This window comes from Spermophilus citellus, assembly GCF_964194105.1.
Source record: "Spermophilus citellus genome assembly, chromosome: 5".
NCBI lineage: Eukaryota > Metazoa > Chordata > Mammalia > Rodentia > Sciuridae > Spermophilus > Spermophilus citellus.
Window position 1 is genome coordinate 96,088,954 of NC_138186.1, and position 72,089 is coordinate 96,161,042.

Below are 72,089 nucleotides of genomic sequence, written 5' to 3' on the forward strand. Positions count from 1 at the left end.
TGTCCAATAATTCAAGAAAATGCCTGTCTTGGATATGATGTTGGTTATAGATTTGTTTAAACATTTGAATTAATAATTAATTAATATTATTATATCTAAATAATGTCTCAATGAAACTGACTTTTTAAGAGTTTGTGAAAAATTTTTTGAAGTTTAAAGTTGTAGTCCTGAAATTTCAATAATAAATCTTTAACAAAAATTGAATTCTATAACTCCTTGCTGGATAGTCCTTCTAGATCAATTGACTAAAAAAGGGCAGAGATGCCTCCTGTTGGCTCACAACTTCCAAAGTTGTTTATGAGCCCTGTTCCTCACTCTTTCTGGATTTTAATACCTCAAGGGTATGTGAAGAAAAGAATGCCTGATCCTTCTCTTTTGCTATTTCTCTTCTCTGCACTGGTGCATGGTAACAGACTCTGAGTTTGAGGAAGACTCTGCTGGGTAAAGAATGTTATGGGGTCTATAAAGGGACAGTGAGAGTAAGGCATGATTGCACCTCAAAAAAAAAAGTCTTCACCATCGCTTTCCCATAATAAGCTATTCTCCCTAGATCACACACTATGTCTAGTTTGCCTTTAGTACCTCCCACCATCCAGGGATATGCATTATATGGTGTTGCATTTTCTTTAATTGCATGCAGCAAAAAAATATATGCTTTGTTCACATTTCAAAAAAAAATGTGCTACCTATCACAAGGTGAGTATGTAAGTGTCAGTATGGTTACAAAGCATACCTTTTAGGTGAATCAGCACTTGAGTTCTTTTAATAATGAGAAGACAAAACAAATAAACAAAGCAGGCCACTTATGCCAGGCCAAAATGCTAACCCAGTGCTCAAAAGAATTAATTTCCTTCAAAGTACAAGGTCTACATGTTTGTTGCTAGAAATGCCTCTTACTTTCTTTCCCAGACCATTAAATTTTATTTAACCACTAATTTTGAACATAAAAAGTTGTCTCATGCCATTCTTACCCAATGCCCCAACCAAAGAATTAATTCAAAATTAGCTCATGATTTCAATTTGAAACATTTAAGGTGTCTTTATGTTCTGGAAGAACTTTTCCTATTATAATTTGAGAAACTTCTTACTATAATAGTGTTCCCTTTATAGTTTGCTAGCTTAAAAATGTTATTGAGATATGATATCATTTATACCATTTAATTTATATTTCAACCTTTGCTAATAGAGGTTATATCTTCATTACAGCTCCATATGATCTTATTACAAGATATGAATTGTCTTTGTACAGATTTTCCTCTGTATTAAAAGATCCTATAGATAGTCAAATGAGAGTATTTTATGATAAACCTATTATCCTACTGCCTTTAACTTTTTAGTTTAAGGAAAAATCCCTAGCTAGTCATATAAATGATACCTTGTAAATCATAACAAAATATGTTTCATGCTAATTATTATGACTTAATGAAATGAATAACTTTCTGATTATCTGAAAATCTATCTGGGATCTTTTTATTTATTTAAAAATTTTAAATAAAATTTATACATTTTAAAATTTTTAATTTTAAAGCTTAAAATTTATAATATTTTAAACCCTAACTGAACTTTTGCTGATTAATACAGAGTAATAAAGTTATTCCTTGACTATCTAAATCTGGAAATGCTGAAGTGCCATACAATGATGTGGCCTTATTTAAGAAAATAAGTTCTATGAATGCTTCATAAATCACTATAATTCTGTAAGATTATTCCTCTTTAAAAATGCTAAGTAAAGCAAACAAAATACAGATAAATGCCAATAACTCCAAGATCTGTTTTTGAAATCAGAGGCACCTACCTTAACTCTGACCTTCGACTTCTCTTTTCTGACATCAACAGGCCCACACCTTCTAACCAGCTGTGTAGGAAGCATGCCAATCATTTCATGACCAGTGCAAACACTAACCATCACACTCTTCAACCCACAGCCAAGAATGACACTAATTATAATTGGCCCAAAGCCTTCCAGGGCAACTTCTTAAATCACCTATTTCTAATTTAAAAACTCACATTTTCCCTCACTGAAACAAACATGTTTTATAGGTTCATCATCACAAGCAATCTATCTACATTAAAGTGATTTTTAAAAAAAATCTTAGTGTCTCCATCTCCCACACAATGCCTCCCATTCTCTCTTCTTGTACTCAGCAAAACAACCACCAAGCTGCAGTTCTTTGTTTCAGAAAGAACTGTCTGTTATACATCATGTATAACTAGTAAAACTATTTATAAAGAAAGCCAATATGTCACAAAGAGTGAGAAACTTATTTATTTATGCTAGTTGTCCTTTCAGTCAGCTGGGGTGCCTTAGTTTTGTCAGGATGTGATCATCTACTATTCACACGGAAATGCAAAGTCACAGCAAGTGCAGAGAGTAGATGTCCTAAGTCAGGAATAAAGTGTGGTGATTATGAAGTTGAGTGATGTGTTCATGCTCATTAAAATATTCTCTCTAATTGTGTGTTTGGAGGTTTCCACATTAAAAATTAAATTTAAAAAGAGACAGTGGGTTCTTTGAGTATAGCAAGTCACTCTGAAATCTACTATTTCAATGGGATCTATAAGAAAATAAACTTTTAAAACATTTTTAAGGTTGCTAAGCTGTATGAATATTAGCCTCCTATTTCCAGATATCTGTGGTCTGGAACCTTGCAGAAACTGGAACATCCAAAAATCAGTGGGACCAGGGTTCTCTTTCTAATGGAGAGAACAGAGCCCTCATTGCCATCTGTGCCACTGACCCCTCCTTCTACATTAAGGGGCTCTTGGGAGAATGTGCACTTCATTACCTCAAATGCAGTCTGTTTTTCTATCAACCATGATCTTCCCAGTGACAAGAGAAAAGAAAATAAAAGAAGTCACTGCTACTTACATTTGAATCCTATTTAATTATGAAAATTCTACTCCCTAATCCCATATTGTATATACATCTTATCCTAAGAATTCCAGATTGGTGAGGAAAATCTACTAAAATTTTTTAAACTAAAATGTTATGTTGGAGCAATTTCTAAACAAGAAATCATGAACCTTTAAATATAATCATTTATTCTTTAAAAGACTTGCAAAGAAAATTTCTTGTTATTTCACAGCAGGTTTTCATTTACCAAACACATTTAGTTAACAAGAAATTACCTTCCTATTCCTTAACTAGATTTCTCCATCAGAATTTACACTTAGAGTCCCTTAATTCAACCGTTTTCATGAGTAATTATTTACTGCATTATTTATTAGTTATTATTAATTGAATACTGGAAACATACCAGAAATTCCTCTTAAGTGCTGGGGACATAATGATACAACAGAAAAGGGGGGAAGTTCTAAAAGAGCTCATATTTAATAAGAGAAACAGAAGATAGGAAATAAGTCATATGTCAGATGCTGATAAGTGTTCTGGAAATAAAGAAAGCAGGGAAAGATGGACACTAGGGATGGGGTTTGATTATTTTATAAACAGTGGCTCAGAAATGCCCCATTGGTGATGTTTGATTCCAAAAAGCATCAAGAATGAAATTAAAAGTATTTAAAGGATGGGTGTTACAAAAGGGGGAGCTAAGGCAAAGGTCCCAAAGCAATAGCACTGTTAGTAAGTTCAAGGAATAGCAGGGAGGTAGGTGGGATTGGAGAAAAAGAATAGATTGTGGAAGCTCTCTAGAACCACAAATTTTTAAAATAAATGATCTTTTATTCTGATCCAAAAGGGAAGTCATCACATAGCTTCAATGGCTTCAACATGGTGCAATATGACTTATCTTTTACAAAGATCCCTCTGGATATTGTCTTAAGAATGAATTGTAAAGGGGCAAGATTAGAAGAAGAGAGACCAGTAAGGGGGCTAATAATGTTCAATCCAGGTAAGAGATCAGGACATCCTGGCCCTGGGTAATAGTGGTGGAATTGGTGAGTGGCTTTTAAGATAAGATCAACAAGATTTTTTGATAGATTGCATGTGGGGCATCAGAAATGACAAGCATGGTTCCAAGGTTTTTGGTCTGAGCATCTGGAAGCAAAAATTGTCATGTGCTGAGAATGGGAAGACCATGGGAAGGCACAGCAACACATGGGCCATCTTCATGAGCCTGAGTCTGCTGCTTCCTCACTCCTTTTCTCCCAAATTTCAAAAGGTACATGAAGTTTATAGGTATATTACAAGAGCCAACAGATGACAGGTGTTATTAATACTCCCTTAACAACCCCAGGATGTGTTTCCATGAGCACCTGCTATCTACTTTCTATGTCCGATCTTTTCCCAGAATCCAGAAACAGAAAACATGAGTCTGAAGACTGGCATATACCATGAAAAAGTGTGGACTTAAAGTTTTCATCTAATTAAAAACATTCGGGATTCTTTTATGTCAAGTAAATCCAAGTCATTTAATTCCCCCTCCCCATTTTTGTTTGACATTGTCATTGCTTTTTCTGAACTCTAGGGGTGCCCTTTTGAAAAACACAAGAATTCAGGAACAGCTGTATCTCACTCAAGGTATAGGTTTGTTCCAAGCAAGCTTATGGGCTCCCACATATCCTGAGTCTACACTCCTTTAGTTTTATAGGCATAGATTGTCAGCGGTATGTGTGTGTGTGTGTGTGTATGTGTGTGTGTGTATGTGTGTGTGTATGTGTATCAACATACACATATATATCCATTTCTGGCCTAGAAGTCAGAAATTCAGAATTTCAGACACTACTATCATAGGTTAACTCCCTCCTCAAACTGAGACCCAGAGAAGCACATCATTTTTTAGACAGAAAGCATAAATACTAAACCAATTTATCATTCAGTCATTACCACATTGCCATTTTTCTTGGAAAGAAATATATCCAGTACTTTGCCTCCAAGGTACTTTTTAAATCTTCATTCCCAGCATATGTTTATCCCACTTGCTTTCCTACAAGTTGAAAGGCTTTGCTTCATCCAGCCTGGGCCTCTAAGAGAGCCATGCCTTGCCCCACAGAGCCAGGTCAGGAGTGAATCCACCCATGGGCAGAGCAGCCACTTCACTTGATCATGAACTTTGCTTCTGCAGCCAACAATTGTTTCTGGAGTCAGTACAAAACTGTTTTCAAAAAGTTCCTATGTGCAAAGAATCATACTTGATATTATATAAATAAAAACTTGAAAAAATCTTTCTCTTGAAGGTATGAAAGCTTCACAACCTTTTCTGAAAAAATACTAATTGCTTTAAGTTAGAAAGTGTATAGGGCTACAAAAGCAAAATCTATGGCTGCAAACTGCCCTCTGCTGTATCTGTAAGAGGAAAGTAAGCCTCACAGGAAACCAAAGTTCAAGTCCCTCCTGAAACCCAGCCAGCCTGGTACAGGTGTCACCTGAGGTCAGGGCAGTGGCAGAATCCAAGTGCTTGGGTTTCTCACACAGAGAGGAGGCAAGTCAGCAAAAATGAGGATCCCAAGGCCCAAAGCCATGGGTGGGTCACCAAGGGGGAAAGTGTGCAACAAATCCCAGGGGTGGCAGGAAGCAAAATGAAGAGATAGGTTGAGGCAGATCAAGAAGTGGAACCTTGGCTGAGCCCCTAGATATAAACACAGAATATTCCTAACAGATAACCCCTTCCTCTGTGATTTCTTTCTGAATTCCCCCTTCCACAGGTTCCCAGCCCCTATACAGATTTTTTTCTTCTCAGTACCACCAAGTCCATAGTAGAAGTACCCAGGTGTGTGAATGTTTACGTGTCCATCATCTGGGAAGTTCTTACAGTGAAAGCTCCACAGGTACACTGAAGTAGACTGAAGGGCAGGAAGAAAACGAAGACCGCCCTTAGAGTCTTATCACAAGACAATTTATTTTGTTTCCTATGACTAGTATAACAGATTTCCACAAACTTGGTGGCTCACAACAATGTCAGAAATCAAAATTCAGTTTCACCCTTCAAGGTTTCAGAAGGACAATTCCTCCTTCCAAAAATTCTTGGGAAGAATTCATTCCTCATCTCTTCCAACTCCTGGTGGCTGCTAGTATCCTGTACCTTGTGGCTGCATCTTTTCAGCCCCTGCCTCTGCCCTGTTGGCTCCTCCTAGCCCATGTATGTGTAAAATCTCCTCTTGTCTCTCTTATGAAAACACTTGCAATTCATGAATCCATGGATAATCTAGGATATTCTTCCCATCTGCAGATTCTTAATTGAATCACATCTGAGAAGACCTTATTCTGCCTTATAATATGCACAGTTTCAGGGATTAGGGTGTGGATGTCATTTGGGAATCCATTATTTGACCTTGACAACAATGAGCTTGGCTACCTTTAAAGCAGAAGGCATGAAGTTAAAGGAACACGGGGGAGGAAACACTTCTCTGAGAATACCTTTTGGTACAGTTTTGATTTAGGGGGAAAAGTCTTAATGTTTAAAAATAAAATTAAATAAACAAAAGTGGAAAAAGGAAAAAAAATGAAAGAAATAACCAGCATTTCAAGTGAATAAAATAATCCCCCACCATGAGGGTGACAGAGAAAATACTAATCCTAGCAATTTATGATCACAGTGCTTGAACAAACACTCTTGGTCTTGGGAGGGAAACATTCCTTATGCAGTATTCCAGCCAAGAATCTGAAAATAATTATGAGAAACATCAGAAAAACCTGAGACAAGACATATTCTATTTTTATAAATATTGTATTCTTCAAACTGTTAATGTCACAAAAGATAAAGAAATCCTGTGGAAATATTCCAGTTTAAAACTGTATGATCTCACTTATATGTTGTTATGGTTTAGACATTAGGTATCCCCAAAGCTTGTGTGCGAAACAATACAAGAAAGTTTAGAGATGAAATGATTGGTTTATAAGAGGTTTAACTTAATCAGTGTAGGAATCCTCTAATAAGGATTAATTTGGCGGTAACTGTAGGCAGGCAGGGTATGGCTCCAGTAAGTGGATCCCCGGGGGCATGCCATTGGGGTTTATATTTTGTCCTTATTGAGCCTAGCTCTCTGTCTGCTTCCTGGGGCAACATCCTCAGCTGCTTCCCTCCTCCACACACTTCTGCCATGATGTTCTCCCTCATCTCAGGCCCTGAGGAATGGGGTTGGCTATCTATGAACTGAGACCTCTGAAACTATGAGCCCCAAATAAACTTTTCCACCTCCGATTGCTCTTGTCAGGCCTTTTTGTCAGCGAAAGAGGTGATTAAAACATTTGTTGAATCTAAAAGATGGATTTTGTAGGAGCAAACAGTAGAATAGTCTTTGCCAGAATCTGGAGTGTGGGGGGATGGGAAGATGTTGGTCAAGGGGTACAAAGTTGCAGTTACAAGATGAACAAGTCCTAGGGTCTAATGTAGGACATGGGTGGTGACAGATGTGTTAACTAATTTTATCATGGTAATCCTTATGCAATGTACACGTACATTAAATCATCTCCCTGTACACTTTGAATGTATTTGAATATATTCAGTCTTTGTTTCAAACTTTAATAAATGGCACCTGATTACACAACACATGCTTGCACATGCACACACACACACACACACACACACACAGACAAAAAAAGCTAAGTTTGGTACATGATCATAAACTATATTCTATACTGGGTGAAAATATTTAAAAAGACATTATGTTTTAGTCAGCTTTTTCACTTCTGTGACTGAAAGACCAGACACGAACAACTATAGTAAAGGAAAGTTTTATTTAGGGGCTCACAGTTTTAGTGGTCTCAGTCCATAAGTGGCTGGCTCCATTCCTTGGGACTCAAAGTGAGGCAGGACATCATGGTGTGGCAAAGGGAAGAAGCTCACATGATGATCAGAGAGCACAGAGAGAGACTCCCCTGGCCAGATACAAATATATACCCCATAGCCATAGACCCCAATGAACCATTTCCTCTGGTGATATTCCACCTGCCTCCAGGTACCATCCAGTTAATCCTATCAGGGATTAATTCATGGATTAGGTTAAGGCTATAACTCAATCATTTCTCCTTCAAACCTTCTTATATTTCTCACATGTGAGCTTTTGGGGGACACTACATCTAAACCATAACACATTATTAGATCAAATGATAAGATTAAACCATGGACATTACAGTTTGGATATTGGGTATCCCCAGAAAAGTTCATGCGTGAGGCAATACTAGAATGTTCAGAGGTTAAATGGTTAGATTATGGAGCTTTTAACCTAATCTGTAATTAATCCCCTGATATGGATTAACTAGATGGTAATGATAGGCAGGTAGGGTGTGGCTGGTGGAAGTAAGTCATTAGGTGCGTGCCTTTGAGGTTTGCATTTTGTCTGTGGTGAGTGGAGTTTCTCTCCCTCTCCTTCTTGGTTTCTTCTTCTTGGCTATCATTCCTGAGCTGCCTTCTGGCTCACCTTGGGTTGGGAGCTCTGGCGTCAGATATTCAGGGATGAGCCTTTGAAACCACAAGCCAAAATAAATTTTTCCTGTTCTAAGCTGTTCTTGTCTGGTCTTTTGGTCACAGTGATGCAAAGCTGACTAAAACAATGGATGATAGGTTATCTAAGAGTATTGTATTAATATTGAATTTCCTGAAGTTGGCAACATACCAATTTTATGTAAAAGGGTCTTTATTCTTAGGAAATAACACAGAAATATAGGGAAAATGGACTATGATGCATGTAACTTACTAGTAAATAGTTCAGAAAAATGTGTGTGTGTGTGTGTGTGTGTGTGTGTGTGTGTGTGTGTGCATGCACATGCATGGGCCATCTGTAAAGACAGAAGGAGAAAGGAGAGAGTACATACATGCCTGAGAACTCAAGCATTAGTTAACACATCTGTCACCACCCATGTCCTACATTAGACCCTAGGACTTGTTCATCTTGTAACTGCAACTTTGTACCCTTTGACCAACATCTTCCCATCCCCCCACACTCCATCTAAATCAGTGACAAAGTGAATAGAACCAAGTGTTATAAGTAGATCAGTCTGGATACAGGCTATGCTGATGTTCTTTGTACTATTCTTATTCTTGCAACCTTTCTGTGAGTTTTCTTTAAAAAAAAGGCACTAAGCCAGGTATGCTGGCACATACATACAAACCCAACTACTTGGGAGGCTGAGGCAGATGAATTACAAGTTCAAGACCAGCCTGGGCAACTTAGAAGACTCTGTCACAAAATTTTAAAAAAAAAATTAAAAAGGTTAGAGATGTAGCTTGGTGATAGAATGCCCCTAGGTTCAAACTCCAGTGCAAAAAAAAAAAAAAAACTACAGTTCACTATCATCCTTAGGCTGTTAGAAGATGTAGCAAAAATTTCAGAGCCAACAAGAGCCCTATAAAATGAATGGGAAGAGCTTTTAAAAGAAAGCATCACTTCAGACAGATTTATGTTGACTCTAAACCTCAACTTTGTCATAAAATTCTGCATACCCCACAGCAAAACCTCAGGATCATCTTCAAGTTTCTCCCTCTTCTGAATTCAAGTGTGCATGACTCATATTAAGCCTACCCTTTACAGAAATCCTTCCAAATAAAAGATAAGGGTAAAGGTAATGAATGTATTAAAGATAAGAAAAAAACAATTCTAGCAAAAACCTAGTCTAAAGAACCATAACTCCAAACTGTGTGCTGATGTCTTATTCCATTACAACACAGCTTTATTTTATTTATCACAACTCTTAGCAACTGAAGAGTTGTGATAAATAAATCCCTGAATAATAAGGCTGAGGTAGGTTCTAAAAGGGTTGCTAATTATATGAGCCAGAGAAAATACAAACTTCACATAGAATTGGATCTATCAACTTTGGATCTTCTATATTAACCTTGAACACAAACTTTCTTGTTACAGGCTGAAAGCAAATGCTTAAACAGGATTAGGGATGAAATTATATCAGGGATGAGATGTTTATCACATTACCTGTGAAAGAACGTGGAAGAAACATATGGGGAGAGAGAGAGAGAGAGAGAGAGAGAGAGAGAGAGAGAGAGAGAGAGAGCGAGCACCAATATGCAAGTCTGACTAATCCTTGACCAACCTGGAAGGGGACTCTGAATCCACAATTAATTGCCCTTCAAAACTGTACTGTACCATGAAGGACAAATTGGACATGGCTTTACAGTGCTGCCTTCCTAGCCACTGGCTGGCAGATAACCTGAGAAGGACCTGACTTGAGAGGAGGTGGCTGCTTAGAGTGGAAACAGACACTGAGAGTCTGCCAGCTGGAGGCAGAGTGCTGACCACCCTCTCTATAGCTGGGCAGCACATCCTTCCTTTCAGGGTGACTTCTTGGGGGCACCTTGGGCCTTTATACATCCTCTGAATTCACTCATCAAATTTAGGGCTGCCTCATAGAGGAAAAGACCTGGAGAAAAGTAGTTCTCTAGAGCTGAGGTGAGGCCATCCCTACAGAAGCTAATGGCTGGGATCTGTGTATAGACCATGCTCCCTTCAGCTGAGCAGCAAGTCCTTCTACAATGTGAGGTCTTTGTTACATATGTCCACATCTACCACATGGTCTGAGTCCTTTTCAAGAACACTGGTTCAGATGGGCCTTGCTTATAACTCCTCAACATCAATGTCAGTCCATGACCCTTCCTTCCCACCAGGGCCTTTATTCCAATGGGAGTCTCTAGAAACTAGGTATCCAAATCAGGTGAACATGAGTGGCTTTAAGTTACAGAGCATCATAGTGCAGTTCAAAGAAAGAAAACCAACCTCTGTCTGGTTTATTCTGGTCATGAGAGTATAAGCCTGAGTTGAGACACAGATGACCTAACCATATTAATAACATACTCATAACATAAACGACATATTAATAACAAAGAGATGTTATTCTTACACACAGGACCCTGGGAGTCACCTGGGAGTGATCTCTTACTGTTATGAACTTCTTAATAATACTCTATCACCTTAATAGCACTATTGGCTACCTTGAGTTTTAGTTATTAACATTAATCTCCTCTTCACTACTAGCAAATAAAACTTACATTATACTGTTTTTTTGAACCTATCACCTATCTATTAGGTACTAAAGAACTATTTTTGCATGTATTCATTGCATAGTACAACAATCTTCAATGTTTCCCCACAATGAAATGACAAATGACGTTCACTGTCATAACATTCACTCATAGGCATGCTCATATTTTAGAAAAAAATATTTTTTCGGAGAAGCAAAAATACTACAATAATCTACCAGAACATAAGTAACAGTGGCTGTACATGGGCTACAACATGCAAAATAGATGTCAGTTATGAGCAATTTCAAATATGCTGGGTGAGATTAATCTGGGGAAGATCTTATTCAGATGAGGTTGAAAGAGAAAAGCCTTTTCATCTCAGTGGCCATAAAGTGGTCAATGGACAAGAATAGACAACTGGTAAGTAGGCAATGGTCAGGCTATTAGCTTATCTGTAGTAAAGAAAACCAAAGCACCTGTGACTTATTCTCAGTAGGCAGAATGAGGAAAAATTTAGGATCTTAATGTAAGAAAAAAGTTCTGTTTGTGTTCTAAGTACTTGAAAGTCTGAGAAGAGAAAGTAAATTAAAGCAATATACAAAAGATGATCCTTGCATCTCCAAGTCAATTGGAACCAAAGAAGAGGACCTTGGAAATGGAAGTGTTCCTTGCAGTGGCTCCATCCCAAGATGATCAGGACCCACCTGCAATATTGCTGCCCACCTCTTTCTTTAAGCATTCTCTTCTCTCAGCTCCTGAATTACACACTCTTAGTTTCATTTCTTCTTTGCTATATCCCAGTCTTCCCTATTGACCCCCTCTCACTCAGTTCTTTAAAACTTCCCACTCTTTAGGACTCTCTTATGCCCATTCTGACAACCTCTCCATGAGTAACCTCATTCATGTTCTTAACCATGATTTTCATTCATGCATCAGTGTGTTCCAAATCAGAGCTATATCCTCAGCCCATCCAAATCAATATCTCTAGTCCATGAGGCCGAGGGGCAATTACTCAATTTTCTACTGGATATCTCCACTGATGGGTGACACTCATGTTCAACCCCTAAAGCTCTTTCTCAGTGTTTTCTATTTTGTCAAATGGCACTATCCTGCATACAACTCCTCTACCAAATGCCTGAAGATCATCTTTGACCACTCCATTACACACTATCCATTTTCCTGAATCCTCAAGTCCTAATTGTTTCCCCACCTAATATTTCCTAACTAGATCGACTTCTTTTTATCCCTTAGTTGCCTCCATTGCTCACCAGCAGTTTTCTGGATGATCTCTCTGTACCCCATTGTTTGTCCCTCCAAACTGTTCTCCACATAGGAAACAGAATAATCATTTAAAATTTGAAATTGATTCAGATAATTTCCCATTTAAAACCCTTATGTGGTTTCCCATAGCTCTCAGGATCGAATCTCGAATCATTAAGATATTTCATTTTATGACAATTTTCCTAACTCTTTTATTCTGGCTTATGCTCTGCTTTCAGTGTCTTGAACATACCGTGTCCTCATGTCAGGACATTCAAATATACCATTTCCAGTTTTTACAGCCTTCTTTTTTCCCATTCTTACCTAAGTTATTCTCTATATGTCCTTCATATTTCAACTTAAAATGAGTTCTTTTTATATCCTCATTTTTTCTCTTTCCTCCCCAGTCTCTTCTCTCTTCTTTCCTACCCTGATCTGTGCCCTAGAAAGCTGAAACGCGTGATGAGACTCCCTTCCTCTGTGGTTCTGGCTGGAATGGCCAGTGGGAAGCATTTGTGGGGAACAGAAGGCAAGAAGAGAGAGGGTTCAAGGTGTTCCTTCCTTTGCTCCCTCCCTGCTGTATCCCAGGGTTTCTCTCCAGGTGAGGTATATACAGGCTTCCTAGGATTACTGATCTCTACTCTAAATCCAGGTCAGTTCAATAACCATGTTGAGTCCTCTATAGACCACCTCATCTTTTTAGTGGAATTCTGATGGAACTCTAGTATGCTATCCCTGGTTCCTTGGTTTTTTACTCTCCAGTCTTTACTTTCTCTGAGACATCACTCTCCAGCTGTGTATTGAAGAACTTAATAGAAGACTTTTCTTACACTTATCGTAAGCCCCATGCAGAGCTCTGTAACTGTCTTCTCACTGTTGCACCCCCAGCACCTAACACAGTGCCTACCATGCTGTATCATTGACTATATATTTGTGGAACAAAAGAATAACTTTGAATGGTGATTGTGGACTTCAAAGGAGTGAATTAAAGAAAATTGTTAAGCAACAAATGAGCAAAATTTTTCATCCATCACAACACATTTGAACTGCTCAAATGAAATACTACATGTGAATAAACTGTAAATAATATAACACTATTTTATATAATTTACATGCATTTTAATGGTGAGATAAACTACTTCAAGTTCCCTCTGTTTATTTTCTTGCTGTGTTTATTGAGTTGCTCAAGAGTTGAAGAGAACAAGCTGGATGGATGATGAAGAGAACATGGGGAAGGAGAATAGGCCCAATGCTCACCTGCTGCCCGAGTTGTAATACATTGTCAGACAAGTTCCAGTAGAACTAAGAACAACTGCAGCCAAAGATATCTTGCCTGGTATATATTTCTTAATGAAATTGAACTTTCAGGAAAAAGGGATACAATCTTCTTTAAAAATTTGGCTGGTAATATTTCATTTCACTTAATTTGAAAGAAAGATAAGTAGACTTAGAGGTTGTGTATACTTACTTTCAAGGAAAGAACACTAACTCATGACAAAAATTAAGTTATGGGAGGCAGAAATATTGAGATATTGATATACCAGGGGCTGACAGCTTAGGCATGCAAAGCCCCATGCTAGAACAACCCTTCTGAAGGACATTGGCATCCCCAAGTCTGCAGGTTTAGAAGGGCCAAACTGTATAAGAGATCGTTGACTTTAATTCCTTTCTTCAACAAGTTGTTCTCAGGCTTCTTTAGGAAACTCAAGACAGACTATAGAGATCATTAGAATTAGTAAATGTTAAGATATGACAAATGGTCCTTCACAAGGGACAGATAGGGATTATTCATCTACACTCATGTTGCCATATTTTTCCTAAGTTGAACAAGAAACACAGGAGACTGACCCTGAGTCTGCAGGCACACCCTCTCTGACTGCTCTAGTGGGACTGTACCCCCACTGATGTCGTTTTATAAACACTACTAAGTTTCACCTGCTTTTATTGTTTCCACATATCTGCAGGCATCCTCAAGGAAACCCTCACCATTCATCTCACTTGAACAGTTGCTTGTGTTTGCTCAAACCAGACATCCACTCTACCTGGAGCAGCTAGGAGTCTCAGGAATCTTCCAACCACACATCATCTCCATGGGACTCCAGCAAATGTTCCTGCACAAATCCTCTGACTTCTATAAGAATTAATGTATCACACGCCAGAGATGAAAGAGATCTACTAGACCTAGATCATTTTACCCTCAGGAAAGTTAGACTCATCAAAACAAGATAACTTGTTTGTCCCTCAGAGTTGGAGTCTGGAAGATATTTTGCAGAAATTGTTAGACGTGGCCACATTTCTAGTGTGATCATAAGATCATTTCCTTGATCCAAAGAGTGAAGTTAATTTCTGTCTTTTCTCCCTACTTCTCTCCCTCACCCTACCATCCTTCCTTCTCCTACCTCTTGGTTTCTCCTCTTTATGTAGTATTTTTAAGCATTACAGGTTCATCAAAAACAATTTAGAAAAATACAACAAAAAATAATAATAAGTTATCCATAATTGCACCCCATGGAGTTAGTGTATTTTCTTTGAATCTTTTTTTCTGTATACACATGAATTTACATGTTCATAGTACCAATTCAAATACAGACTGTCTCTGTAGACCCTGGATACCAGTACAGGTAACCTCAAGTAAAGAATACTGATAGAACTCATTCTAATTTAGGATTTAGAATGAAGCCTTCCCAAGCATACGTGGTGAGACTGAATTATGCAAAGAAAAGTGATCAACAGTGAAATCTGGTATCTGGCCAGTAATGAGGCCTCATCTGCACTCATGCTAGGGAAGTCTAGAGAATCTCAGCCCACAAACATTACCAAATGGATATCACACCCTGTAATATAGTTTTGTATCTTGAATTTTTAAATTTTAATGTTGTAATATTTCAAGATATTCAAATACTTTGAAAACTTTGTAACGATGACACTTGGTATGAGCTCATGCTAGACTAGAACAACCATGGAACAGAGTTCTAAGCCTTGGCTCTGGAGAGTCCTGGGTTTAGGCACTCTCACTCAGGCATACAGCGAGGGTCCCAGAGTGACAGGTATTCTTTTATCGTAAGCCCCATGCAGAGCCTGTAACTTCATGATGAATTAAAAGTGAACCAGAAACATTGGAAAGTGCATTCCATGCATAAGCAGAGATTAATTTCTTCTAGAGCTCAGGGGATCATACAGTCCTTACTGGGATTTACTCCTTGCTTTCCTGGAGCTTACATCAATATTCCCTGACAGTTTTTCATAATGAAATTTACTATATGTGGTGCTATGGTGCTTTATGTTTTAAATTTCTTTTCCCTTTATCCCCACAGAATGTGCCTTGTCATCGGAAAATCAATAAAACAGCTCGTCTTTAAAAATGCTTATCTAAATCATTCTCACTATTTCCTCACTCTACTTTCTTACTGCCAACTATTCCTGTTCGCAAAGTGTGTCTATCTTAAATCTATTCCAGGGAAGGTGGAAGAAGGAGCCAACGATAAAGCAGAGAATAAAAACGAGGTGTTAAAGCTAGGTCACATTTATGCAGTCCCCTCACGCTCTGTGATGGCATCTTGCCTTATCAAGTTACTGTCCATGCCATGCTGCCACTTGCTGTCCACACTTCCCCTCCATTGGAACATCTCCAAGTTTTTTGAACCAACCCTGTTACTATGTACCTCAGGACCTTCACCCAAGCTAAGCCTCCTACTGGAGTTCTCTCCCCTCTGTCCATACTTGCTAAAATGGCAATTCTTCAGGCCCAACACCAATGTTTCCCTCTGAAGGATGCTTTCTTAACAAACCAGCTGGAATCAAATCCCTCAATTACACTCAAAGCCCACTAAATTTTCTTCTCTATAGTACACATCACAAATGGATTAAATGTTTACTTACATAATTAATTGCCTGATGCTTGTCTTTCCCACCATACCATAAATTCCATGAGAGTAGAAACTCTCCATTTCAGCCCACCAGTAGAACTATCATCCCTGGCTCAGTGCCTTTCATAGATAAGGGTTCAATAACTGTTTAGTAAACTAATGGATAAATAGCAATATGTCCACAAATGAGCATTGTATTTAGAGTTCCTTTGCCAGCCATGTAAATTAGCCCTAGGAGTGAACATTGTTTCACTGAACCCATTATATATCTCCTTTCACACTGATAAGTTGAAGTTAGAATTTGGTATTGTCACTAAATTTTTAAACAGTGTCAAGGACTAAACCTTAGCAAGAAGCCATAAAAATGTTTAGACACATAAATACTGTGAGATAAGAACATATTGCACAAATTCAGAAAATAGATGAATTTGATAATATCCCTCCAACATCAACATATTCAGTAAGTGCTTGGATGTATTGGAAAATTCTCTGATTGCAAGAAAAGGATCAACAAGAACAGGAAGTCAAACATTATTAACTCCTGTACCAAAGCCCAAAGATCATCAGAATCCAAAGCCAGGCTATCTTGCTCACAAGTACACATAGTTCACAGGAAAAATAGAACACTTGGTTAGAGCCAATATTAGAAATCAGATTAAAGGACCCATATTCACTCTTCCTGTATTTTTCAACCCAAACTGTCCTCAGTTGTCTTTTGTCTGCTCCATCCTGCCCTAACTCTGATTTCTCACTTAGATCATGACTCATCGTGTGCTAGAGTTTGCATTGCACATTCTTCCCCCAAAAGCACAAGCCATTTATGTGAGCTGGTTTAGCACATGGAAGAAGGGGCTGTGGGCACAGGAAGGCATTCAAGTTGAAATGAGGGAGAATATCCTAAGATTAAAGGAGTTCCTTAAGAGAGTGGTATAACTGAAAGAACAGGACAAAGAGGACTTGGAAATAATCCCATGTGTCAGAGAAGAAGAAACCTACTTTAGCTGGAGGTGCCAACAGCTAAAGATGCAAATGTACCAACATTTGGCAATGACTTGACATCTAGACAGAACACAAACAATAAGTTGCTATTAGACTAAAGAGGTGGTGGCACAGGAGGAATGAAGAGAGAGTGATGGCAGCAGAGGAAGTTGTGGTCTTTTAATGACAACTTTGATTCAAATGCACATGAGAATGTCAGAGAATGTTGAATTTGAAACTCATTCTTCTCTTCAATCAAGAAGCCGTTCTCCATAAACTGAAGAAGCAAAAAAAAAAAAAAAAAAGTAAGCCTTATGCACATTTGCTTGAAACTATTCCTTTGCAATTGCTACTCCTAGTAGCAAATGTAAGTAGGAACAGAACTCTAGGGCTGGTACAGAATCCTACTGACATATTCTAAGCCTCCTCCACCAGGTTATTTGAACATTAATATAGAAACACTGTGGACAGATTTTGCAGATGGAATTTAAGGTTACTAATCAGCTGACCTTAAAATAAAGAGGTTATCCTGTATTTTCTGGGTGGACTCAATGTAAAAAGGTGAAAGAGTCAATTGGAAAAATTAGGCAGAAAGGGGATGGTTACAGGGGTAAGAGACACATAAAGCCTGACAACGACTTGACCAAAGTGAGCTGGCTTTGAAGATGGAAGTGAAGGCAACAAACCAGGGAATGCCAGTGACCTCTAAAAGCAGAGAAAATTTGTTCCTCACCAACAGCTGGTGTGGAATTGGGGTCCTCATTCTAGAGGACAGCCATGTCCCTGAGCTTATGCCTGCAGGTCCCACACCCTTCACCTTACCCAACAGCAAGACAGCCAAACAGATGAGAGAATCTTTTCTAAGTGTCTTCCATACAAAATAATCCTGGTTTATTCTGCACCCATGCATTGATTTTTTTGAAGCATTTCATCCAAGATATTAGTGAATTTCTTCCTTCATTTAGAACTGAGAAACTGGATAAAATAACTTCACAATGTCTTCACTGCTAAGTGATATTAACAGGCTGAAAACTTGCTCATGAGACTGATTTCACCTTCATGGCATCTTGTAATGAGATATGTAATTTGTCAAATAATTTCCAAAGTGCACTTAGATTGTCCTATTTTTTTAAAAAAAAAAACCTTTTCCTGTGCATCTGACAAAATACAGCTTATACTTCTCCGAATATATGGAGTTCTCTCAAATCTTTGCAGCTGCAAATAAAGCCAGACATCACTTCATAGCAAGTGTATGTTCTGAGAAATGCACCATTAGGTGATTTCGTCATTGTGAACACATCGTAGAGAGTACTTATACAAACCTACATGGTATAGGCCAGTCACTCGACATGGCCCCTTGATCACTACAAACACATGACCAAAGCATTGCACACCACCAGGCAATAAGAATACCCATTCTATTTTAATCTTATTGGACCACCATTGCATATGCCAACAATCATTGACTGAAACATCATTATATGGCATGTGATTGTATTCCCCTTGTCTCATATATTAACCTCTATTATTCCTTTAAACAGAGCTTAGCTGATTTAAGCCAGTCATTGGTATATGTGCCTGCCTTTCCAATAGAACTATAAGACAACACTACAATGAAGGTCTAGTATAGTGCTGTGCACAGTGTTTGGCCCATGGCCAATAGGTACTTAATGAGCAGTTTCCTTCCTCCTGGAAATCAGCAGTGTCTAATTTATCTTTGCAGACTTCTAGCAACCCAGCAGTGTCATGTATATGCTCAGAAAGCACTTGTAAAAGTGGATAATGTTTGACTCCAAATTATAAAATTCTAAATGAACTAAGGTCATAATATGATACCTTAGATCTCAGTATGCAGCTCTTTTTAAAATCATTTTTAATAGGATCTAAAAATGTAATGTGTAATTTAATACTTGACCTGTTGTGATAATGTCCATCACACTGACATGATGATAGTGATACCCATATCTGTTCATCTGAAATCACAGATGCTTCACATATTTGTTTATTGTATACTCTTTACCTTTCCAAAACATGATCACTTAGTTCAAAGAATTACGGCCATTTTGGAGTCTCTTCAAACTCAAGCATACATAATTTCCTTTTAATGTCACTCATATCAGATCCCAGATTGCCTTTATTTGCAATCAAGAAAAAAATTCATTCCTAATTACATATTGAGGTAAGGAAAAATCCTACTCCTAATAATTAAAATGCAATCTACTTCTGTATTAAAATTTTACTTTGACTAGACTATTTCTATTAGCTTCCCTATTCTGTGCTCTATTTCCATGAAAATGACACTTCACTATCTTTCTAGCCTTGGCCGCTCACTGCCCACAATGCACTCCTCCTAGAACTTCCAGCCAGCACCCTCTATCATTCTCCCCATTCACTCATGATACACAGCACTCAGTCCTCACTCCCCATGTCACTCATCCATGCAGCATCATTGTGTTCTGGGTCTTCCCGGCTCTATGAGCTCCACAGGCTTAGCAAAAAGGATCCCCTATATTCTTTCCTCTCCCTGAAGTCACCACAATGTTCACCAAGTTCATTCCATTCTTTATTCCCAGTTTCTTCTTTTTCTGCATCAACTTGTAAGTTTTGGATCCTTTTTCACTTCACAAAATAAGCTCTTATAAGTGTCCACACTATTCCTAAAAGAGCAATTTTATCGGGTGTCCTTGCCCCTAAACTTCAAAGACCTCTCAGCGCCAAATAAAATCTTAATACAGGCTAATGTATTTGTCTATATCTAAATTCCACTAGAACTTGGCATGAACTGTTTTTTTCCACTAAGTACCTTCAAAAATCAGTTATTTTTTCCTCAGAGTCACATCATTTATTTTCCCATGTACATTCTCAAATATACTCAGCTCAAATTTCTTCTTTCTCCAAAAGCATTCTTTTACCCATCCAGCTGGAAAACATCTCTTCTTCTACAAAATTTCTCCACTTCAGTGTTTATTCCACTCGTTCAACAATAATTACCTATCTCCTCTGCCTTATCTGCTGTGATTCAAGTTGCCATTGTTACTTAAATTTCCTCATATATATCTTTGTGTCTTCAACTAAAGTGTAAATGGTAAAGATGGAGGGTAGCAGGGATCCAGAGATTTATCTTTTGTATACTTAGAATGGTGTCTGGCACATAAGTAGACATTACATTAATAAATGTTGGTTGGATTTCTTAAATTATTCCTCTTATTGCCTTAAATAAGCTAGATTTAGGATCTGAAATATTCTCAATGTTTGGTCTGGTTTGAATAACAAAATGATAGAAGAGCAAATGAGGAATGAATCCATTTCCCCTGACATGTATTGTCTGTTTTTCAACAATAGAATTTTGTTCCTGCTGTGAATGCCAGGCTTTGCATCATCCTTTTCTCATTTCCCATTCCCAAGAAGCACAGCCTGCTGACGCAGTCTTATTCATCAGAGGTATTTCCTGGAGAAGGAAAAGATCATCATCATTTTTGTGCCTCTGTCTTTTATCTTGAAACATGGAATGTAGGCTTTAGCACATTCAGAGGAATTTGCTATAATAGGTGACATCCAAGTCAATGGTTTTATTGTCATATATCCGATGAGATGGCTGTTCGAAAACAAAACAGAGAATGCATAAATAATACTGTTCCTTTTGCTCATTACAGCTTCTTTGAAACTTTACCATGACAATTATTCATTTATGGTGAGGAGGATGCATGGATTCCAACTTTGCTAACCACCCACCCCACTAATAGTCTCATAAGTCTCCCAGAATTGTCACACACCACCACTGGCAGTGGATCAAGAAGAGTAAAGGAGATGGAAAGAATTGATCCAAAGGTGAAACAATAGAGAAGAAGCAACTGAAGAATTTTTATTGGTTGGTGTGTTTTAAATTTTAAAAAGAGCATTATGAAACCCTTATTCACAACCCAAATTTTCTTGATATGCAAAACTGCAATGAGTCCTGGACTCCTGGGAGAGGTACAAGATAATACTAGAGCTCTGGTTTCTGCAGGATTTCAGGTGCCTTACAGTTCTATCAGCTCCAATATGCACCTAAGAGTTTTGGATTCCACCCCCACACTTTACAATACATAAGGCTAGAATCAATGGTATTTTACCTCCTGACTTTTGAACACCATAACCTAATCATAACTAGAAGAGAGTAATCCTTGTTATATCAAGGCATTATTCTGTAAGTGAAGGCTCTTACCTGGTTTTGCTCCTACTAAAACACAGAATATTGTCTGTGCTAATACACTGGGTCCAAATGTCTATACGTGATAATTTCTGAAGATTTCTAATTTATGGGTATTTTTTGGACAAGGATAAAAGAATCTACTGAAAATTACCTGATGGTTTATGCTGATGACAATACAAGTGTTTATAATAGTGTATTCATATTGTCTCATTTCATTATTTTTATTTATATATGCTCTGCTAGGGATCCAACCCAGGGCTTTGTGTATGCTAGCCAAGTATTCTACCACTGAGCTACACTCCAATCCCTTATTTTATTTTTATTTTTTAAAACACTTTATTTTTTAATTGTGTGTGGACACAATACCTTTATTTTATTTTTATGTGGTGTTAGGGATTGAACCCAGTGCCTCAAGCATGCTAGGCAAGTATTCTACCTCTGAGCCACAACCCCAGTTCCCCTTATTTTATTTTTAAAACATAATTTTTAATCACTAAGGCTACAGACCCTAATTGAAAATATATACAGGTTACCATACCTACCTTGTTAAACCAACTCAACAAGATGTCTCCAGGCTTCTGATACTCTACTATGTTTCCTCCTCACCTAAGATTGGGAGATGAGCTCCTTACAGTGTCCAGCCCACAAGGTCTGCTCTGGAATGAGTCCTCTCCACTGTGTCCCTCAGTGTCTGGGCTGGAGGTGGGCCTTTGCATTCCTGAGAATGCAGAAACTTTTCTATAGATGTTGTTGTTATCATCATCATCATCATCACTATCATCATCATCATCATCATCATCATTATCACTATCATCACCATCATCATCTCCATCAATAGTTCAGTAACACTATAGCTCTGTCTTTCAAATAGCACATTCTGTTTCTGTTGTATTCTCTTTGTTTTTTTGGTTTTTTTTTTTTTTGCATTGCAACAGTAGAAAGAAAAATTTAAAGCCCTACTGAATTCTCCTCTTGTTTTAAATCAAACTGAAAAACAGATTCCCACTTGCACAATATTTTATACTTCCTATATAATACCATTAACAATCCTCAGTTAAAGAGCTTAGAACTTTGCTTTATGCCCAATCCCTTCTAGTTCATACATACAACATATTAGGGCTATGAAAGAGAAGTTTAATTTTTAGAAAAACTTCTTTTACTAAATAGTATATACTTAGCACTTGACCTTTTCCAAAGTTAATACTAATTTTATTAATGTTATATTAATATAAATGCGTTACTTAGTACCATTTGAAATAATGCTAACTTGATTATAAGATTGTGATAATTAACAATTTGATTTAATTTTTAATGGATATTGTAATAGAAATCTAGAAAATTAAGTATAAATTAAGAGATCAATGAGAAAAGACACTGGAAAGAGCCCATAATTATGTAGAAGTTCAATTATATGAAGAGTTACTAAACAATGGGGCCACATGAAGAACTTCAACAAGGTTCTGTATCAAAGTATGTTCTTCCATACAGAAGTGTACCAAATTCTACCAATTCAGGGTGTAGCCTACAATCTCATTGTACTAATGTGTAAATATTAAGATATTGAGTCTTTTAATAAAGAAAGGCATTGATATGAAAGACCATCAAATGTTTACAGCAACAATAAAAAAATGGATGTTGTTATGGTTTGGATATGAGGTCTCCCCCCCAAAGTTCATGTGTGAGACAATGCAAGAAGTTTCAGAGGAGAAATGATTGGATTGTGAGAGTCTTAACCCAATCAGCGAATTGATCCCTGATGGGATAAACTGAGTGGTGATTAGAGGCAGGTGCAGTGTGGCTGGAGGAAGTGGTTAATTGGGGGTGTGGCTATGGGTTATATATTTTGTATCTGAAGCCAGAGTCTCTCTCTCTACTTCTTGATCACCAAGATGTGAGCTACTTCCCTCTGCCACACGCTCCACTGTGATGTTCAGCCTCACCTCAAGCCCTGAGAAATGGAGCCGGCCTTTTCTGGACTAAGACCTCTGAAACCGTGAGCCCTCAAATAACTTTTCCTCCTCTACAATTGTTCTCATCAGATCCTTAAGTCACAGAAGTAAAAAGCTGACTAGAACAGATATTGAGCCAAAGGTGGTTTGCTGATACTGCAATCCAAGTAGTGTCTCATATTTCTAACCTGCCCCAGGTGACATTTCCAGTTAACTCACCTAACGGTTAGGACAAGCAATCTATAAAACCATAAAGTTGCCTACAAGTTGAATACATGTGTGCATGGGCAAAACTTTGATAAATCTGTAAAAGTATAATTATTTTTCTCTGGAGAAATTCCTAGAATTCCTCCCGTAAAATCTTGAATTAAAAGATATCAACTGTTTTATCAGGCAATTTCCCAAATTATCCTAATTATCCAAACTTCCCTAATGTCCTTTAGTATCATACTCAGTATCGAGTGGGACAACAAATTTACCACACTACACTCAGAGAAGCAGAGAAAATATAATATCTTTCTCTCTATATGAAGTAATCTTCCCTATGAATGACTACACATAGAATAATATTTAGAAACATTAATTTAAAACCTATGCAATGCAATAATTTGAGTAGTTCCTTTGGTTAAATTCTTTGTCATCTGAAGTGTTAGTCTCAGATTTCCCTACCTACACCTGCTCTACAAAAGTGGAGGATGGATGAAGGAGAAGTAACAGGAAATAAAACATAAGAGGGGCATCTAATGAAGGCTTCACATGACATTTTAAGAAATTGAACATTGTTTTATGAACAATATGAAATCATTTGTGAGGATTTAGTTTGTGAGTTTGGGATGCACACTGATAGTTGGCTAACTCAATATGTATTCCCACCTTTTCTTTTTTTATAGAAAATATACTTTTTTTTAAATCTTTAATTTGTTGTATATAACAGTAGAATGCATTACAATTCATATTACACATATAGAGCACAATTTTCCATATCTCTAGTTGTACACAAAATAGAGTCATACCATTTGTGTCTCTATACATGTACTTAGGGTAACGATGTCCATCTCATTCCACCATCTTTTCTACCCCCCGTCTCCCTCCCTTCCTCTACCTCCCTTTTTCCCTATATAGAGTTCATTTAATCCTCCCATTCCCCCACCACCACATTATGAATCAGCATCCTTAAATCAGAGAAAACATTTGGCATTTGGTTTTGTGGAACTGGCTAACTTCACTTTGCATTATATTCTACAACTCCATCCATTTACCTGCAGATGCCATGATTTTATTCTCCTTTAATGCTGAGTAATATTCCATTGTGAATACATACCAGTTTCTTTATCCATTTGTATTCTGAAGGGCATCAAGTTGGTTCCACAATTTAGCTATTGTGTATTGTACTGCTATAAACATTGATGTGGCTGTGTCACTATAGTATGCTGTTTTTAAGTCTTTTAGGTATAAACTGAGGAGTAGGATAGATGGGTCAAATGGTGGTTCCATTCCAAGTTTTCTAAGGAATCTCTATAGAGCTTTCCAGATTGGTTTCACCAATTTGCAGTCTCACCAGAAATGTATGAGTGTGCCTTTCTCCCCATATTCTCACCAACACTTATTGTTGTTTATATTCTTAATAGCTGCATCCTGACTTGAGTGAGATGAAATCTTAGAGTAGTTTCATTTGCATTTCTGTAATTGCTAAAGATGTTGAACATCTTTTCATATATGTGTTGATTGATTGTATATCCTCTTCTGAGAAGTAACTGTTTAGTTCCTTGGCCCATTTATTGATTGGATTATTTGTTTTTTGGTGTTAAGATTTTTGAGTTCTTTATATATCCTAGAGATTAGTGCTCTATCTGATGTGCGTTTGGTAAAAATTCGTTCCCATTCTGTAGGCTCTCTATTCACCTCACCCATTGTTTCTTTTGCTGAGAAGAAACTTTTTAGTTTGAATCCATCCATTTATTAATTCTTGATATTAATTCTTACACTATAGGAGTCTTATTAAGGAAGTCAGGGCCTAGTCTAACATAATGGAGATTTGGACCTAGTTTTTCTCCTAACAGGCACAGTGTCTCTGGTTTATCCTAGGTCCTTGATCCACTTTGAGTTGAGTTTTGTGCATGATAAGAGATAGAGACTTAAATTTCATTTTGTTGCATATGGATTTCTAGTTTTCCCAGTACCATTTGCTGAAGAGGCTATCTTTTCTCCAATGTAGATTTTTGGTGACTTTGTCTAATATGAGATAACTATAGTTATGTGAGTTAGTCTCTGCATCCTTAGTGAAGTTAGCCAATCCCACAAAACAAAATGACAAATGTTTTCTCTGATATTTGGATGCTGATCCATAATGGGAGTTATTGGGGGAGGGAATGGGAGGAATGGAGGAACTTTATATAGGGCAAAGGAGAGGGAGGGACAAGAAGGGGGCAGGAGAGTATAAAGGATGGTGTAATGAGATGAACATCATTACCCCAAGTGCATGTATGAAGACATAAATGGTTGCAACTCTGCTTTGTGTACAACCAGAGACATGAAAAATTGTGCTCTTTATGTGTACTATGAATTGAAATGCATTCGGCTGTCATGTATAACAAATTAGAATAAGTACATTTTTAAAAAAGAAAAAAAAGGATAGCTGGGTTATATGGTGGTTCCATTGGTAGTCTTTTGAGGAATCTCCATACTGATCTCCACAGTCATTGTACAAAAATACCAAAAATGTATAAGTCTTTCTTTATCCCCCACATTCTCACCAGCATTTTATTATTATTTATATTCTTTATAGTTGCTATTTGAATCAGCTTTTGCATTTCTCTGACCAAAATATCCAACTATTTTGAGGAGAAAAAAAGTTATTTGGGGCTCAAGATGGCCAACTCCATTGCCCTGAGCCCAAGGTGAAACAGTATATCTTGGGCAAAGGGTTCAGTGAAGGAAAGCCACTCAGCTCATTTTGAGGTCAGAAGCAGAGACAGAGAGGGTATTATGGCATCATCATACATGCATACAGCATAATTTGGTCAATTTTATTTCCAAGTTCTTCCCCTTTCCCTTTCTTCCTCTCTCCCCCTTGGTTACCCACATCTCCTTTATTGAACTCCCTTTTTATTCTTTTTAAAAATCTCTCTAGTTTGCATATGAGGGAAACATTGGACCCTTGACTTTCTAAGTCTGTCTTATTTCTCTTAACATAATGTTCTCCAGTCTATCCATTTACCCTCAGACTACATTCTTAATCATTTCTCTATTAACAGACATCACAATGAATCCAATTTTATATATAATTAGAGTGCACTAATATATATTGTGAATATTATACACTCACACACACTGGAAGAGTAGAGAAACAGTAATAGGAAAAAAAAGAAGGGGAAGGAAAAGGAAAGTACTAGGAATGAATTAAAGCAATTTTTGTAGTGTGTGTATATATAAATATGTTACAGTAGACCCCACTAATATGTATAATTATAATGCACTAATAAAAACATTAAAAAGAATTGGTTGAAATCAGTCTTAGAAGCATATTCCCTTGGGCAACTCAATGTCAGTTGTCTGATATTCTAAGTCCAGTATGTCACTGAATGACTGGCTTTCATAGGCATGTTTAACAAAGTGAGTTGTCACTGACCAATGACAGATGTTTAAAAACAATTCTGAGGTTTGCTTATTAACACAGCTATAGAACTGTGATTGATTGACTACAACATTTAAAATCTGTTTGGGTGACTATGACCAAGACTATGAAGAACTAAACTTTTCCTATGAGTGTTTGACCTTTTGTACATTCTAAATTAAATGCTACAAAGATCAAATAGGCTAAAAATTGAAATGTGTCCATTGGGTTTAGAAATTTTAATAGAGTAGATGAGGAACTGAAATAGTACAAAGCTGCTCTAAACTAGTCATACTTACAATTTTCTCCCAGAGTAGGAAGACTGAAAGAGGAGTGGGAAAGTCAAGCTAGCATTTATTGATGGGCTATCACATGCAGGAGGTTGTGCTAGATACCTGACATGTGTTATCTTATTTGATTCTCAAAACACCATACTATAAGGCACCTTTTAGGAACAGTAGTAGTATTCTGAGACTCTTTCCCAATGTTAAAAGCTCAAGATTGACAGAAAAATATCTGGGAACCAGGCTGGTATGGCTTTAAAATCTAGGTTCGTGCCTTTGTACTACATTGCTGCCAAAGAGATGGAGTAAGCTAAGAAAAGGACCAGCTCCATCTCATGCAGTCTTCTTTTCCTCTTAAACTGCTCTGTCAACACTTGCAGGGCAGAGAATATGTACCTCCTAAGAAGTAGGCAACAACAAAGCCATGGCATTGTTTACACTTGAAGAAATCACAGAGCAGGTGACTAGGTTTATTCATCAAGCATTTTAGAAGAATATACTTCTCTGAATGTTTTATGTTAAAGTCTATGAAAACTGTGCCATGCTTGGCCAAGTATTAAGCAAGTTATTTTCTTGACTGACAGCTATTCAAGTATTCATTTCCTTACATTACAAAATGACACTTTGTATAATAGAAATCTACAACTCATGAGACAATACTAACAATTTTGAAGTTTTGAAGGAGTCACTCAGTAAACAAAACTCATATTGGCAATTTAGTGAAAGTTTGTTATTACTATTTATACTTCTTAATCCCTCCTGGGATTATTCCACTTTCTTTCTGTGTGTTTGTTCATCACAAACCCAGATGAATTAAAGAAATACATAATGTCCTTGAGCTTCTGGTTACCTTCTGTCTTAGGGCACATTTAGGTTGACACTGACTTTAAAAGGCTGAAGAAAATCTACTACACAACATGCCAGCTCTAAATCCAAATTGTTTTAGACTGTCATGCAGTATGACCTGTTGCAAAATTACAGAGTATGTACTGAGTTGGCCATTTCTCCGAAATACCAGCATGGGATTTCTCATATCCCCAAAACATCTTCACTGTACCTCATATATTGAACCATTTACCTCCCAAGTGTGTCATCAGGTGATGGTAAGGCATTCAGCTACATGCAGGAATAGTCTGTCTTCTCATCAAGACAATTTCCATTTTTTTTTATTGTGGTCATTCAAAACATTACATAGTTCTTAATATATCATATTTCACAGTTTGATTCAAGTGGGTTATGAACTCCCATTTTTACCCCATATGCAGATTGCTTTATCACATCAGTTACACTTCCATTGATTTACATACTGCCATTCTAGTGTCTGATATATTCTGCTGTCTATCCTATTCTCTACTATCCCCCCTCCCCTCCCCTCCCCTCTCCTCTTCTCTCTCTACCCCCTCTACTGTAAATCATTTCTTCCACTTGTATTATTCTTCTCTTACCCCTCCTTTCCTCTTATATGTAATTTTGTATAACCCTGAGGATCACCTTCCATTTCCATGCAATTTCCCTTCTCTCTCCCTTTCCCTCCCACCTCTCATCCCTGTTTAATGTTAATCTTCTTCTCAAGCTCTTCATCCCTACTCTGTCCTTAGTTACGCCCCTTATATCAAAGAAGTCATTTGGCATTTGTTTTTTAAGGATTGGCTAGCTTCACTTAGCATAATCTGCTCTAATGCCATCCATTTTCCTCCAAATTCTATGATTTTGTCATTTTTTTTATTGGTTGTTCACAACATTACAAAGCTCTTGACATATCATATTTCATACATTAGAATCAAGTGGGTTATGAACTCCCATTTTTACCCCATTAGTTGCTCTCATTATATCAAAGAAGACATTTGGTATTTGTTTCTTAGGGATCGGCTAGCTTCACTAAGCATAATCTGCTCTAGTGCCATCCATTTCCCTGCAAATTCCGTGATTTTGTCATTTTTTAGTGTTGCGTAATACTCCATGGTGTATAAATGCCACTTTTTTTTTAATCCATTCATCTATTGAAGGGCATCTGGGTTGGTTCCACAGTCTAGCTATTGTGAATTGTGCTGCTATGAACATCGATGTGGCAGTATCCCTGTAGTGTGCTCTTTTAAGGTCTTCAGGAAATAGTCCGAGAAGGGCAATAGCTGGGTCAAATGGTGGTTCCATTCCCAGCTTTCCCAGGAATCTCCATACTGCTTTCCAAATTGACCGCACCCATTTGCAGTCCCACCAGCAGTGTACAAGAGTACCCTTTTCCCCACATCCTCGCCAGCACTCATTGTTGTTTGACTTCATCATGGCTGCGAATCTTACTGGGGTGAGGTGGTATCTTAGGGTGGTTTTGATTTGCATTTCCTTGACTGCTAGAGATGGTGAGCATTTTTTCATGTACTTGTTGATTGATTGTATGTCCTCCTCTGTGAAGTGTTTGTTCATGTCCTTGGCCCATTTGTTGATTGGGTTACTTGTTTTTTTATTGTCTAATTTTTTTGAGTTCTTTGTATACTCTGGATATTAGGGCTCTATCTGAAGTGTGAGGAGTAAAAATTTCTTCCCAGGATGTAGGCTCCCTATTTACCTCTCTTATTGTTTCTCTTGCTGAGAAAAAACTTTTCAGTTTAAGAAAGTCCCATTTGTTGATTCTTGTTATTAACTCTTGTGCTATGGGTGTCCTATTAAGGAATTTTGAGCCCGACCCCACAATCTGTAGATCGGAGCCAACTTTTTCTTCCATCAGACGGAGAGTCTCTGATTTGATATCTAGCTCCTTGATCCACTTTGAGTTGACTTTTGTGCATGGCGAGAGAAAGGGATTCAGTTTCATTTTGTTGCATATGGATTTCCAGTTTTCCCAACACAATTTGTTGAAGATGCTATCCTTTCTCCATTGCATGTTTTTAGATCCTTTATCAAATATAAGATAGTTGTAGCTTTGTGGATTAGTCTCTATGTCCTCTATTCTGTACCATTGGTCCACCTGCCTGTTCTGGTACCAGTACCATGCTGTTTTTATTACTATTGCTCTGTAATATAGTTTGAAATCTGGTATCGCTATACCACCTGATTCACACTTCCTGCTTAGAATTGTTTTTGCTATTCTGGGTCTTTTATTTTTCCATATGAATTTCATGATTGCTTTATCTATTTCTACAAGAAATGCCATTGGGATTTTGATTGGCTTTGCATTAAACCTATAGAGAACTTTTGGTAATATCGCCATTTTGATGATGTTAGTTCTGCCTATCCATGAAAAAGGTATATTTTTCCATCTTCTAAGATCCTCTTCTATTTCTCTCTTTAGGGTTCTGTAGTCTTCATTGTATAGGTCTTTCACCTCTTTTGTTAGGTTGATTCCCAAGTATTTTATTTTTTTTTTTTTGAGGATATTGTGAATGGAGTGTTTTTCCTCATTTCCGTTTCAGAAGTTTTGTCGCTGATATACAGAAATGCCTTTGATTTATGTGTGTTGATTTTATATCTTGCCACTTTGCTGAATTCATTTATTAGTTCTAGTAGTTTTTTTGTAGACCCTTTTGGGTCTTCTAGGTATAGAAACATGTCATCCGCAAATAGTGAGAATTTAAGTTGTTCTTTTCCTATTTTTATGCCTTTAATTTCTTTCGTCTGTCTAATTGCTCTGGCCAGTGTTTCGAGAACTATATTGAATAGAAGTGGTGATAAGGGGCATCCCTGTCTTGTTCCAGATTTTAGAGGGAATGCCTTCAATTTTTCTCCAGTCAGAATGATGCTAGCCTGAGGCTTAGCGTAGATAGCTTTTACAATGTCGAGGTCACTTCCTGTTATCCCTAGTTTTTCTAATGTTTTGAACATAAAGGGATGCTGTACTTTGTCAAATGCTTTTTCTGCGTCTATCGAGATGATCATATGGTTCTTATCTTTCAGTCTATTGATGTGGTGAATAACATTTATTGATTTCCGTATATTGAACCATCCTTGGATCCCAGGGATGAATCCTACTTGATCATGGTGCACAATTTTTTTGTTGTGCCTTTGTACCCGATTCGCCAGAATTTTATTGAGGATTTTTGCATCTAGGTTCATTAGAGATATTGGTCAGTAGTTTTCTTTCTTTGAGGTGTCTTTGTCTGGTTTCGAAATCAGGGTGATGTTGGCCTCATAGAATGAATTTGGCAGAGCCCCCTCTTTTTCTATTTCCTGAAATAACTTGAAAAGTATTGGTATTAATTCTTCTTTAAAGGTTTTGTAAAACTCCGCTGTATACCCATCCAGTTCTGGGCTTTTCTTGGTTGGAAGTCTTTTGATTGCTTCTTCTATTTCATGCATTGATATTGGTCTGTTTAAGTTGTGAGTATCCTCCTGACTCAGTCTGGGCAAATCATATGACTTAAGGAATTTATCAATGTCTTCACTATCTTCTATTTTATTGGAATATAGGTTTTCAAAATAATTTCTAATTGTCTTCTGTATTTCTGTAGCATCTGTTGTGATATTGCCTTTTTCATCCCGTATGTTAGTAATTTGAGTTCTCTCTCTTCTTCTCTTCGTTAGCATGGCTAAAGGTCTGTCAATCTTCTTTATTTTTTCGAAGAACCAACTTTTAGTTTTGTTAATTTTTTCAATAGTTTCTTTTGTTTCAATTTCATTGATTTCCGCTCTGATTTTAATTATTTCTTGCCTTCTGCTACATTTGCTGTTGTTTTGCTCTTCCTTTTCTAGGGCTTTGAGTTGGAGTGTGAGCTCATTTATTTGTTGGTTTTTTCTTTTTTTGAGGAATGACCACCAGGCGATGAATTTCCCTCTCAAAACTGCTTTCATTGTGTCCCATAGATTCCGATATGTTGTGTCTGTATTTTCATTTATCTCTAAGAATTTTTTTATTTCCTCCTTTATGTCTTCTGTAACCCATTGATCATTCAGTAACGTATTGTTCATTGTCCATGTGATGTAGGATTTTTCCTTCCTTCTTTTATCATTGATTTCCAGTTTCATTCCATTATGATCTGATAAAGTGCATGCTATTATCTCTACCCCTTTATATTTACTGAGGGTTGCCCTATGGCATAATATATGATCTATTTTTGAGAAGGTTCCATGTGCTGCTGAGAAAAAAGTATATCCACTTGATGATGGTTGATATATTCTATATATGTCAGTTAAGTCTAGGTTATTGATTGTGATATTGAGGTCAATAGTTTCTTTATTCAACTTTTGTTTGGAGGATCTGTCTAATGGTGAGAGAGGTGTGTTGAAGTCACCCATGATTATTGTGTTGTGGTCTATTTGATTCTTAAACTTGAGGAGAGTTTGTTTTATGAACGTCGCAGCACCATTATTTGGTGCATAAATATTGATAATTGTTATGTCTTGTTGGTGAATGGGTCCTTTTAACAGTATATAATGTCCTTCCTTATCCCTTTTGATTAACAGTCTTGAAGTTGATTTTATTCGATATGAGAATGGCCACCCCTACTTTCTTACGAGGACTGTGTGCGTGGTGTATTTTTTCCCAACCTTTTACCTTGAGCCTGTGTATGTCTTTTCCAATCAGATGTGTCTCCTGGAGGCAGCATATTGTTGGATTTGTTTTTTTAATCCATGTTACCAGCCTATGTCGCTTTATTGGAGAGTTTAAGCCATTAACGTTTAGAGTTACTATTGATATATGGTTTGTACTTCCTGCCATGTTTGATTATTTATCTCTCTTTTTTAATTTAGTTTGTTTCTCCATGATTAGCTTTCCCCCATCCTCTGTCTTTACCAAGGCACTTCCCGCTGATGGTTTTGGTTATTGTTTTTCATTTCTTCCTCGTGTAGAGTTTTGCTCAAGATGCTTTGCAATGCTGGTTTTCTGGCTACAAATTCTTTTAGCTTTTGTTTATCATGAAAGATTTTTATTTCGTTGTCGTATCTGAAGCTTAATTTTGCTGGATACAGAATTCTTGGTTGGCATCCATTGTCTTTCAGTGTTTGAAATACGTTGTTCCAGGATCTTCTCGCTTTCAGCGTCTGTGATGAAAAATCCGTTCTTAACCTTATTGGTTTACCCCTAAATGTAATCTGCCTCTTTTCTCTTGTAGCTTTTAATATTTTCTCTTTGTTCTGTATATTGGATATCTTCATAACAATGTGTCTTGGCGTTGGTCTACTCTGATTTTGTGTGCTCGGTGTCCTGTATGCATCCACAATTTGTATATCAGTTTACTTTTTTATTTCTGGAAAGTTTTCTATAATTATTTAATTCAGCAAGTTACTCATTCCCTTGGCATGAATCTCTGTGCCTTCCTCTATCCCGATGACTCATAAGTTTGGTTTTTTTTAAGTTATCCCAAATCTCTTGGATGTTTTTCTTGTGATTTTTTATCAGCCTATCTGAGTTGGCTAGACTCTTTTCAAGATGATATATTTTGTCTTCATTACCTGACGTTCTGGCTTCTACTTGCTCCACTCTGTTAATGATACTCTCGATTGAGTTTTTAATTTGGTTTATCGTTTCCTTCATTTCTAGAATTATTGTTTGATTATTTTTTATAATCTCTATCTCCTGATAAAGATGCTTAACTTCTTCTTTTATCTGTTTATGTAATTCATTTTCAATGTGATCTTTAAGGTTCCTTTCCATCTGTCTAAGGTGTTCCTTGAGTTCTTTATATGGCCATTTTTCTGATGACTCCAGGTCCTCCTGAATATTTAGGCTGTCTTTCATTGTTTGTACTCCTTTTCTTCCTTGCTTTTTTATTCTCATGATACTTCTTGTTCTGTTTGACTGCTGAGTTACTGTTCACTCTTATAAATTTATTTGATGCTTGGGAGGAGAGGTATTAGAAGGGAAGGGAAGAAGTCACATTTTTGTCTTCTGTGGTGACCCCGCATCCTCTTGAGGAACCTCCATGCACCCAAGATGGGGGTGGGGACACAGGCTGCGCAAAGTCACCTGAGTCCCTGGAGCAGAAAACTTTTGGCTTGAAGGATCAGGAGCAGAGTCCCAGAAGAAAAAAAGCCGATTTTGTCATTTTTTAATGCAGAGTAATACTCCATTGTGTATAAATGCCACATTTTTTTTATCCATTCATCTATTGAAGGGCATCTAGATTGGTTCCACAATCTTGCTATCGTGAATTGTGCTGCTATGAACATCGATGTAGCAGTGTCCCTGTAGCATGCTTTTATTAGGTCTTTAGGGAATAGACCGAGAAGGAGAATAGCTGGGTCAAATGGTGGTTCCATTCCCAGCTTTCCAAGAAATCTCCATACTGCTTTCCAAATTGGCTGCACCAATTTGCAGTCCCACCAACAATGAACAAGTGTACCCTTTTCCCCACATCCTCTCCAGCACTTGTTGTTGTTGGACTTCATAATGGCTGCCAATCTTACTGGAGTGAGATGGTATCTTAGGGTGGTTTTGATTTGCATTTCTCTGACTGCTAGCGATGGTGAGCATTTTTTCATGTACTTGTTGATTGATTGTATGTCCTCCTCTGAGAAGTGTCTGTTCAGGTCCTTGGCCCATTTGTTGATTGGGTTATTTGTTATCCTATTGTCTAGTTTTTTGAGTTCTTTGTATACTCTGGATATTAGGGCTCTATCTGAAGTGTGAAGAGTAAAGATTTGTTCCCAGGTTGTAGGCTCCCTGTTTACCTCTCTTATTCTTTCTTTTGCTGAGAAAAAACTTTTTAGTTTGAGTAAGTCCCATTTGTTGATTCTAGTTGTTAACTCTTGCGCTATGGGTGTCCTATTGAGGAATTTGGAGCCCGACCCCACAGTATGTAGATAATAGCCGACTTTTTCTTCTATCAGACGCCGTGTCTCTGATTTAATATCAAGCTCCTTGATCCATTTTGAGTTAACTTTTGTGCATGGCGAGAGAAAGGGATTCAGTTTCATTTTGATGCAAATGGATTTCCAGTTTTCCCAGCACCATTTGTTGAAGATGCTATCCTTCCTCCATTGCATGCTTTTAGCCCCTTCATCAAATATAAGATAGTTGTAGTTTTGTGGATTGGTTTCTGTGTCCTCTATTCTGTACCATTGTTCCACCCGCCTGTTTTGGTACCAGTACCATGCTGTTTTTGTTACTATTGCTCTGTAGTTTAGTTTGAAGTCTGTTATCGCTATACCCCCTGATTCACACTTCCTACTTAGCATTTTTTTCGCTATTCTGGGTCTTTAATTTTTCCATATAAATTTCATGATTGTTTTATCTATTTCTACAAGAAATGCTGTTGGGATTTTGATTGGCATTGCATTGAACTTATAGAGAACTTTTGGTAATATCACCATTTTGATGATGTTAGTTCTGCCTATGCATGAACAGGGTATATTTTTCCATCTTCTAAGATCTTCTTCTATTTCTCTCTTTAGGGTTCTGTAGTTTTCGTTGTATAAGTCTTTCACCTCTTTTGTTAGGTTGATTCCCAAGTATTTTATTTGGGGGGGGGGATATTGTGAATGGAGTGGTTGTCCTCATTTCCATTTCAGAGGATTTGTCACTGATATACAGGAATGCATTTGATTTATGTGTGTTGATTTTATATCCTGCCACTTTGCTGAATTCATTTATTAGCTCTAATAGTTTCTTTGTAGACCCTTTTGGGTCTGATAGGTATAGAATCATGCCATCTGAAAATAGTGATAATTTAAGTTCTTCTTTTTCTATTTTTATGCCTTTAATTTCTTTCGTCTGTCTAATTGCTCTGGCCAGTGTTTCGAGGACTATGTTGAACAGAAGTGGTGAGAGAGGGCATCCCTGTCTTGTTCCAGATTTTAGAGGGAATGCCTTCAATTTTTCTCCATTCAGAATGATGCTGGCCTGTGGCTTATCATAGATTGCTTTTACAATGTTGAGGTATGATCCTGTTATCCCTAATTTTTCAAGAGTTTTGAACATAAAGGGATGCTGTACTTTGTCGAATGCTTTTCTGCATCTATCGAGATGATAATATGGTTCTTATTTTTAAGTCTATTGATGTGGTGAATAACATTTACTGATTTCCGTATATTGAACCAGGCTTGCATCCCAGGGATGAATCCTATTTGATCATGGTGTATAATGTTTTTGATATGTTTTTTAATCCGATTCGCCAGAATTTTATTGAGGATTTTTGCATCTAGGTTCATTAGAGATATTGGTCTGTAGTTTTCTTTCTTTGAAGTGTCTTTGTCTGGTTTAGGCATCAGGGTGATGTTGGCCTCGTAGAATGTATTTGGAAGTTCTCCCTCTTTTTCTATTTCCTGAAATAGCTTGAAAAGTATTGGCGTTAGTTCCTCTTTAAAGGTTTTGTAAAACTCTGCTATATACCCATCCAGTCCTGGGCTTTTCTTAGTTGGTAGTCTTTTGATGGTTTCTTCTACTTCCTCAATTGTTTTTGGTCTGTTTAACTTGTCTATATCCTCCTGACTCAATCTGGGCAGATCATATGACTTAAGAAATTTATCTATGCCTTCACTATCTTCTATTTTATTGGAGTATAGGGATTCAAAATAATTTCTGATTATCTTCTGTATTTCTGAAGTGTCTGTTGTGATATTGCCTTTTTCATCCCGTATGCTAGTAATTTGAGTTCTCTCTCTTCTTCTCTTCATTTGCATGGCTAAGGGTCTGTCGATCTTATTTATTTTTTCAAAGAACCAACTTTTAGTTTTCTCAATTTTTTCAATTGTTTCTTTTGTTTTGATTTCATTAATTTCAGCTCTGATTTTAATTATTTCTTGCCTTCTACTTCTTTTGCTGTTGTTTTGCTCTTCTTTTTCTAGGATTTTGAGATGAAGTATGAGATCATTTATTTGTTGGTTTTTTCTTTTTTTAAGGAATGAACTCCAAGCAATGAATTTTCCTCTTAGAACTGCTTTCAATGTGTCCCATAGATTCTGATATGTTGTGTCTGTGTTTTCATTTAACTCTAAGAAGTTTTTAATTTCCTCCTTGATGTCTTCTAAAACTCATTGATCATTCAGTAACCTATTATTCATTCCCAAGTGATGCATGATTTTTCCTTCCTTCTTTTATCTTTCATTTTCAGTTTCATTCCATTATGATCAGATAAGATGCATGGTATTATCTCTACTCCTTTATATTGTCTAAGAGTTGCCCTGTGACATAATATATGATCTATTTTTGAGAAGGATCCATGTGCTGCTGAGAAAAAAGTGTAACTGCTTGATGTTGGGTGGTATATTCTATATATGTCAATTAAGTCTAGGTTATTAGTTGTGTTATTGAGTTCTATAGTTTCCTTATTCAACTTTTGTTTGGAAGATCTGTCCAGTGGTGAGAGAGGTGTGTTGAAGTCTCCCATGATTATTGTATGGTGGTCTATTAGACTCTTGAACTTGAGAAGAGTTTGCTTGATGAACATAGCTGCACCATTGTTTGGGGCATATAGATTTATGATTGTTATGTCTTGTTGGTATATGGTTCCCCTGAGCAGTATGTAGTGTCCCTCTTTATCCCTTTTGATTAACTTTGGCTTGAAATCTATTTTATTTGATATGAGTATTGACACTCCTGCTTGTTTCGAAAGTCCACATGAGTGATATGATTTTTCCCAACCTTTCACCTTCAGTCTATGTATATCTTTTCCTATCAAATGCGTCTCCTGTAGGCAGCATATTGTTGGGTCTTGTTTTGTGATCCATTCTACTAGCCTGTGTTTCTTAATTGGTGAGTTTAAGCCATTAACATTTAGGGTTATTATTGAGATATGGTTTGTTCTTCCAGCCATATTTGTTTATTTATGTTACTAAACATGGTTTGTTTTCCTCTTTGATTATTTTCCCCCCTTTACTGTCCTACCTCCCACTGTTGGTTTTCATTGTTATTTTCCATTTCCTCTTCCTGGAATGTTTTGCCAAGGATTTTTTGAAGAGATGCTTTTCTAGCTGCAAATTCTTTTAACTTTTGTTTATCGTGGAAGGTTTTAATTTCATCTTCCATCCTGAAGCTTAATTTCGCCGGATACACGATTCTTGGTTGGAACCCATTTTCTTTCAGTGTTTGAAATATGTTATTCCAGGATCTTCTAGCTTTCAGAGTCTGTGTTGAAAGATCAGCTGTTATCCTGATTGGTTTACCCCTAAATGTAATCTGCTTCCTTTTTCTTGTACCTTTAAAATTCTCTCCTTATTCTGTATGCTGGGCATCTTCATTAGAATGTGTCTAGGTGTGGATCTCTTATGATTTTGCACATTCGGCGTCCTGTAGGCTTCTAGGATTTGGGATTCTGTCTCATTCTTCAAGTCTGGGAAGTTTTCTCGTATTATTTCATTGAATAGATTGTTTATTCCTTTGGTTTGGAGCTCTGTGCCTTCCTGTATCCCAATGACTCTTAAGTTTGGTCTCTTTATGTTATCCCATATCTCTTGGATGTTCTGCTCCTGGTTTCTTAGCAGACTTGCTGAGCTGTCTATGTTCTTTTCAAGTTGAAATACTTTGTCTTCATTGTCTGATGTTCTATCTTCTAAGTGATCTACTCTGCTGGTAGTATTCTCAATTGAGGTTTTAAATTGGTTTATTGCTTCCTGCATTTCTAGGATTTCTATTTGTTTGTTTTTTATTACCTCTATCTCCCTGTGTAATTGATCTTTTGCTTCCTGGATTTGTTTATTTAGCTCCTTGTCAAAGTGATCTTTCATTGTCTGATTTTGCTGTCTCATGTCTTCCTTGAGACTCCAGATCATCTGAAGCGTGTATATCCTGAACTCTTTATCTGACATTCCATCTGTTGCAGCTATTACCTCTTCTAAAGTTGAGTTGACCTGCATTGCTTGTGGTCCTTTCTTTCCTTGTCTTTTCATACTGCTCGCATTTCTTTCTGCTTGGTGAAACTGTTGTGTTTTTGAAATTTTCCCCCTATTTATTTATATTGCTCTTGTATAGTTGGAAAATCTCCCTTGTAGGGCGGGTAGTGGCTGTGCTCGTCCTCTAGTTAGGGTGATCTGTCTACCACGCTGGTCGGTCACAAGTCTGCCCACCCTGCGGGCGCGGGTAGCTGCTCTGCTCTGCCCCCACTCCAATTGTGGTGATGTGACTACCACGCCCTCGGGTCATTGGTCCTGATCCGGATGTGGGCGGCGGCTCTGCTCGGCCCCTACTCCAACTGGTGTGATGTGTCTACCACGCTGGCAGGCCTCTAAGCCTGTTCCGCCGGTGGGTCGCAGGTCTGCCTACCTTGCGGGCTCGGGTGGCAGTTCTGCTCAGCCCCCACTCCAAATGGGGCTACCTGACTGCCTCTCCAACGGGTCGCTGGGCATTTTCCGGACACGGGCGGCGGCTCTGCTCCATCCCCACTCCAACCAGTGTGACGTGACTGCCTCGGTGCTACGTGTCCACCACGCTGGCAACCTACCAGGCCTGTCCTTCCAGTGGGTTGCAGGTCTGCCTACCTTGCAGGCTCAGACGGCGGCTCTGCACAGCCCCTACTTCGAATGGGGTGACTTGGCTACCACGCCGTCGGGTCGCTGGTCCTGTTCCAGGCGTGGGCGGCTACTCTCTTTGGCCCCAGCTGCAGTTGGGGTGTTGTGATACCACGCAGGCGTGTCACTTGGCCTGTTCTGGGTGCAGGCGGCAGCTCCACTCTGCCCCTCTGGCCCCCACAGCACCCAGCAGGACCCGGACCGAGATGTAGTTACCGCGGGTTCCCCAGCCCTGGGCCAAAGCAGCTCCGGGAGCCTGAACCCGGCCGCTCCGAGCTCAGTGCACACTGTGCTAGGAGCGGGTTCCCAGAGGCAGTCTCTGTGGGTTCCCCACCTCTGAGCCAAAGCGCCACCAGGAGCCAGAACCCGGCCGCTCTGAGCTCGGTGCCCACTCTGCTAGGAGCAGGCTCCAAGAGTCATTCTCCGCGGGTTCCCCAGCCCTGGGCCAAAGCAGCTCCGGGAGCCAGAACCTGGCCTCTCCGAGCCCGGTGCACGCTCCGCTAGGGGCAGGCTCCAAGGAGCGGTCTCCGCAGGTTCCCCAGCCCTGGGCCAAGCAGCTCTGAGAGCCAGAGCCCGGCCGCTCCAAGCTCTCCGAGCTCGGTGCACGCTCTGCTGAGAGCAGGCTCCAAGAGTCAGTCTCCGCGGGTTCCCCAGCCCTGGGCCAAAACTGTTCCGGGAGTCAGAACCCAGCCGCTTCGAGCTCGGTGCATGCTCCACTAGGAGCTGGCTCCAATACGCAGTCTCCACAGGTTCCCCAGCCCTGGGCCAAAGCAGCTCCGGGAACCAGAACCCGGCGGCTTAGAGCTCGGTGCATGCTTTACTAGGAGCGAGCCCCAAGGAGTAGTCTCCACAGGTTCTCTAGCCCTGAGCCTGAGCGATCTGTCTTCGAGATGCAGGCAAATACCAGCCTGAAATCACCTGTTCCGTAGCTGAATGAGCTGAGATCAGTAGAAAACAGGGATGATTACATCAGCTCTCCAAGATGGCAGCCGCTGTCCTCCTCCGTGGTCCGACCGGTGTCGAGAACCAAACTGGACCGCTTCTCTCCTCCGTCTCAAAGCCAGAACTCAGCACTAAGCATGATCATTGCACCGCTGGCAGGAGCCCCCAGAATCCGCATCGCTGCACCCCCGCTCCGGCACCTCGCCGCTTCCCAGCGCGCACCGCAGACTCCAGCCGCGGGGCGATCCGCCGATCAGGCACTGCGACCCTCCATGGGGAGAAATCGCCTGCGTCCGAGCCCCCGCAGCCGATGGAAATCCCTCCACTAGATTCTGGAGCACCTCAATTTCGCTGGAAATTCCCAACAAGACAGCCTTCAGCTGTTTCACCTCGTCTTTCTCCCGCACAGTGATGCGGCGCAAGGGGGTGATGCACTCCCTTCGCCGCCATCTTCCCGCCCACAATTTCCATTTTATAACAGCATGTGGGACATTCTTCTTTTGTGTTCTGTATCATGCAGTTCTGCTGTCCACAAAAGGTGTGCAATATTTAACTTATTTTGTAATACAAAGAAATTCACTATAATAATTTTCAATCATCACATCATTTCCCTTTGATTTTTGCATTTATTGCATGCTAGAAAGAGACTGGAGAAAACCTGAATATGAACAGCTATAATGAATGCAATAAGAATTATTCAATGAAATGTTCAGTCTTCATTATTAAAAACTACCACTTAATTCCACCAAATTCTATTCATGAATTAGCTGAGAATTTCCCTACATTTAAATTAATTTGGTCATCTTTCAATGCATGTCCTAGGAGGATATAATCTTCCTATGGCTCAGTAGTTCCATATGGAGCCCTATCAGCTCCTCACCCCCTTGATTAATTCTATCATAAAGTATGAAGAAAAAGTTTTTAGAAGATCATAAAAAATCAAGTCCCTCCCTCCAAAAGCACCATACATCTCTACAAGGAGAATGAACAGTTTATGCTGCATCTACACAATTACCAAAGGGAAAGACCTCTTGCTACATGATCTAGGCAGCCTAACACTGGCTTCTGGTGGCAGAGGGATCTACGAACTAAAGTGGCAGAGTGAAGAGTCACTCTAGGATAACTAAGGCAAGGTTCTCCAGGACATCACCAAGGAGAAAACAGACAGTGGGGTGGGAGAACGCTCAATTAGGAAAAAGGCTTCCTAAAATCAGATGGGTATAAGCCATGTTTATTATTGATCAGCAAGGCAAATTCCAAAATGAAAGAGACTCTTTCTCAGGGTAGTTCTAAAGGAATTCCAACATGAGACATGAAAGTGAAGGGCATTATTATCAGGTTCCCCTTTATAAAATCCACAATTTTAGCAAAGCTTTCTATTCCTCTGAATGAAGAAGGCAACAGGTCCAAAGTGTGATTCCTCCTGTGGATCCCTCCATCACTAAAAGCAAACAATGTGTCTGATCCACAATTACTTGAAAATAATCCCAGCAGTTGCAATGCAGCCTGTCCATTAGACATTTTTTCCTAATTTCCCTTCTTAAACATAAAGCCCTAGAGGGAAAAATAATTTGCTATTTATCATGCTATGAAAAAGATTGTAAGTGAAAGTCCTGTATCTAATAACAGAAAGGCTTTCTGACTCTTCACGGTGGGCTCACTGGGCAGCAATTGGTATGGAGACCCAGGCTGAATACCCTATTTGAAGGTCTTAAAACTTTATTTGTTGAAGCAATTTCTCCTTAGACAAGAAAGCCTGAAGACCTATTTCTTATATCTAAATGTATGTAGCAGATGTTGTCATGCAACCAGACAAGTTAAGAAGCAAAAGTCAATGAGCTCCTCAAAAAATAAATAGGGTGAAACATCCACTGAGCCAGAACTAAGGAGGCAGGCAAACCAAAACTTCTACTTTGTTTTGCTTCTAACCCCCTTATCTCTAAACCATGTAACATTTTAAGGCTCAAATAACTTAAAATAAATAAAGCTGCTCTTGTCCTGTGTCTTTGGTTCTTATTTTGCTATTTTCCAGAAAAAAAATGTATCTTTCCATATTTGTCTTTAATGCTATATATAGGATAGAAGATGAATAGCTATACTTTATATCTATGCCAAGATTGAGGCAGAAAAAGAAAATTTTAGCTGTATTGTATCTGCTCACTCATCTGCTTTATTTCTCATGTTTCTGACATAAAATGGAATCATTTTATGCTTGAAAATTGCTCCCAGATTCTCCTGTGAAAGTGCAATCAATGTAAAAAGCAAGATCACAAAGCAAAAAGAAAGCTTATTTTTCCTCCTCTTTAATATTAGACATGTGGTCGATTGGCCAGCAATCAACCCCAGGGTTGGTTCAACAGCCTTCTCTTTATTTCTGTTTTAGTTAAAACTTCACCTGTTCCTGAGGAATCCCTGATGAACATTAGAATAATCTGATATTGTTTTGTATGCATTTGCCATCTGTGTAAAAATTCATTTAAAGTGTACCAAGAAATAAATTAGCCTCCCTCTTCTCAATGTCATAGTATTCTTAACAACTAACAGATACTAGGACATTTCTCGTAACCTTTGAATGAAGAAGTGTGTATAGTTTCTCCACTCAACTACATCACAGAGAAGTAGATTATGAGAGTGTCTACTCTCCTCTCATCCTTCATCACATTGTCAACCCTCTCCCAACTACTATAAGGCCGAACTCAGCCTTCCTCCACACTATTCCAGATACAGGATCTTGCTCATTTTCTGTCCCAGTTCTTTCCTCCTCTCTTGAGCTCTCTCCTTCCACTTTCCCTTTTGGTCCCCATGAAATGCATGCCCTCAGTGATGACCCATCCTGTGGATGAAAAGGCTTTCGGTAAAGCAGCAATCTGCTGAGATTTTTCTAGAATTTTAGATTTTGCTTGGATTTCTCTTAGTACTTAACATAATGAACCAGTGTTTTGTTGAAATTCAAACAAAAGTTTTGTCTTCTTCACATAAATCTTAAATACCCTGAGTACCTAACAATGTAAATGACGAAATCAGAATCAGTAACTCACAGCCTCGAGGTAGATACATTAATGACAAAACATGGACTTTCAACCTGTGGACTTGGAACACAGGAAAATACATTTTTATAAATAGAAGCTTTAGAAGATTTTCTTTAAAAATAACAACTTAAGAAAAATATGATACTTGCTTGTAATTAAATTTGAAAATCTTCAGTAGCCAAAGGGATTGAATCAGCCAGATTCTTCATTGTCCTGGGTGTTTCTGAAATGTCTGTGTCCTTGATTGGTTCTGTACAGTGACCCTAGTCAGCACATAAGACTGGGAAATGAGGATTTCTCCCAATTACAAACTGAACTCTTATGACTTCCTATGGCTTCTTCAATGTGGTCTACATGTAACCTAGATTTACAGAAATAAATCCTTATAAAAAGAAAACTTTTAGACCACATCTGTCTGTAGAATTAAAAATGTTTCTGACATGTAAGTTGCTCTGGTCACACCATGAGCTGCTGTAACAAAAGACCATAAACTGAGTAGCTTATAAACAATAGAAATTTATTTCACACAGTCCTAGAGGCTGAGAAGTCAATAGATTTGGTGTCTAGTAAGGGTTCATTTTCTGGTTCTTCAATGTCATCATGTCCTCACATGACTGAAGAAGCAAGGAAACTCTCTGGATCTCTTCTGTTAGGATAATAATTGCATTCATGAATTTCACTCTCAAGTCCTAATCACCTCCCACAGCCTCCACCTTCTAATACCATCACCTTGGGAATTAGAATTACAGCATATGAATTTGGGACAGACCCAAACACTCTGACTATAGTAACTGCCAACATATCTAATGAAAATGAACTGTGATAGTACTTAGATTATCTACTCTTTTAATAGAGAATCTTGGTTTATTCATATGTGTGTGTGTGTGTGTGTGTGTGTGTGTGTGTGTTGTCCATCTGCCTTCACTGTCACTTTGACCACATAGTTTGCTAACAGGTTTTTCTTGGTGTGAAATTTGTAAGTGTGGATGGTTGGATGGTTTATGTTGCCAGCATAAACATGTGACATTAACTTTGGCAACATAAAAATGTGTAACCTTAATAAGAGTAGTTATAATAGAATAGGAAGAATTGAAGCTAAATAGAGTAGATAAAGGAAAAATCAGAAAATATAAATAACAAATATTGACATTATAAAAAATATGCTGGAAAGAGAAACAGAAAAGGGATCATAGTTGGAAGGAGATATGCAAGAAGATTTGTTAAAGATACGATTCCTTGGAACATATGTGTATGAACACTCATAAAATATTTATTATATCATTTTTATTGTGTCATTGATACAAGAAGCAGGAAGAGAATAGAAGGAAAAGGATGATCAAAAACAAAGGGGCTAAGAGCCCTTAACTGTGAATTATAAATTCAGTCTCTACCTCCAAACAAACAGAAAAAAAAAATCTTTAGAATTAAGTATTAAATTGTTCCACTTCCATCAAAAGAAAATAAAACAAATATTTGGAATCTAATCTCAGGGAAGGGAAACCCTTAAACTGGTAATTTATCTTAACTTAAAAATCATCTTCTCAGATTATAACTAGTCATTTCTGAAGCAATAATTCAAAACTACATATTGAATTCCTACAATCTTAAGCATTTACTTCATTATAGTGGGATTGATAAGTACTACTAAGAACATTGGAATTTAATAAGATAAATTAGGCTGAGCTACAAAGATCGAATGCCAACATGAGATGTGAATACAAGAGAGCCCACAGAGTTTTGAGATGCCTTTGCAACAGCCATAGCTCTGTGTGCTAGAAGGTCAGGAAAGGTTGCTGGCAGGAGGGGAGGGACCTGGCCAGGATGTGGAGTAAGAGTAGAACTGGACTATGTAGTGAGGATTTAAAGAAGCATGTTAAGTAAAGAGACTAACTTAAGCTTACTATTGGAAATGGGTTTGCAGCCTGCTGGGGCCTGATACATAGATCAGCGGGAAGGGCATTTGGAACCTAGTGGGAGGTTGAGTACAATAAACAGTGAAATTGTTTCCAAAACACAACCAGAGACCATTTATTCTGTGTATTATTGAAGAATAATAAAAGGAATATTTATCATTGTAGTTCTGAGTATTTAAATTGGATATAAATGCTACATATGTCATAAATCTGAAGGCTGTTTCATCAAATGGTTTGTTTTTGTTCCCTTGGGAAGGTGGCTATGTGATTACTTAAGTTTCAGTTTCTCCTTATTTGGGATGGTTCCTACCATTTGTGACTTCATATTCTTTGGTTACTATGGTTTGAAAAATATTTACTCTGTTTTACAGCTCACAATCAGTGAAGTCACATAAACTTATTAGTAATGCCATCAAATTTGAGAATATTTCCATTGAATTTCTTTTTGTGGTGATGATAGTGGGGTGTGGTGGAGGGTGTGGGTGTGCTTCATATATAAGAGCTACTACTTGGAAGAAATTTTGGCAGACAAGCTTCTGGTTCTACATATTTCAAACCTAATTTCTCCTTCACTCTCAACATACATCCAGAGCTGGAAACTATAAGGCATCTCAGTATAACCTCTAGCCCTGCACCAGAGGGTGAGTATATTGCCGCATCAGGACAGCTAGCTATCGCTAACCCATAGATATAAGTAACTGCAAGCCATGTACAATTATCTTACTAGACCCAAATGAAGACCAATTCCCCTTCTGTAGATATCAAAATGCCTGATATCACTCCAGAGTCAGCTAACATGAGGGAAAGTGTGATCCACTAAGAGTCAACAGTGTTAACAAGTTAAGGCATATTTTAGTCAACTTTTTCAATACTCTGACTAAAAGATCTGACCAGAACAATTGTAAGGAGGAAAGTTTATTTGAGGGCCCACAGTTTCAGAGGTCTCAAGTGCATGGACAGCAGGCTTCATGCCTTGAGCATCTAGGTGAGGCCAAACAACATAGTGGAAGAGTGTGGCAGAGGGAATCCGCTCATATGATGATCAGAAAGCAACAAGAGAGACTCCACTTGCCAGGTAAAAAAATATACCCCAATTCAGTCTCCCAGGGACCCACCTCCTCCAGCCACACCCTACCCACCTTCAGTTACCACTCAGATAATCCCATCGGGAATTAATTCCTGGATTGGGTTAAGAATCTCAAAAACCAATCATTTCTCCTCTAAACCTCCTTGCATTGTCTCACACATGAGCTTTTAGGGGCTACCTCACATCCAAACCACATCAAGGTAGAAATGAACACTATTGCAAATGTTATAAATATTACAAAGTCATATGACCAGGAGGACTTGTCAGGCCACTTTCATGCCTTGAAAAGGGCCCTGCAAAGCTTAAGCTTTATTGGCTTCATGTTAAATCCATCTTGAATAGTTTTCATTTTATACTGCATTTAAATTGTAAAGTAAAAAATAATAATAATTAAAAAATTAAAGTTCATGTAACCCCTAGCTTACTTTTAAAAATATTTTTGTGGTACTGAAAATTAAAACCCAGTGCTTTCTTGTATACTACCGCCGAGCTACTCCCCACCCCTCTGGCTCTCTTTACTCAGCATCTGGTGATTTCCATGTGTTCAATGGGATATCTGACATTTAAATAATACAAATTATTACAGCATATGGTCCTTGACAAGGTTCTCAGTACACATACCCTTGTGAAACAACTAAAGGATACTTCCTAATGACTTACTGTTTACTGTTGTCATTTGAAGAGATAGAAGTGATGAAATAGTAGGGTGTCCTCAACTGGATGGTGATGAAATGATCAGGGAAATCACCCTACAGAGACATGGTTGGACCCCCCTCTGTGAGACAAATGTACTCCACCACAGAGGACCAGTCTGAGGACACAGCTTAGTTTTTCACCACTGAAAGAAATGCAAGGAAGGTAGGCGGACCTGCGACCCACCAGCAGGTCAGGCCCAGCAACCTGCGGAGTGACAGAGCTGCTCCATGCGCCTGCAGGGTAGGCGAAACTGCGACCCACCAGCAGAAAAGGTCCAGCGGCCTGCTGAGGGGCAGGCCCGCCCCCTCCCCCAGTGCCTCCAAGGTAGGGAGAACTGTGACCACCGGCAGATCAGGCCCAGCAGCCTGCTGAGGGGCGGACCCGCCCCCTCCCCCCACATCTGCAAGGTAGGCGGACCTGCGACCCACCGGCAGGTCAGGCCCAGCAACCTGCAGAGTGACAGAGCTGCCCCAGGCGCCTGCAGGGTAGGCAGACCTGCGACCCACCGGCAGAGCAGACCTAGCAGCCTGCAAGTGTGGTAGACAGATCACCCCAATTGGAGGAGGATCACAGCCACTACCTGCCCTGCAAGGGAGATTTTTCAACTATACAAGAGCAATATAAATAAATAGAGGGAAAATTTCAAAAACACAACAGTTTCACCAAGCAGAAAGAAATGCAAGCAGTATGAAAAGACAAGGAAAGAAAGGACCACAAGCAATGCAGGTCAACTCAACTTTAGAAGAGGTAATAGCTGCAACAGATGGAATGTCAGATAAAGAGTTCAGGATATACACGCTTCAGATGATCTGGAGTCTCAAGGAAGACATGAGACAGCAAAATCAGACAATGAAAGATCACTTTGACAAGGAACTAAATAAACAAATCCAGGAAGCAAAAGATCAATTACACAGGGAGATAGAGGTAATAAAAAACAAACAAATAGAAATCCTAGAAATGCAGGAAGCAAAAAACCAACTTAAAAACTCAATTGAGAATACTATCAGCAGAATAGATCACTTAGAAGATAGAACATCAGACAATGAAGACAAAGTATTTCAACTTGAAAAGAACATAGACAGCTCAGCAAGACTGCTAAGAAACCATGAGCAGAACATCCAAGAAATATGGGATAACATTAAAAGACCAAACTTAAGAGTCATTGGGATACAGGAAGGCACAGAGCTCCAAACCAAAGGAATAAACAATCTATTCAATGAAATAATGCGAGAAAACTTCCCAGACTTGAAGAATGAAACAGAATCCCAAATCCTAGAAGCCTACAGGATGCCGAATGTGCAAAATCATAAGAGATCCACACCTAGACACATTATAATGAAGATGCCCAACATACAGAATAAGGAGAGAATTTTAAAAGCTACAAGAGAAAGGAAGCAGATTAAATTAAGGGGTAAACCAATCAGGATAACAGCTGATCTCTCAACACAGACTCTGAAAGCTAGAAGATCCTGGAATAACATATTTCAAACACTGAAGAAAATGGGTTCCAACCAAGAACCATGTATCCGGCGAAATTAAGCTTCAGGATGGAAGATGAAATTAAAACCTTCCACGATAAACAAAAGTTAAAAGAATTTGCATCTAGAAAACCATCTCTCCAAAAAATCCTCGGCAAAACATTCCAGGAAGAGGAAATGTAAAATAACATTGAAAAACAACAGTGGGAGGTAGGACAGTAAAGGGGGAAAAGTAATCAAAGAGGAAAACAAATCAGGTTTAGTAACATTAATAAACAAATATGGCTGGAAGAACAAACCACATCTCAATAATAACCCTAAATGTTAATGGCTTAAACTCACCAATTAAGAAACATAGGCTAGTTGAATGGATCACAAAACAAGACCCAACAATATGCTGCCTACAGGAGACGCATTTGATAGGAAAAGATATACATAGACTGAAGGTGAAAGGTTGGGAAAAATCATATCACTTATATGGATTTTGGAAACAAGCAGGAGTGTCCATACTCATATCTAATAAAATAGATTTCAAGCCAAAGTTAATCAAAAGAGATAAAGAGGGACACTACATACTGCTCAAGGGAACCATACACCAACAAGACATAACAATCATAAATATATATGCCCCAAACAATGGTGAAGCTATGTTCATCAAGCAAACTCTTCTCAAGTTCAAGAGTCTAATAGACCACCATACAATAATCATGGGAGACTTCAACACACCTCTCTCACCACTGGACAGATCTTCCAAACAAATGTTAAATAAAGAAACTATAGAACTCAATAGCACAATTAATAACCTAGACTTAATTGACATATATAGAATATACCACCCAACATCAAGCAGTTACACTTTTTTCTCAGCAGCACATGGATCCTTCTCAAAAATAGATCATATATTATGTCACAGGGCAACTCTTAGACAATATAAAGGAGTAGAGATAATACCATGCATCTTATCTGATCATAATGGAATGAAACTGAAAATGAACGATAAAAGAAGGAAGGAAAAATCATGCATCACTTGGAGAATGAACAATAGGTTACTGAATGATCAATGGGTTTTAGAAGACATCAAGGAGGAAATTAAAAACTTCTTAGAGTTAAATGAAAACACAGACACAACATATCGGAATCTATGGGACACATTGAAAGCAGTTCTAAGAGGAAAATTCATTGCTTGGAGTTCATTCCTTAAAAAAAAGAAAAATCAACAAATAAATGATCTCATACTTCATCTCAAAATCCTAGAAAAAGAAGAGCAAAACAACAGCAAAAGAAGTAGAAGGCAAGAAATAATTAAAATCAGAGCTGAAATTAATGAAATCGAAACAAAAGAAACAATTGAAAAAATTGACAAAACTAAAAGTTGGTTCTTTGAAAAAATAAATAAGATCGACAGACCCTTAGCCATGCTAACGAAGAGAAGAAGAGAAAGAACTCAAATTACTAGCATACGGGATGAAAAAGGCAATATCACATCAGACACTTCAGAAATACAGAAGATAATCAGAAATTATTTTGAATCCCTATACTCCAATAAAATAGAAGATAGTGAAGGCATAGATAAATTTCTTAAGTCATATGATCTGCCCAGATTGAGTCAGGAGGATAAAGACAACCTAAACAGACCAATAACAATAGAGGAAATAGAAGAAACCATCAAAAGACTACCAACTAAGAAAAGCCCAGGACTGGATGGGTACACAACAGAGTTTTACAAAACCTTTAAAGAGGAACTAATACCAATACTTTTCAAGCTATTTCAGGAAATAGAAAAAGAGGGAGAACTTCCAAATACATTCTACAAGGCCAACATCACCCTGATGCCTAAACCAGACAAAGACACTTCAAAGAAAGAAAACTACAGACCAATATCTCTAATGAACCTAGATGCAAAAATCCTCAATAAAATTCTGGCGAATCAGATTCAAAAACATATCAAAAAAATTATACACCATGATCAAGTAGGATTCATCCCTGGGATGCAAGGCTGGTTCAATATACGGAAATCAATAAATGTTATTCACCACATCAATAGACTTAAAAATAAGAACCATATGATCATCTCGATAGACGCGGAAAAAGCATTCGAAAAAGTACAGCATCCCTTTATGTTCAAAACCCTAAGAAAATTAGGGATAACAGGATCATACCTCAACATTGTAAAAGCAATCTATGATAAGCCACAGGCCAGCATCATTCTGAATGGAGAAAAATTGAAGGCATTCCCTCTAAGATCTGGAACAAGACAGGTATGCCCTCTCTCACCACTTCTGTTCAACATAGTCCTCGAAACACTGGCCAGAGCAATTAGACAGACGAAAGAAATTAAAGGCATAAAAATAGGAAAAGAAGAACTTAAAATATCACTATTTGCAGATGACATGATTCTATACCTATCAGACCCAAAAGGGTCTACAAAGAAACTATTAGAGCTAATAAATGAATTCAGCAAAGTGGCAGGATATAAAATCAACATGCATAAATCAAATCATTCCTGTATATCAGCGACAAATCCTCTGAAATGGAAATGAGGACAACTACTCCATTCACAATATCCCCCCCAAAAATAAAATACTTGGGAATCAACCTAACAAAAGAGGTGAAAGACTTATACAATGAAAACTACAGAACCCTAAAGAGAGATATAGAAGAAGACCTTAGAAGATGGAAAAATATACCCTGTTCATGGATAGGCAGAACTAACATCATCAAAATGGCGATATTACCAAAAGTCCTCTATAAGTTCAATGCAATGCCAATCAAAATCCCAACAGCATTTCTTGTAGAAATATATAAAACAATCATGAAATTTATATGGAATAATAAAAGACCCAGAATAGCAAAAACAATGCTAAGCAGGAAGTGTGAATCAGGCGGTATAGCGATACCAGACTTCAAACTATACTACAGAGCAATAGTAACAAAAACAGCATGGTACTGGTACCAAAACAGGCAGGTGGACCAATGGTATAGAATAGAGGACACAGAGACTAATCCACAAAGTTACAACTATCTTATATTTGATAAAGGGCCTAAAAGCATGCAATGGAGGAAGGATAGCATCTTCAACAAATGGTGCTGGGAAAATTGGAAATCCATTTGCATCAAAATGAAACTGAATCCCTTTCTCTCGCCATGCACAAACGTTAACTCAAAATGGATCAAGGAGCTCGATATTAAATCAGAGACACGGCGTCTGATAGAAGAAAAAGTTGGCTATGATCTACATACTGTGGGGTCAGGCTCCAAATTCCTCAATAGGACACCCATAGCGCAAGAGTTAACAACTAGAATCAACAAAAGGAACTTACTCAAACTAAAAAGTTTTTTCTCAGCAAAAGAAACAATAAGAGAGATTAACAGGGAGCCTACATCCTGGGAACAAATCTTTACTCCACACACTTCAGATAGAGCCCTAATATCCAGAGTATACAAAGAACTCAAAAAATTAGACAATAAGATAACGAATAACCCAATCAACAAATGGGCCAAGGACCTGAACAGACACTTCTCAGAGGAGGACATACAATCAATCAATAAGTACATGAAAAAATGCTCACCATCGCTAGCAGTCAGAGAAATGCAAATCAAAACCACCCTAAGATACCATCTCACTCCAGTAAGATTGGCAGCCATTAGGAAGTCCAACAACAACAAGTGCTGGAGAGGATGCGGGGAAAAGGGTACACTTGTTCATTGTTGGTGGGACTGCAAATTGGTGCAGCCAATTTGGAAAGCAGTATGGAGATTTCTTGGAAAGCTCTGAATGGAACCACCATTTGACCCAGCTATTCCCTTTCTTGGTCTATTCCCTAAAGACCTAATAAGAGCATGCTACAGGGACACTGCTACATCGATGTTCATAGCAGCACAATTCACGATAGCAAGATTGTGGAACCAACCTAGATGCCCTTCAATAGATGAATGGATAAAAAAATGTGGCATTTATACACAATGGAGTATTACTCTGCATTAAGAAATGACAAAATCATAGAATTTGGAGGGAAATGGATGGCATTAGAGCAGATTATGCTAAGCAAAGCTAGCCAATCCTTAAAAAACAAATGCCAAATGACTTCTTTGATATAAGGGGAGTAACCAAGGACAGGGTAGGGACAAAGAGCTTGAGAAGAAGATTAACATTAAACAGGGATGAGAGGTGGGAGGGAAAGAGAGAGAGAAGGGAAATTGCATGGAAATGGAAGGTGATCCTCAGGGTTATACAAAATTACATATAAGAGGAAATGAGGGGTAAGAGAAGAATAATACAAGTGGAAGAAATGATTTACAGTAGAGGGGGTAGAGAGAGAAGAGGGGAGGGGAGGGGAGGGGAGGGGAGGTGGGATAGTAGAGAATAGGATAGACAGCAGAATACATCAGACACTAGAATGGCAATATGTAAATCAATGGAAGTGTAACTGATGTGATACAGCAATTTGTATACAGGGTAAAAATGGGAGTTCATAACCCACTTGAATCAAATTGTGAAATATGATATATTAAGAACTATGTAATGTTTTGAACAACCAACAATAAAAAAAAAGAAAGAAAGAAATGCAAGGAAGAGGGATGTAGCAAACCAGTCAAAATCACTAAGAATATCTCTCCATGTATTCTAGGAGTTACTGTAACAGACTTCTTTTCAAAAGAACAATGTTTCCCTTTAATAGCAGTCTGCGGACTGGGCAACAAAAACTGGCAATCAACATCCATCTCTATTACATAAGTTTTCAGTGTAATAGATTTCTTTGTATCAAAATAAAAAAAGCAAAGCTGGCAGGGCTGAAGGCCAGACTATGGAAAAATCCCCATTTCACTGAATCAAATAGTATAATGGTATTTGATAAATTGGTGATTCTATCTGTAGGGCTCATTACACTCTGAAACTAGCAGTTTTCTGTAACTTTTTTATCCTTCCACTTTGGAATATTCGTCCCTTTCATCACTTGGCTACTATAAAGCATATTCTCAAAATTATTGTTTACAACACTCTTTTCTTTGAAGCCGTCTTTATAGACATTTTTTCTTAAGATAATTTTGAAATAATACCAGTGCACAGAGTGAAAATTGAACAGCCATCTCCCAAACTTCGAATAACAAGTGCTAACTCCATCTTTACTTCATACTCTATGCATCATAATCTATACTTATTCAAAAGAACACAATAGAAGAAATATAAGAAAATAAAGTGAAACAATTCATATTTTCCATATGAATATTTATCCTTGAAAAGAGCAGTGCTTCATGTATACTACTGCTGAGCTATTCCCCACCCCTCTAGCTCTCTTTACTCACCATCTCCAGTGAATATCTATAGTTACAGCTTGACAAATGTTTGCTGCCTGGAGGGGATTATAGTTTATAGAATCAACTCCTCCATTTTTCTCTTTTTGGGGACTTCTAAACTAAACCAAGTAATCATAAAAAGATAAAAAAATATTTTTAATACTAGAACTGCTTGAGATCCATTAAAGGGTGTTAAAACAAAAGCTTTCTAGAGAAAAAAGTTTGTTGTTTTTTTTTTTAAGAAAACACTTTGGTTTGTTTTTTTTTAAAGCCAATTATTGGCATGCTAAATTAGTTTTCAGAAAGAACTACTCAATTCACATGATAGAACTATTGTCATTAAAAATTTTGGTTTGCCCAAATATTGAAGGGACATAAAAATAAGAGCAATTTAATTAACAGGTAAATTGGACACAAGCAATTTATTTTATGCTTATTTGCATTAACTAAAGTAAATTAATTAAAGAAAAAGTTCAGCTTCAAAAATTCTAAGTTGTTTCACATTTTCTTTTTTTAAAAAAACTAATATTTATTTATTGAGTCTAAAACAAAATGTAATAAAAGCTTCTGTAGACACTTAAGAGCTTAATTTGTCTGCCTATCTTTCTTTTCCTTCGTTTTCAAAATCTATGCAGTTTATTCTCCTCTCTCTAAGCAAAAAAAGAAGTTTTTCAGGAGAGTTTTTTAGAATTCATCCCTATCATGTACTTGATAACTTTAGATGATTCCCATCAAAATTTTGAAATTAAAATGGAGCACTACTAATAATAAATAGACCAAAGAAATTGTAACTGGAAACAGTAGTCTATAACTGTGTTAAGTCTGACTAGCAATAGCCTCCCAGTCTAAGTGTCTGGATTTGAAATTATCCCCTCCCTGACCACACACACACTATCCCCTACATCTCCTGAGGGGCAAGTTTAAGAGACTTTGGCCCTGCTGCTTTGCCCCAACTGATTAGTTTGCAAACTTGGAAGAAACCAATCAATCCTATGTGGTAGGTTGAGCCAGCCAGACTGTGTGTCTTTTTATTTTGAACAGAGACCACCAAAACATGATGCATACTGTAGAGGAAGGTTATGTGTTAACTTAGTTCCAAAGTCAGCACCACACACTAGCCCAAACTACCAGAACAACAGAACTGAAAAGGTCAGTCTGGAGAGGAAAGCCAAAACCAAAAGAAATGAGTTAACCCAGCGGCCTGCACAAACACTCAGATTTCTCTCTGATCCAATTGTACTTATAATTTGAACCTCAATCCTAAAATTAAATACATGACTATTATTTGTGCATCCATTTTCCCTGGTATTTACTCAAATGAAATGAAACTTTACATTCGGAGTAAAACCTGTTCTTAGATGTTTATTGCAGCTTTATTTATAATTACCAAAACTTGGAGGCAAACAAGATGTTGTTAGTAGGTGAATGAATAAATAAACTAGTATATCCAGGGTTAAATGAATATTATTCTAAAAAGAAATGAGTTACCAAACCATGGTAAGATATGGAAAAATCTTAAATGTGCATAAAATAAACCAGAATGAAAAGGCTACATATTGCATGATTCCATCTCAATATCATTCAGGGAAAGGAAAATCTCTAGAGAAAGTGAAAAGATAGTAGTTATGAAGGTGCAGAGGAAGGGGAAGCATAACAGGGAGCAGGGGCAGGATTACCACAGGTGGAGCTCAGAGAAATTTTAGGGGGCTGGGGATGTGGCTCAAGCGGTAGCGCGCTCGCCTGGCATGCGTGCGGCCCGGGTTCGATCCTCAGCACCACATACCAACAAAGATGTTGTGTCCGCCGAGAATTAAAAAATAAAATAAATATTAAAAATTCTCTCTCTCTCTCTCTCTCTCTCTCTCTCTCTCTCTCTCTCTCTCTCTCTCTCCTCTCTCACTCTCTCTTAAAAAAAAAAAAAAAGAAATTTTAGGGCAATGACACTACTGTGTAGGATATTATAATTCTGGCTATCATTATAGTACTAATATGGAATCTGATACTGACACCAGGGGACATTGTGGGTCTGTGTAAACAGAGGGTAAATGGGAACTCTGTACTTTCTGCTCAAATTTGCTATAAACCTAAAATTATTCTGAAAAATAGGCATTAATTTTTAAAGTGAAAATTAGAGCAAAAGTTTAAAATATACACATTCATATTAAGAGAAGTTATCTCTGAATGACAGAATTATGGATTCCTTAATTTCTTTCCTCTTTTTATTTGACAATTTTGTCCAAAAAAAAAACAAATTTGGGGGACTTTAAGAAAAATATGTTTTCAGGATTAAAAAAAAGAGACACTCGAATACCCATTAATTGTGGTATTCATCAGCCTAGGTGTCCATCAACAAATGAATGGATTTTTAAAATATGATGTGGTGTGTGTGTGTGTCTGTGTGTGTCTGTGTCTCTCTCTGTGTGTAGATAGACAGAGAATGAGTATATATACACACACAAACAAAAACAGCCATAAAGAAGAATGGAATTATTCATTTGTAGGAAAGTGGATGGAAACTGGAGAACATTGAATTAAGCAAAATAAGACATACACAGAAAGACAAGTATTGCATGTTTTCTTTCATATGTGGAAATTAAAAAAATAAAATAAAATAATAACATGAAAAAAGAAGAGGGATTAAGGAAGGAGAAAGAAACTGTGGAAAAGAAGGAAGGGAGGATGGAGAGAGCAAGGGAAGATCATAGGGAAGATAAAGATGATCAAAATACAATATATGCATATATGGAAATAACACACTGAATCCAATTAATTGGCACAATTCATATATATTAATAATTATAATTTTAAAAGAAAAAACATTCCTTGAATATAGTGAGAGTTTTTTTTATTGCATCCCTAAGTAAATTCTAACATTCTAAATTAAATGGTATTTACTTTATGTTTCACACTATTTCTGATTGAAACATGAAGTATGATGATACTTTATCTTATTCCTCCAGTAATGACAGTCTCACATTTACTGATGAGTAAAAGACAAAAAAAAAATCCTAAAAGCATTTGAAATAAAGGCAAGTTATTAAAATAAAACAAGAACTCTAATGTTACCCCATAGATTACTTTTTTCTTTTCTTTTTTCCTTCTAATTGAAGAAAAATACTAGTAAACCAGAGAAGTAACTGAAATATTTTGGAAATGAATTTCATTGTTAGATATATACTAATGGCATCTTTGAGATCATGGTGAAAGACATGGGAAGATAAACTAGTTAGATGGCTAAAGAAGGATTGCTGAGCACCGTGGTCCACACCTCTAATTCCAGCAGCTCAGGAGGTTGAAGCAGGAGGACTACAAGTTCAAAGCCAGCTTCAGCAATTAGCAAGACCCTAAACAATTGAATGTGACCCTGGCTCAAAATAAAAAATAAAAAGGGCTGGGGGATGTGGCTCCTCAGTGGTCAAGTGCCCCTGGGTTCAATCCCCAATAAATATCTCCCCCCCCCATAAAAAGCAGAGTCTGTCTGTGTTATAATGATTATACCCTGAGCTCCACAGGGCTTTAGCAGATGACTCAGAACAGGTTACTTGGTTTTTAAGCTCTAAGTTTTTCAACAGTAAAAAGGAAATAATAACACAATGCTATCTTTTTGTTAGTGTTGTACTATATTAATAATGTATGCAAAGAAATTATTGCATCTTGCACATGGTAATTATCATAATAGTACAAAGTCATGGACTGATTTTGAACTGCTGAAATGTCATATAATTTGTGTCCTAGAGCTATGTTATTTTCTATGACTTTTATAACATTTTTTTCAGTGAATAAATAGGCAAAAATAACATAATGGTCACTAAATGTCTTTTGAACACAAACTTAGGATATACTTAATCCAACGAATGACTGAATAAAAATTTAGTTTTAAAAACATACTTGGATGATATCTAGAAATGTTAGAATAAAATTTAGACAAAGATAATGTCAAAATCCTAAATTTTTGTTCAAAAAAAATTCAAGACACAAACACAAAGCTTGAAAATAATTCCCTGGATTCAAGTGAAAATTGGGGAGGGAGGGTTAGTCATTCACAGATCCACATGAACCACAGTACAATTTTGGTTACTCAAAACTTTAAGATTCAGAGATCAGAGAACTTGAATGCTAGAGTTGAAGCAGGTGGCCAGGCCGACTAGACCATCTGACAAAGTTGTTTTTAATTTTAATAAACTGTTTACTGAAACAGAAAATCTTTGACTTGAAAAGAGGAATACTTATGGAAGCAAGCAAGAACTCACTATACCATTTGTCAAAATATTTGGAAAGAAGTGGATAGTGCAGTATTTGAATTCAGAAGGTGAAACCAGAATCACATGAAATGGAAAGAGAAGAGTTTCATTTTGTTAAGGTCTGTAAACAAGTCAGGATGGTGCCTGGCAAATGTTAGAGTCTGTAAACAAGTCTGGATGGCGCCTGGCATTTTGCCAGAGGGAGTGGTTTGTGAAGTAACTCCAGCGAGCCATTAAGTGTGGAGATTCCTTATTGGTTGACTGCTGTATCTAGTTTATTTTAATTAAGATAAGCTGTGTGGAATGTATAAATACCTCTGTTGTCCTACAATAAACGGCTCCCACTCCTGCTGTATCAATCTACACAAGTTGTTCATCACCCCCCCCCCCGGGTTATTTTGCTGCTGCTGGACTGCAGCATCATTTTAAGGAAAAAGAATTAGCATTGCCTGCCTGTGGTTTGGGGAAGGTCAACTCAGAGATGAGATATCCTTCACAAAGTAGAGGACTATGTAGAAAAAAACACTGCCCTGAGGTGGGAATTTGGACAAGATGATTTCTTGCTTTTGCTGCAGCTCTAGGACACCAGGGTTTTAAGATTCAGGTCTCTATTTATTTAAATTGACTGAATTTGACTATTAAAAAGGATTTTTCAAATGTATAATATGAAGCGAAATATTGAAAGGCAAAAGAAACAACCTATAATAAATTAAGAGCTATCTCCTTGGAGATTACTATATTACCAAGTGTAATTACATGTGCCTGGTCTTCTCCATCTAAAATGGACAAATGTACTGCAGCGTCTCTCTTTGAGTGACAGAGCATTTTTCCTTTCCTTTTTTTCCCTACAAATTATCCTCATTCATTCATTATTTCTGAAGTATTCAGGGTTCTTCTCTAGAGTAATAGAACCAATAGAATAAATATAATCATAAGAGAGTATTTATTAGATTGGCTTACACAACGAGAGTCTGAGTAGTCCCATAAAGGAACTGCAGGCTCGGGAGCCAGGCAAACTCACAGCTTCTCAGCCCAAGAGCTAGAAGCCCAAGAGTCACCCATGTAAATCCATATTCAAAGGCTGAAGAATCTGATATCTGCAGGCAATGGCAGCAGCAATTTTTTTTAATAAAATGGCCTCACACAAGTAGGGTCATGGGTCATGTATTCACAATCTTTCCCCTTCCTCATTCTCTGACTTTCCATCCAGGTTCCCAGTCTATTGGATGGTGCCACCTACATCCAGGGCAGGTCTTCCCCACAGGCCAGTATTCTCTAGAAAAAACCTCACAGACACATCCAGAATCCTGCTTCACCAATTTTCTAGGCATCCCTCAATCTAGTCAACAACCAAGATTGACCATCACCAAAAAAATGCCATTGCTCAGATCTGGTGTATGTTCCAAAGGTCTGTGTGTTCAAGGCCTGAACCCTAGCTAGGTGCTACTGGGAGGTGGTGGAAACTCTAAGAGGTGGTGTCTAGTGGGAAGTTTGAGGTCACTGGGGCAGCCCTCCAAGGAGAGTCCTCTTTTACCTTTTTGCTTCCCAGCTATGACATGAACACTTTGCCCCACCACACGTTCCTCATCATGATGTGCTGCCTCGCCATAGGCCCAAAAGCAAAGAATCCAACTGAGCATAGACTAAAACCTCTAAAACTCTGAGCCAAAATAAGCTTGTCCTCTTTTTAAAGTTATCTCAGGTATTTTGTAATGGAAGCTGCCTAACACAGCTTCACCTAACAGGCTCCTCAGACTCTTCTTCACAAAGCAACAATATGACTGGGAAGAATAAGTCTTTCTCACTCTTCCAACTAAAACACTGCAAATATTTCTCATTGCAGCTGAAGTCCAATACAAACTCCTTTCTAAGACTTAGGATAACTTGGCTGCTGTCCACATTCACTCCACAGCCACCTTTCCTCACAAGGATGCGGCAACACTACTAGCTCCATCTTGGGAGTACCATTCCCAGCGCCTAGAACACTAGGCTCTCGGTTTAGTTTTCAGTTTCAGTGCCTCTTCTGAGTGACTTATCCTAAAGGACATCAAAAAATAGCCCTGCCCCTTCCCCTGACTCATTTTCTTAGCTCCCTGTTGGTTTATTTGTTCTCCATATAACTTTTATCCTAATTGGTACTGCTTTCATTTTTTAGCTTGCATATTTTATCTGTCTTTCCAACTGGAATCTAAACCCTCAATAGGAAAAAAAAAAAAAACAATAACACTGCTTTTCTTGGTTACCATTTTACCCCTACACTGAAAACAGTGTTGGCACATGATAACAGCTCAATAATTACTAACTTGACAATTGGAAGAAATATCCAAACAGTTAAGTACTACAACTATCAATCCAATGCATTTCCACTGGCCAAGTTGCTTACATCTCTTCCCCAGATTAATTGCAATTTCCTCCTATTTTACTCTTCCAACCATTATTTTCTCTGCCATCAGTCCCTTTCTCATACTCCAGCCAGGGAAATTTTTAAAATACAAATTAGATTTAAATATTCTATTTAATGTTATTTAAGAACTTCTCATGCTAATCTGACAAAAATACTAACACTACCTATAATAGAAAACATTTATTGAGCAATTACTACATGCCATACATTTATATTAATTTGGTCCTCCTGAAAACTATTTTGAGCTACATACTTTTAACCCTATTTTTGTAGATAAGGAAGCTGAGACATGGTAAAACTAAAAGTCTTCTTTTTTATTTTTATGTTTTAGTTGTAGATGGACAAAGTATCTTTATTTTATTTATTTATTTTTTATGTGGTGCTGAGGATCAAACCCAGTGCCTCACATGTGCTAAGCAAGTGATCTACCACTGAACCACAGCTCCAGCCCCAAAACTAAAGGTCTTAACATAGTTCAAAATACCTCCACAATTTGGCCAGTGCCTATATCCCCAACCTTATTGTATACATCTCCACTTGTATAAAGTGAGTCACTATTAGCTCAAAAATTTATGTAAAAGTACCACATTTTAACAAGAAACATAGTAGGAATAAAATTTATTTTACTTTTAATACCAGACCACATAGTCCTTCACCTTCACAAGCCCCTGCACCTCTGATCCTCTTCCTCACAGAGCCTTTCCCCAGACCTGCTATGCCACTTGGTAATCCCGCATAGATCTAAACACTGTCTTCTAGAATCCTGCTGCAGTCACTCCTCTAGGATTACATTCCACATCATCCTAATCCAGAGTCTTCCACTAAACACCTGTTAATCTCACTGTTTATGATATGGCCACTTGATAAATGAACTGTCTCTTATTAGTTACCTGTTTGGTTCCTTGAATTATCTACCTTTTTATGTACATCAACTTATCTCCCAGCAATAACACAGATACCTGAGGCAGGGCTCATGTCTTACCCTTTCTTTTCCTGCACAGTCCTAGCACCTCGTCAGGACGTATGCCTTCCAGGTGCCTAATTGGTATCTACTCTTTGGCTTGTCAATTGGTCTTCTTCCCACTTTATATGATCCTTGTCAGCAGAGAGTTAGGAAATATCTGCCATTAAACTCCCAAATATTTAGTTATGCGGCATGAATCATGGTGTTTCCACCTCATACTTGAAAGAACTGGTATTCTACTAATTATAGAGTGCAGTCAAGAAAAAAAAAATGCAGCTTTGTGTGTATGTGTGTATGTGTGTGCTTAGAATTATTTCCACACAAGTTCTGCCATCAAGGAGGCAGAAAAACACTCAGCACAGCTCCCCAAAGCTGTGTTTTGCTAGTGGTTGACACATCATCATATACGTGTCTGCTATGCTTCTGATAACACAGCTTCACAAAGTCTGTTTCTATGGTAATTTTAAGCTTATATAACACCAGCCTCTCCCAGTCTTCATGAACATTTTTTTAAGTTTGTGAAAATTTCATACACTTCAACTTCAAAACTGATTCCATTCATTGTGTGGACATTAAGACAATAATTATGAAATAAAACCATGCAACTGTATGAAAATACTTTTAAAGTTAAAAAGGAGGAAAAAAGTGGATTCCAGTCTGAGCCAAGATCACAAGTATGGAACTTGCTGGAGGAGCCCTTTGGTAACCTGTTCAGGAGCCACCATCCCCTAACAAGACCACATTCCCTGCAGGGGCCTACCCTTTGCCACAGGCCATGTCTTAGTCCACTTGGGCTGCTATAACAAAATACCATAGACTGAAAAGATTATAAACAACAGAAATTTATTTCTTACAGTTCTAGGGGCTGAAAGTTCAAGATCAAGGTGCCCGTAGGTTTGATGTCTGGTGAGAGCCCATTGCCTAGTTCATAGACCGCTGTCTTCTCACTCTAACTTCAATAGAGTAAAGGCCTTTGGACCTCTTTTATAAGAGCAATAATCCCTTTCAAGAGAGATCCATCCAAAGACTTAATAACTTCCCAAAATAACTTCTCCTAAACCCATCACCTTGGGAATGAATATTACAACAGATGAGATTTGGAAGTACACAAACTTTCAGATGATAGTTCTATATGTTCAGAGAAGCCTGTGCCCAGGTCATTCCCAGCCCAGGGGTGAGTCACTCCTAGTCTAAACCAGAGGTACTTAACCTGGAAGCTTTGGAGGTATCCATCTAAGCTCAATTTCCTACCTAGTTTCCTCCCAAACTTTCCTCCTTCCCAAATTTGACAGTTCTAGGGCGGGGTCCTAGCATCTGGTATGCCTTTAAAGCTCTTCAGGTGATTCTAACAAACAGCCAGGATTTAGAGTTACAAGTCTGAGCCAGTGGTTCTCAAATTTCAACCAGCCAAGGATCACCTAGAGGGCTTATTAAAACAGAGTGCTGGGCCCCACCACCGAGTTTTTGATTCAGAAAGCCTAGAATGGGGCCTAAGAATTTCATTCCTAACAAGTTCCCACTGATTCCAATGAAGCCAGTCAAGAACCTTGAGAACTCTGGTCTTGAGAGAAAACTCCTTTTAGGATTATTTTTTTTAACATCTGGAATTATGGTAATTTTGCTACCAGCCTGCAGATGGCACCAAATGCAGAAGAGGGCGAGTCACTGAGCTTTTCTAAAAAGGGCAGAGGCAACCTGAAATGGCCCTGCACCTGCCCTATCTATACAGTTAATACGTGAGTTTAAAAAAAATCTATTTTTCTATTTATTAGAGATGAGGCTTCTGTTGCTTATTGTTGAAAACATACTATGTGATGTCTAAGATAGAAACAGTTGTGTTTCAAATGATAATATATTGTCCCCACAAGCTTTTTATAAAGTGAATATTTGAAAATAATCTACTTGAATAAATCTGCACTATAGAATAAAAGAGAAGAAACATGAGTATTTTATCCACTTATTCTATTTGCATAATAATTATTGGGGGCATGTTTTTATTTTCCAAATGACTTCCTCTTGAATACCTCTTACAAAGGCAAGATACCAACTTTGAGACCTTTGAATTTTCAGAGAAAAATAACTATAGCAATGTCTCCAGATGAAATTTGTTTTTAACAGAGACACTGGCCTGATGTTAAGAAGTTCATAGCATTAAGAGACAAATAGAGCCAGGCACAGTGGAGCATGCCTGTAATCCCAGTGGCTCAGGAGGCTGAGACAGGAGAATCGAAAGTTCAAAGCCAGCACCAGCAAACAACGAGCCACTAAGCAACTCAGTAAGACCCTGTCTCTAAATAAAATACAAACTAGGGCTGGGGATGTGTGGCTCAGTGTTTGAATGCCACTGAGTTCAATCCCTGGTACAAAAAAAAAAAAAAAAAAAAAAAGACAAGTAGAAGAGCTAGTACTTCATTATGACTATTGGCTTGAACCTCCTTCTGGCTTTGTCTGGTCTTAGCCAAATGGGTATTCCTTGTGCACCCCAAAACTCCTTTTAATTTGCTGGTGTAAAAATCCAAATCCCTTCCCTTATCCTGCAATCCTGCTTGCACCACTATCTTATTATGGCATAGAAAGCTGTTAAATAAAAAATTGCTAGTGGGTGAACCTAACACCCATTTTAGTCTTGCCTCTACTCCAGAGAATTAAAAGCTAAACATCTACTTTCCAATGCAATGGGAAATGCACATGTGATGCTGCTCTGGCTAAAAGAAGAAAAAGTCTTCTATAGAGCATCTAGGAAATTTTACTTGCCTGAAACAAAGAACTCACAAAGGATCTCAAACAACAACACTCATATGAAAAGAAAGAGAGATGGGATTTGTATATTTTAAATCATATAGGAGGAATAATGTTGGTTTTGTATATTTTAAATCATATAGGAGGAATAATGTTGCTAAGTGGAGATAAATTTGATTAAAATAACTTACTAAAAACAGCATTAATTAGTACAATCAATTAGAATTTGGAAGTAAAATATGGTGAGAAAGTGTTCCATGATCCGATGACTGCCAGGCACATTGGTGACATGTCAAACATTCAAAAGCAAGTTTCTTCATTTTTAATAGCTATCACTAAAAAATTAACTACTTATATCCATACAAGAGGAAAATAAATCGTTGGGATCTTTTGTAATACATTTTGCAATTAGGAATTTTTGTTTAAAAGTTCATCAAGAAATGATATAAGTTAAAATAAGATGTTTCATAGGTGTTTATTGAATTGGTTTTCTTTGGGGGTTGAGCTGGCTTTTTTCCAACATCTACTTCAGGAAATTTCCAGGGCAAAATTACTGCATTGGAAAAAACATTTACTGCATTGGGCTCTAAGGAATAAAACTTTGTTGCTTGTATCATTAATTTTATTGTGCTTAAGCAAAGCAAAAATATTATCTTGTGCATGTGAATTACCTGAACTCACTTCTTATAAGAAGTGGATTATTAGGATAGTCTAATCTGAAAAGAGAATGTCAGCTCTATTGTCCAGTTTACCTATATGTTAAATAATAAGATTCTAAATTTAACAAACAATATGGAAATTTACTCAAGAAATGGTAAAGTAATCATAACCTCCTGCCTACTGCCTCCAGTAACTATCAAAATTTCACTAAAAGCAGCAATATTTAAGAATTGCCTAAACTCTGGATAAGATGATCCACACATTATAAACTTCAAATTGCTCTAAATTGAGTTGGAACTCTGAGAGCTATTTAGCTTGACCACATTCTCTGATCTCTATAGAACTGTTCATACTGAATGAACTGTGCTTAATAATTATGTCAGTCATGTACTTTAAACAAAGCTCGGAGAAACAACCCTGGGATATTCATTGTCATCTTACACTGAGGATGTTACTGATGGTTTATTAAATTTCACAGAACAATCTTTATGAAAGCACACTAAACGTCCCCATGGGAATCAATATCATGAATAGCTATCCTTTTGTGCTTTTTACCACATGCACAGAAAATTGTATATTTCTATATATATTTTTTTTCTCTTTCTCTTCTTCATCAGCTACTAAAAGACTCAATGGCGAACCTGTGGTCAAGTGCAGCCACTTTGCAGGCCTTCATAAGCATCTTGTGTGTGAACTTCATCCCTGCTTTCACCTGTTTCTCTCTCACTTATTTTTAACTTGTACATAAAACATAATTATTTTTATTTAAACATAAACATTTTTACTTAAACAAACACTTTTATTTCTTATAATTTACTCACTCTATTTTTCTCCTGATTTTTGTTTTGGTTTGCATATTTATAAGTTGTTTTATAACTCTTTGGAATAGGTCAGTGCAAAACTGCTACAGCCCATGCCAGGGAGTATCCCAAGGTTTTTCTGTGAGAAAACCCAATATTGGTAAGCACACAACAGATTCATCCTTATTTTGAGGATAGTAAGGTGGACTGATGAGCCACTGCAGATCATTAACTTAGTATCCAGGGAAAGACACAAATATAATCCAGCACAAAACTCAAAGTCATCTTTAAAGAGAGTCACCCAACAAATCAAAAACTTAGGAAAGTGACCCCAAAACAAAGGAATTTACAGCTTGAACAAAAGACATACCCTGCAAAAATACAAGGCATTCACGTGAGAATCAAAGCTGAGTCCAGGAAACCTATAGGAACAAACAACACACTGAATAATAGTTCACGATCTGTTTTAGCAGCAAAGACTAGTCCTTAAGGATGGAGCTATGAGTAACATAATTACTGATGGAATGAAAGTAAAGGGCTGAAAAAAAGACAATAAAAGAATTCCAATGGGTAGATCACCAAGAAGAGCAAATGTGAGCTGGTTTAGTGGACAGAGACTAAAACCTAATGGATCTTGGTATCTTCATATCAAATCCTTATATTTCCTCAGTTCTCCCTCATTTTTTTCTGTCAATATGTGTAACCAGTCATCTAGAATCAGGGCATTCCCTTTCCTGGAGAAACACTGGCAAAGTCTTAATAGCCAATATTCTTTCGATGTTCTTGCTGCAGATCACCATTCCATATGCTTCATATCATTCTGCCTCCCAGAAGCAAGAGGTAAGGACTGGATATAGCCAACCAGGGCTATAGCTGACCTCTAGAGGGATGAGAAGAACCATTTATTAAGACAGTGCTGCTTCCTCCTGCATGAGTAGCTGCTTCCCCCATTTATTCCTTTGTTTATTCTGAGACTACTGGTGGCATTTCCAGTTTCTGTCCTGAGAGAGCTGTAAGATGGGTTGGAACTTTTAAATTAATTCCATGACCATGTTTTACCCAAAGCTAAAAATTTACCTCCCATTATATTTCTAATTGTGCCTACTCCTACTATCTAAATAACACAGTGAAGATTTCAATAAGCCTAAATAACAGGGGAAAAAATTAGTGTAAAAATACGCCTCTAATTTGAACAGTACAAATTTTCCTATTAAAATTTCCACTTGAAAATTGAAGTCTAAAATTACAAACTCTAATGAAAGACCACACAAATAAAAGTCCAGAATTCTTCCTTCAAAATATCTTATTCAACTCCACTTCAATGTAAAGCTTCTTTTGGTTGAATGGAGTTCCTTTCGTGGCAGAACCTGGCCTTTCCTCTAGAAATCCATGGAGCTCCCACAGCATCCCCTAAAGGTAGTGACCATCAAGCAGCAAGGACTGCATGGTACCTGGGGGAAGGAAAGTCATCAGCAGAATCACTAGAATAGAGTCCCCAGGCTCAAAGACTGAAGAGAGAAACTCTGCTTGCCATCTAAAGTTCAGTCTGTGACCCAAACTGGGACAGAAGTCTCCCATGAAGAGAGATGGTCCCCTATGGCTTGGGCCATGCTGGGGAGGTGGGTGGAGCAATTCCACCAGTGCCTTCTTGGGCACTTAAAACATTCCTGCCTTCTTGAAAAATTTAGAAAATCACTATGTCAACCCCGCATGACATAAGGTCTTACTCAAGACTGTCTTCCCCATTCCATTTCCCTTTTGAGCCCTTCCTCCCTGGTACACATGCTGCACTGAGTTGGAGTTCATTCTGGGAACCTTGGCTCTTGAGACACAGCCTCTCTGTGATATCAGAGCAACCCACATCTGCAGCAGCTTTGTGTTCTCCACAATCCTCTCTCTTGCTCTTGTCTCTGTTTTTTTTCTCACCTATGACAAGGTCTCAAGACATTTTTTCCCTTACCATGGTGGCCGTGGTCAGTGCCTCCTGCTCTGGAACAGGCCTACAAAACCTGTTTCTTCAAATCATATGATCAAATCAATAAATTCAGAAAAAGCATTCAACAAAACCAGTACCCATTCATGTTCAAAACAGTAGAAAAACTAGGAATAACAGGAACATATCTCAATATTGTAAAGGCTATCTATGCTAAGCCCCAGGCCAACGTCATTCTAAATGGAGAAAAATGGAAAGCATTCCCTCTAAAAACTGGAACAAGACAGGAATGCCCTCTTTCATCATTACTATTTAACATAGTTTCTGAAACACTTCCCAGAGCAATTAGACAGACAGAAATTAAAGGGATACAGATAGGGAAAGAAGAACACAAATTATCACTATTTGCCGACAATATGATTCTATACCTAGAAAATATACTTTGTATACAACCAGAGATATGAAAAATGTGCTGTATATGTGTACTATAAATTGTAATACATTCTGCTGTCATATGTAACAAATTAGAAAATTAAAATTTAAAAAAAATTAAAAACCTGTTTCTTCAGACGGGTTGCTCCCACATTGCCACATCTGTCCCAGAAGGATAGTCACCTTTGATAGTCTCCTGGGCTGAAGCTTCTGCTGATGCTTTTAAAGACTATGACTTTGACAGTTGAGTGTTAACCAATAGGTTTTCTGATATGTGTTGTTGAGAAGTCTTAAAATTCTCAAATTTTGAATTTTCCATCCAGGCCATCTGTTCTATTACATCTTTCTTGATAGTAGTAAAAATATTTCTAAAGTTTCCTGATGTGCAACTACTCCTTTGAGGTGAGCTCAGTTAGTTTTTATCATTCTAAACTGCTTTTTAAATTGATCCCTTTCCTTTTCTGCTTGTAATATAATAGTATTTGCTAGATTTTTACCATCTTCTTATATTTTATTTTCCCTTTATTTGGCATCTAATTCTTTGTTCTTCTTACATACTTCTTGAGGGTCTTTCTGGGGAGCTGCATATTTCTCCTTACTTCATCAATAGTGGGAAGGAGAAATAAAGACATGGGTCCCATTAAATGCAGATATAACAGGAAATTAAATGTGGCTTTTTCTGGTATTGGGAGACTTTGGTACAGACCTCAAAGACTCAGAAAAATAATGTCAAGGACTCCTTACAGATAGGTACTAGAATACCTGTACTGAGAAGCTCAGGGACAGAATATCTTGTTCTGTCAATGTTAAAATGGGAAAACTGGAAATCCATATGCAACAAAATGAAATTAAATCCCTATCTCTCACCATGCAAAAGTCTCAAGTCAAAGTGGATCAAGGACCTAGGAATTAAACCAGAGACATTGTGCCTATTAGAAGGAAAAGTAGGACCAAATATCCATCATGTCAGATTAGGCCCCAACTTCCTTAATAAGACTCCTATAGTACAAGAATCAAAATCAAGAATCAATAAATGGAATGGATTCAAATTTTAAAACTTCTTCTCAGCAAAAGAAACAACCAGTGAGGTGAATAGAGAGTCTACGGAATGGGAGCAAATTTTTACCATTTGCATATCAGATAGAGCACTAATCTCTAGGATATATAAAGAACTCAAAAACCTAATTGCAGGCGATGTTGAAGATGCTAGGAGGAAGTACTTCCCTGCAGGATTGTGCATATACTGTGAAGCATCTCACACCCCTGTAAATGATGCAATGGAGGTGTTTCCCCATTATTTCAGACCAAGTGAGAGTAGCTTTGATGGATCCCCTGGAAGATTCACCAAATATGCCCCGGGTATTTGAGGGAATGGGGATTGACTATTGCCAATAGGAAACAAAGAGAGGTTAAAGTCAGAAACACCTGCCTAATACTGAGGAGAAAGAGAGTTTCACTGGGCATGAGGTACATGAGAAGGGATGCCTAGATTTCTCGTGGCCGAAGGGACAAATTGTGGAGAGTCAGCTTCTATTTACTTTAAAAGGCTCATCTCTCTTCCTAGAAGGGGGAAAGGAATCAGTTGTAATGGTTAATTTCATGTGTCAACTTTACTGCAATAGTTTTGATCAAACATTATTCTGGGTTTTCCCATAGGGGTATTTTGGGTGAAATCAACATTTAAATTAAATAGTGAGTTAATCAGATTTCCTTCCCTGATTGATCTTTATCCAATCAGTTGAAGGTCCTACTAGAACAAAAAAAGCTGACCCTGCTCCCAAATAAAAGGGAATACTTCCTGCCTTACTGCCTTTGAGCTGAGACTTGGGAGTGGGGGTACTTTTCTTTCCTTTGGGCTCAAACAGAGTAGAGATTGGAGTTCAGGGCAGGACCCTATCTGCTCTTGCGTGAGTTTAAGGGTGGCACCACACATCCACTCTCTCACACACAAGCACTCCAATAACATTAGAACCTCACAATGTCCCCCCAAGTGTATAAATTCTTCCCTTTGTTCATTCCCTTAGCTCAAGCCCAGTAGTCAGTCTCTCACCCAACGAAGCAAGAAGGGTCTGGTGGCACCAAGAGAGCATAAGCCAAGCAAAGGCTCCAAGCCTGAATGAGGATCAAGTTAGGGGAGGAGAAAAGATAGCAACTGAATGAAGTTTTGATTTTGAGTTATTACACTCAACTGAACATATTAATTTTTGAAATGAGCCTATTCTTTGTTTCAGAAAGTTCTCAAAGCCCTATGGTGTTCCTTGAATTTTTTATCCAGGAGTGTGAAAGAATAAAATCAGAAGCCAAGTTCAAAGGGAGTGATAAGAAAGAAAAAGTTTGCTTTAGTATGTCAGTTATCTGAACCCAAATTGGTCACTACAGCAGTTACACACGCATTCCTTAAAGAAATATTAATGTGGGGCTGGGGATGTGGCTCAAGCGGTAGCGCGCTCGCCTGGCATGCGTGCGGCCCGGGTTCGATCCTCAGCACCACATACCAACAAAGATGTTGTGTCCACCGAGAACTAAAAAATAAATATTAAAAATTCTCTCTCTCTCTCTTTCTCTCTCCTCTCTCACTCTCTCTTAAAAAAAACTGTTAAAAAAAAAGAAATATTAATGTGGTAGCAGCCGAGAGGTTCAGTAAGACTAGATAACTTGGTTCTGATCATCATCTGAGGATAAGACAAGGTTGTGGCACAGGTACGTGTCTGTCCAATACTTAAAATGTTATATAATAAAAAATTCTGGGGTAATTGCTCAGAGCTGAATCACTGCCATAAACATAATTATATAAACACAACTTTGTAGGCAGTAGTGCATTGCGCCTGCTTCTAATATACCCAGAAGGGTACTTCTTGAGTTGTTTTCAGGGCAACTTCTGTTTAGGACAGAAGAGTACACTTTGGAAGCAGGAATCAGACCTCATCAGAATCCCCAGGTGTGCCTCAGCATTACTATTTTTTTTTTCTGCCAAGATCTTTGGAACTGTATTTTGTCTTATAGCTTTAGCACATAAGCAGGTTTCAAATTGACCTTGCAGTGTGGTTTTTTCAATGGAAGAAATTTTTGTACACAACAATACTGGGAAACTTTTATGGGTGCTTTAAATTTTTTGCATAATATTAATAATCAGTGTATAATGTAACTTAAATTACTTCAACTTGATGTTTTCTGGTATAAAATAAATTCACTTAAATCCCTGTGTTTGAATTTTCACTCTTCTTTATCTCAAGGAAAAGTTTCCAGGAATCACCAACAAAAACCAATGAGATTTTTTATTGTGCATGTCTGTAACTATTTGCTGAGTGGTGCAGCATGGTTACCTTTTGCTAACAGCCTGTTTACAATTTTTTGCTCTTACATTTTACTGTATAAAATGAGAAGCTTACACCATTAGTGTGACTCTACCTAAAGACACTGTCTTTTTATATTGTGGGAATTATTCCTATAAACATTCCCAGAAGAGTAGGCTTGCTTATTGCTTTTAGCATTGAGTTTGCTATATTCTGTGTCTATTTTCTGCATCATGCTATCATATACTTAAGCTTTTGCCTTGCCACAGAGGAACTAAAAGATACTAGAGATGGAATGGCTAGAGACAATCTTTCAGTTAATACTGACCCATATTTATTAATATTTCCAACATGTAAACTGACTAAATCCAAGTGATAAATTCTACCAAATAGTAGAACTGGAAGGCTCATTATTGAATAAGCTATAAAACATTATAATGACATCCACAACTCTATCTGGAAATAAATGGTAGACTGAAGCAGTACAAGTAGTTAAGTTCCAGACTGAAGAATTCAACTCAAGTTAATTTGTGTAGCTATACTGACTTTTGTACTTTTTCATATGAATAGTTATTTGCTATGTCGTTGGACAGTCCTGATTTAACATTATGCAAGGGTATTTGAGGAGAGTGCTCTGAGGACCATAACCACAGATGATATATGTTCTCATTCTTGTTTTATTTCTATAAAGATATTACATCTAAAATATGTTTTAAACTCATCCCTGCATTTTTTAAAATTCTAAACACACTAATTTCAACAAAGTATCTTAAGGACAAATATTATTTTCTTATTCCT